The sequence below is a fragment of the Dromiciops gliroides genome, chromosome 2 (genome assembly GCF_019393635.1).
Source record: "Dromiciops gliroides isolate mDroGli1 chromosome 2, mDroGli1.pri, whole genome shotgun sequence".
NCBI lineage: Eukaryota > Metazoa > Chordata > Mammalia > Microbiotheria > Microbiotheriidae > Dromiciops > Dromiciops gliroides.
In genome coordinates this window covers 63897-135985 of record NC_057862.1, presented here as the reverse complement: position 1 = coordinate 135985, position 72089 = coordinate 63897, and the positions used below count along the sequence as shown (strand labels likewise).

At 42.7% G+C, this 72089-nt stretch overlaps 2 protein-coding genes across 2 annotated transcripts; one reads left to right on the top strand and one right to left on the bottom strand.

Moving 5' to 3' along the window:
• The first annotated feature begins 23472 nt into the window (after window positions 1-23472).
• On the top strand, window positions 23473-32121 carry LOC122738990 (zinc finger protein 420-like). Its single transcript, XM_043980862.1, has 4 exons — window positions 23473-23566; window positions 25169-25295; window positions 25942-26037; window positions 28110-32121. The coding sequence occupies exons 1-4, from the start codon at window positions 23564-23566 to the stop codon at window positions 29624-29626; spliced, it is 1743 nt and encodes a 580-aa protein (XP_043836797.1). The 5' UTR covers window positions 23473-23563; the 3' UTR covers window positions 29627-32121.
• Window positions 32122-54476: 22355 nt separating this feature from the next.
• LOC122743081 (zinc finger protein 420-like) lies at window positions 54477-61582 on the bottom strand. Its single transcript, XM_043987780.1, has 4 exons — window positions 61489-61582; window positions 59760-59886; window positions 59018-59113; window positions 54477-57866 (listed from the first exon to the last, which is right to left on the bottom strand). Exons 1-4 carry the CDS (start codon window positions 61489-61491, stop codon window positions 55717-55719), a joined length of 2376 nt encoding a protein of 791 aa, XP_043843715.1. The 5' UTR covers window positions 61492-61582; the 3' UTR covers window positions 54477-55716.
• Between the last annotated feature and the right edge of the window lie 10507 nt (window positions 61583-72089).

Below are 72089 nucleotides of genomic sequence, written 5' to 3'. Positions count from 1 at the left end.
AGTTATGTAAAACACTTCCATGAAATAGTCCTTTGTACAAATATTAGATGGTTTGAGCCTCCCCCCAATCCTGTATTATTCCCATTTTGATGGAGAGTGATGGGGCCTGGACCTAGGACTTTACTGATATGGGAAACTCTGAGATGAGGACATTTGTGCTCTGAATGTGGGCTGACACTTTCTCTGAAATTTGAGTCTCTTAGAGTCATGGGGAGGAAGGGCATCCAACTCCCTCATCAGGGGGCAGCCAGTACTGGCCCCAACCAGATTAAAATGTCATTGGGAAGCGTTTAACAAAATGAATAAAAATACAATGCAACATAGAAAATGTGACTTTCTGGTTTTCTAATCAATATCCTTTCCCCCACTGCCCTAGAGAAGTGGTATTAAGATGGGGGCCTCTCAGCCACACCCAAGGGTCCCTGTAGGCACATCCTGACTTCCTAAAAGGTACTACAGGCCATGTTAGACACCTGTGGCCTTGAATACTAAAAAATGAAGAAGTGACTTGCTCTGGGTCACATAGGCAGTATGTTTCTAAGGCAGGATTTGAACTCAGGTCTTCCTGGATTCCACTAGGCTGTGCTGTCTTTGATCTTCATTTTAAAGACGAGGAAATTGAGACTGAAAGAGGATCAGCTGCATGCCCACTGTCACAGAGCTATTGCAGGAAGATGTGAAGATAGGCCTTCTGGCTTCAAACCTTGTGTTTTTACCTGATGTCTCTGGAGAAAGATCCAGCTGGCCCTGGCCTCTTGCAGGAGAGCATTCTCCTTCTTGGTCCCCTGGACAGAAGAGGGGCTGCTTGGGCAGCCCATGTCACCTCTCATTTCAGTGCCAAAGGCATTTGGCAGAACTCTGCTGCAGAGACAAATGGGGATTCTTAGAGAGACAAGCAAATGAAAGAAGTGCAGGGAAACCACTAGAGAAATTCCTTCCTAAACATGGACAAAGAAGGCTGAGTGAGGTGTGTTCTAAATTAAGGTAATTGCCTGGTAAGCCTGACTAGGGCCTGAAAAATATCAGTGTCAATGACATCAGAGATAAACATGGGTGGGAGATCAGGGGAGGGCTTGGGGCTAGCTAGCTGATGAGGTCATTCCTAAGGGAGGGAGGTCAGCAGTAAAATTAAGGTCAGAACTCCCACATTGTCAATGTCTAATTCAAGAACCATTTCTTGAAGATAGGTTCCATGCCCTTCCAAGGATCTGTGTGGAAATCAACCTCAGCCATCAGTTCCCCTTTAGTCTAAGCATATCTATCCTGCTTTCCTCAAACATATTCCAAAGCAAAGCTTCTTAAACTGATTTGTAACTGAATGTGGGTGTCGTGAAAAGTTTGGCAGCAAATGTTTGATTTGTATACCTATTTTATATACCTAGATACCTGGGTCACACACACATTGATTGGGAAAAAGGGGTTGTGAGTGGGACAAGTTTAAGAAGTCCTGCTCTAAAGAATATTTCTGTAAGCACCAAAGCCGGTGTAACAATTAGACTGATGCCACCTGCTGGAGACTTACTGTAGAAAAGCTCTGCCATGAGGAGAAGGCCTCTGAGGGCAAGCCATGCAGTCAAGGTCCTTGGCGTCAGGAAGTGACGTTTGCTCGTGGGTACTGTCTATCAAGACTACCAGCCAATCAACTTGAGGAGCCTCCCATTTCTGGGAGGGGAACATGAAGGGGGAAGCAGAGGCATGCTTGTTCATGCTCTGTCAGAGGCAACAGCTGTCTCTGCATGAGCAACCTTAGACTGGCTGACTGTTCAGGCTTGGGTGAGTTACTCACAGAAAACCCTAAATTCCTTCAAACCAGCTTAGGCTAAGTTTAGAGTTAAGAGCATCCATCTGTATTTCTATTTTCCCATTTCCTTATCTTTGATTTTTTATTAGTTTCACCTTTGTTGTTTAATCTATTCCCAAGTAATAAAATCTGATCCTCTTGTGAACTAAAGCTTAGAGGCTCCTTTCTCATTGGCCTGGGAGAAGTATCTAAAAAGAATAATTCAGAGGGGAGATTAAACCTAAAAAAAGGTCCCTCATATTTCCAGGACCCCAATATTAAGGCGAGTCACCCAAATAGCTCTCAGTATATCCGATTTTGGCCCTCACACTGGCTAACCCCCAACATTAGTGCACAGGTATCAAATCCATCCAAATCCAGTGATCTAACAACCCCATTCCTTTGTAATGAGTCTTCCTAACTACACATTAGAGGTCAAAATCAAAGAGGAGAGTACAACTAGTGGGCTGAGATGGCGACAGGAAAGGCTGGCCTAGAAAAGTGAAATTCAGATACAAAAATTTAATTTTGACCAGTCTTTTACACTTCCTAACCTGATAATGGTTTGACAAAAGGATTAACAAGGATTCTTTAGTAGGGGTGAATGTCTCTTGCATATTTATGCTGGTGAATATTGTTTTGGATATTGTTGAATATTAAAATATAGTTTAATTATTTTTGTATCTGCCTGTCTCCTACAAAAACTCAGATAAGAGAAATTAATCTTTAATCTCTCCTACAAAATTAATAAACAGCTCAGATAAATTATATCTTATATCTCCTACCAAAACCAGACCAGAGAACATGATATCTCCTACAAGACAAACCAGATCTGAGACAGACAAAAAACATAATATCAATTTAATATTTTGTCCCAAGAAGAAATATAACACATAATCATGTGGAGACTCCCCTCCTAAGAAGAGAGCTTGGGGGACTCCCCATTTCTGAGGGTATATATGTGAGTGGGATATAGTGGACTTGAGTCAGTTCAGACTCTGAGGTTGGGGTCTGGAAAGTACCCAGCTCCCAGTCCCTGTTATTGTTAGACCACTCTGTCCTTACTCCATCCTGTTGCTAAAGTATATCCCAGCCCCCCTTGTTCTGTGGCCAAGCAGGAGAGCTGTCTCCTATTGGTGTAAACCCACGCTGGTACCACCCCTCCCTTCTTGCATTCCATAGTCCCTAGCTCCTGGTACTACCCCTCCCTTCTTCCCCCTTTTTCCTCCTTACACAGGTGGAGTGGTTTCATAACCACTTGCACCATTTCTCCTCTCCCCTTACAGGTGGAGTGGTTTCATAACCTCCTGCCATTTCACCCTCCCCTTCACCAAGGTCTCAAACCTAGCTGAGTATGTCTCCATACCCTGATTATGAACTCAACACGAATAACAGGTGGGACAGGATTGGATGTTAGATTATGAGCCTACCTGGTGCATGAGGGGACTGCCCCCTCAAATTTTCATAAAAACCCAACTCCTGAGCTCATCAGCATGCTCCTTATTCCTTGTGTGGGGTGGCCCATTCTCATGAGAATGAAATAAATCTGTCTCTGCTTGACTTGGTGGTCTTCTCAAATTATTTAGGTAAACTGAGGCAATTGTCCCATACATATGGGGTTTTTTTTGTCCATGGGTTACAGGATGTTGTCAGTTACATATCAACCCAAAAGCAAATACTATAACAATAATGGATGTGAGAGAAGCATCATGATAAGATTATAGGATTCCAAAAAAGGGTTTGTCAAGGATGAGGACACTGAGATGTCTCCATAAGATAGGGACTGGCTATCCTTAGGGAAAAGAAGTTACCAGGTAGGGACTTTTATCAGCTAGCTATCTGGCTTCAGTTTGGAATTCAGGTAAAGGACATTTTGCTACTATTAACCCAGGGTTTCATAAAAATTACTTTGGGATAATAAGGTACCTCCATCAAATTCAGGTGATCCCTATATTCATATTAATAATATTTAGGTTCATATACCACGAGCTAACTTCCATGCTAATATGAGCTTATATTTGATGTGAGAAAATAGAACTCCAATAACTTCTGGAACTCAGCATTGGTGATGTGTCAAAGGCTTATTTATTGTCATTCTCGAAAGAACGGGCCATTCCCTAGTGGAATGGACAATAAAATGGAGGCTTGCAAGCCTTTTTATCTCTTAACACGACTGGCCCCTCCCCTTCTGCCCCAATTACTCAAGGATTACAATCCATATGCCAAAAACTAGCACCAAAAAACTAGCTAATCAGAACACAGTATTCCTTAGCCAATGGGGGAAGCAATACAGGGATAACCCTTCAACTCCTTCCCCACATAGACACAGCTCAGGAGTAGATGTAATTGTGACCAGCTTAGGGTTACCCTGAATCATGTGATTTTGTTGGCTTGGGGGATGGAGGGGGGGAGAGGAGAGACAGACCTTTTCCAGACCCCCATTTCCTCTCAGTCCCTCCTCTTTATTTTCGATTACTGGGATCCCCTCGTTAGCCACCCAGCATGACACACACACACACTCCCCCTTTCTCTGCTAACATCATATTTGTAGTTTCAGTAACACATACCCTCCCCAGTGGGGCCCCAGTCCCAAACTGAACTTGGCAGTAGGTGTACAAGAGGTCCTTGAGAGAGAAGATGGAGGGCTCAGTGTCAGTCAGTGCAAGGGCCCCTGTATTGGAGAGCAAGGAATCTGGGCATCCCTTACTCTTAGGCTCAAGCCATAGTCTCCAAGGAGTTCAGGCCCTGTTAGCTGTAGTGCAGAGGAAAAGAGCAGGTAGTATCATAGGGACACTGGGCCCCCTTGGGATGATTGCCCCTTCACAGCATTTACAATGCTATGGAACCTCAGAAACCAGTAGCAGTGGAGTGTGCTGCTATACGCTAGATCTCAGGTCACCCTTGTCCCAGTGTTCTGCCATACACTGGGGCCCCACCAACCCCATGCAGGGAATGGGAGGTGCCACTAGCCAAGGCACACTGAGGACCTCAAGTCCCAATACTTATATTTCCTGAACACTCCATTCCCTTCCCCATAATTGGCATGGATGCCCAGTGCTAATGACACCCTCTCCATAAGAATTGCCAAGACCCCACAGTATAATCACAGGCAAGGGTCAGAATGCTTTCATGCATTTCATTATAAAGGATTTATTTAGTAAAGGTGTGAAGGATTCTTCCCACAGCCTCTCCATTCAGCTCACCAATCTGGCCTGTTCAGAAAGCAGCATCCTTAGGTGGCTGCAGACTACCTGTGGACTCTCGGGAGCTGAACAAGGTTGATCGTCCAGCTGAAGCCCCATGACCCAATATGATAGAGGGAACAAGAGACATTGCACCCCCTGACTGCTCTCGGTGTGCACTCCTTGACCTAGCTTAATAGGCTTTCTTTTGAGCCCAAGTGTTCAGACTCCCAACCTCAATTTGCTTTTACATTTGAGGGGACACAATATACTTCCCCCAGGCTACCCATGGGATATGACCACAGACTGTGCCATTAGCACCTGGAGGACCTCTGGGTCCCAGAGGTGGATACCCTTATATGTGGATGATATGGTTGGACGCTCTGCCCCTTGCACCTGTGCAAGCCCACCTGACAAGTACAGCTGGACATCTGACCCATCGGAGCTGGGCACTAGCCACCTTTCCCCATACAACACAAGTCCCCCTCCCCCCCCCCTTACACACCCCCACCCTCCCACACACTGTGTCAAACTCTTGGGTTACAATAGACCCATAAAGCCAGAGACATCCCTGCCCCAGTCTGAGATCAGCTAGTCTCTCAAGGCCCCCACTGATGGGGAGAGCATGACACCTAGTGGCCACTTTTGGGTGCTGCAGGCTGCATATTCCCCACCTCACAGCCCTACTTGGCTCCATCAATGCAATCCATGGAAGCTCTCCATCTTTCAGTGGGTTCCTGATTGCAGTCAAGCTGGCAGTCAGTCAAGCACTGCCTTTGGGGCCTGGGCTGATGACTTCAAGTCAGAGGCCTCAGCTGAATCCACCCAGGCCTCCTGGACTCACCACAGTGACTGACTCACCATAGTGGCTCCCAAGAGAGGTCTGATAGGATCTGGGCAGGAAGCTCCCAGACACTCCCTGGAGAGACAGGTATTGGCTGCCTCCTGGGCTCGTATGGCCACAGAGCCCTTAACACAGGCCTGGCACTAAAGACTGAAATCCTGGTCTGGTTTGGGGAGAACACCCTAGGAGGCAGAGGCCAGCCCCTCACTCCATCCTGTAGAAATGGAAATGGCATTTGCAGGACAGGGTTGGGCCAGGGCCCCCAGAGAGTCAGTAATCTACATGAGCAGGTGGGGCAAGCCCAGCAGACCACCCCCTCCTTCATTATCTGAGCCATTCGTTATGTGGGAAACACAGGGGCATCAACTGGCAAACAGGAGGAGGGAGGCTGATTTCTCAGATGACAGTGCTTCCAGTTCCAGTGAGTATCTGCACTGGGGAGCTGAAACCTTTGACCCTGTGAATGCCACCTCTGAGGACCACAGGCAGAGAGTAGGCAAGAGAGGTCCACACTGACTCCTGGGGAGTTGCCAATGGACTTGCTGTATAGTCTGGCAAGGGGGTCCATTGTGATTGGCAAATCCAAGGCTGATCCATAGGAGGTATTGTACTTGAGAAGGACATTGTGGTATACCCACACACATGCCCCATTTGGGTGTCTCTGCCCCCAATTTATTTGGCCACAGGTTTTACTGTTTCTAATTTACCTAAACAATAGATTGAAATGGCAGTAGTATCAATAAATTTCACTTACCTTCAGTTGCCTTCTGATTTCAAAACAAGTTTTCATTTTTGGGGAACACGTTGGGATTCACCTTCAAGCAGGAGTACTCATCCTGACTGGCTTGGTGCCCTCATGTTGCTTGTTTAAAAGTAGCAAACCACAGAAGAGTAAATGAACTCCAAGTCTACTCACTTTTATTTTGTAAAGATGGCCTCAGATTTGGTTAATCTGCCTCCTAACAATAAAAACTCCTTCATATGATAAATATCCCAACTTTAAGTAGTTTTTTAAAAAATTTACACTTTTATTCTACACTAAAATGAAAAACTAGCTTCACATATTAATACCCCAAAACTTCAGACTCAGTGATTGCCTAGCTGAAAATTTGTCAGGCTTAGAAAATTTTGAGTTGTGGAATTATTTAAACTCAGAAGAGTTTTAGTCTTAATTCTCCCATACTATTAACTAAGTTTTTTCTTATTTTAGCACTTCCCTAAATTCCTATTTCACTGAATCTCTCCTGAACATAAACAATAAGTAATAAGACAGTTCTGAAAATGCAAACTTCAGCTTTAAATCAATTCCTAGCCATTTAAAAGGTCCCTTTAAGGAATAACTGATCTGTGAATTGTTTGTTTTCATTAAACTCTGTAGAGTTTGCTCCTGTCCCATAAGCTCATCAAAATACTTTATAAAACATCCACAATATAATTTAGAAATGAAAGAAATTTGATTATCCCTTTTTTACAAATTTGATTTCCAATCTGTTTTTGTATCCTAGTTTTCAATTAATTTTGGAATCTGTCTTTCATCTCAGCAATCTCCAACATGGCCAGTGTTGGAAACAGAAAAAAAGTGAATTGTCCTCTTTTAACGCTTTTTGGGAAGTTTTTTTACTATTGTTTTTTACATCTTGTTTCTTTTGTTTAATCCTGACCCCGCCAAAAGGCATAGATAAAACAACTGTTGGCTGTGGGTCAGTAAAAAGTATGAACAGCCTAGACAAAATAGACATGTATTTCTCATTCTCTTAAAGATTTTCCTCATTGTATAAAGTCCCTTTCCCACTGAAATAAAGAACCCCCTATTCTTAAACTTAGTTTCATCATTTACAAAACAGAACACAGAGTACATATAACAATACATAACATTAAATCAGGCCTGAACTTCTAAATTTTTTTTAAGATATTTTTTTTCAGATTTTTCCACAAGTAACATGTAAAGAGAAAACAAAATTTTGTCACATTGATTTTTTACAACTTTGTGTTCTAAATTTTCTTCCTCCCTCTTTCCTCAACCCTCCCTAAGAAATCAAGCAATTCAATATGTCATACATGTGCAGTCATGCAAAATATCTTCACATTAGTCAGATTGTGAAAGAAAATAGAAAAAATAATTTTAGAATGAGGAACTACCAAATAAAATTATACTTCAATCTGTATTCAGATACCATCAGTTCTTTCTCTGTTGATGGTTTGCATTTTTCACATGTCCTTCTAATAGCATACTGCTCATCATTTCTTTCACAGTTATGATTGCTAACTGTATTACCCTCCATCCTATTCCCTTCCCTTGATATTTACTCTATTTTCTATCTTCTTTCACCCTATCCCTCCTTGAAAGTGTTTTACTTTTTACTGCCCCCTCCCCCAATCTGCCTTCCCTTCCTTCACCTCTTCCCCCCTTATCCCTTTCCCTTCCCACTTTCCCCCAGGGCAAAATATATTACTATACCCACTTGGGTATGTATGTTATGCCCTCCTTGAGCCAATTCTGATGAGAGTAAGGCTCACTCACTCCCCTGCTCCTTCCCCATCTTCCCCTCCACTCCTTAAGCTTTTTCTTGTTTCTTTTATGTGAGCTACTTTTCCCCAGGTCACCTCTCCCTTTCTCTTTCTTTCAGTGCATTCCTCTTACCCCTTAACTTTATTTTAAAGATGTCATCATGGGTCAGCTAGGTGACAAAGCATCAGCCCTGAACCCAGGAGGCCCCTAACCCAAATCCAGCCTCTCCCTTATGAATACTCTGATGATCATGAAGAGCTGATCTCCCCCTGAAAGTTTTCCTGCATTCCTTACATTCATGATTTCTCCCCACTATGAATTCTTTGATGTCTGGTAAGAGTGCCTACTGAAGGCTTTCCCACATTCCATATACTCATTGGGTTTCTTTCTCCTATGTTTCACCCATTCTGAATTTTGCCTGAGGGTACAGTTATATGAATCATCACCCTGGGGCTGCTCCCTCATCAGATCTCCCTTGTGGGTAATCAGATGGCAGCTTGGCTCACAGGTCCACTCCTGTCCATTGCACTCACAGCTCTTCTTCTCTGTGATCCTCTTTCTAGGAGTGACAGTCACAATAAGCATGGTAACTTGGGGGCTGAGAAGGGGAATACTGTGGCATTTCCTCCACTGGGTTTTGTTGGGGCCCCCTCTAACCTGCTAAGATAGGTAGAGGTTTCTACAAGATTGTTGCCTTGTTCCTTAGGAAGCCCTGCCAAAAAAATCCACCAAGATTCCTCTTTGGATATTTTCTGATGAGGAAGAGATTCCATGTTGCCCTTTTCAGGCTCATCATCAGGCCAGGTGGTCTTATCATCCTCTGTTCCCCACAGATCTGGGACCCAGGGCATTTCCCCTTGTTCCAGCTGTGAGATCATTTCAAGCTCACTAACAGAAAAACCAAGTGAGACCATATTCCCATAATTCTCCAGCATCACATCTTTGTAGATGGCTCTTTGAGAAGGGTCTAGTTGGCCCCACTCTTCCTTTGAGAGACACACTGCCATATCATGGAATGTCACCAGTTCCTAGAACAACAGATTTCTGCTGATCCAAAGGCAATTCCAAAATTTGACCTGAGGATGAAGACAGAGCCTGGGGCCTAGCCATCAGAAGGATAGCTTCTATCAGTTGGTCTTTTGTGAGTCTTTAAGGGAGAACTACAGGAACTGGCCGTCAAAACCTGACAAAGGCACCGAGCTCCCTATTGGAATTCAAAGGAAACTTGTGGATTCTTCTTAAAGAAAATTAATTTAAGGTAAATTAAGGCAGACTCATAAATCTTCAGCTGAGGGAGACTTACCTCAGGCTCAGAGAGTTTGGGTACAGACAGCAAGGGGAAACCAGCCTCCCAGGATTGGTGTCCATGGGGGAGCCATTAGTGAAAATTTGACCTGATGTGTACCTTCCTTTTTGGGTCCCTTGCAGCAGCTGGTCTAAAGAGGCTGAGGTCCATGCATTGTAGTCCCATCTTGGGGTGCTATTAATGTGGGGATTAAAATTGTCCAACCTACAATAAAAAAGACTGAGGCAGAACTCTGAGCCAATGGCACTTTGTTCTATGGTCCACTCTAATGAAGTGAACTCCAGATCTTCCTCATGATCTGAAATGCTCCCTTCTTCCAGGGCCTGATCTTTACAAGGTTTGATACCTGAACATTCTAAAGAGGCTATCCAAAGTACAGAATCTCATTGGTTGGTAGATCTTGTTTCATGGGAGAAAAAATGATGCATCAGCTACAAATGGTATGTCAGCAAGAAGGTCTCAAGTTGGGCAAAGCATGGGGCACTTCCACTGACTAAATGGTCATGAGATGGTCATTTGCTCATGTTAGACAAGAGAGAGTGATCCGAGGGTGCAAAAATAAGTTGGAGGACCTTGAATGTAATTGAGTCATGTCCACCTCACTGGGCTTGGTCACCATGACAAGGAAAAACAAGGTGGAGGGCCTCTAGTCAGCCTCTTATGACTTACAAACTGCAGTTTACAGCTCTGGGGCCTAATATACAGAACTTATAGTCCCAACCCCCATGGAACTATACTGATTGGAATAGAGTAGGAGTCCAAAGGAATTATTTCTCATAATGGAAATGCTTATTTTATTCCATAAATTAAAAATAAAATTTAATAATTAAAAAAACCCATTATGGTATATGATTGTGATAGACTATTATTGTGCTATAAGAAATGACAAGCAGGATGGTTTCAGAAAAATCTGGCATGTCATTTGAAATATTGGGGGTAAACCTGTCCCTGTTCTAAGTTACTGGGGAACTTAGCTAGGGGTTCTAATATATTGCTACTTATAAATTACAGGCTATTGCCACAAGCATTTATTATTCATTTGATGGTGTGTAAGCCTGCATAAAATCCCAGGATGGGGGGCTGCACAGAGCCAGCTCTGGGGTAAGAGAAGAGAGCGACCCCTTTCTCCCCAAGGATTTTTTTTTTTTGGTTTTTTTGTTTGTTTGTTTGTTTTAGTGAGGCAATTGGGGTTAAGTGACTTGCCCAGGGTCACACAGCTAGTAAGTGTTAAGTGTCTGAGGCCGGATTTGAACTCAGGTACTCCTGACTCCAGGGCCGGTGCTCTATCCACTGCGCCACCTAGCTGCCCCCTCCCCAAGGATTTTTATCCTCTCTCACGTAGAGGTGGGTCACTGCACATTGATCCAAGTTATTTGGCCAGTAACATTCAAGTTCATTGTTTGACATGACTTGTGGGGTTGCCCAGGTGAGTTAACTTCCTTTAGGTAGTCAGGAAGGTCAATCTACATTTCTTTTGCAATTCTACTGACCCTGGGCTTGCTCTGGGAAACCTACAGGAGTTCCTCTTTGTGTGTGTGTGTGTGTGTGTGTGGGGGGGGTCTCTGGGTCCCCCCAAACCCCATTATTAATGATTTTCTCACACTGGAAAGACTTACAGAAACTGATAAAAAGGAAGTGAGCAGAACCAGGAGAATGTTGTACACAATAACAGCAACATTGTACAATGAATAATTGTGAATGACTTGGGTATTCTCATTACAATGACCCAAGACAATCTCAAAGGACTCATGGTGAAGCATACTATCTACCTTCAGAGAAAGAACTGATACTATCTGAATATAGACTGAAGCATGCTATTTTTCACTTTCTTTCATGTTTGTTTTTTCTTCTTGTACAAAGTGACTAATATGGAAATGTTTTACATGATTGCACATATATAACCTATATTGGATTGCTTACTATCTCAGGAAGGGGTGGGGTGGAGGAAGTAGGGGGGGATAGAATTTGGAATTCAAAACTAAAAAAAAAATGTTAAAATTGTTTTAACATGTAATTGTGTGTATGTATGTATGTATGTGTGTAAATAAAACCTGTTACTTCAAAAGTAGATATGGGGGGCAGCTAGGTGGCATAGTGGATAGAGCACCGGCCCTGGATTCAGGAGGACCTGAGTTCAAATCCGGCCTTGGACACTTGACACTTGCTGGCTGTGTGACCCTAGGCAAGTCACTTGACCCTCATTGCTCCACACACAAAAAAAGTAGATGTGGAAATATGTGTGTAAGCATCCGTGTACTTGTGTGTGTGTATAGGTATGTGCACATGTGTGCATTTAGTGGTTTGCAAGTTCTCTCCTGTTTTCTTTTTCCATTCTTGTTAGCTCCAGACTGTATGCTAGATCTAGACTAGATGATTAATCGATGTTTGTAGACTTGGTGACTTGACTTAATCCATTAGAATGCAAACTCTTTGAGGGGAGGGACTATTTAATATTTCTTTGTATTATAATGGGGGGGAAATGGGGTACAGGTTGGATTAGGGTTGGGGTTCTTAGGAATTCCTCTTTAAAGAATTACACCCTCTTGCACACAAAAGTAGTTAGAATAAGGTGGTAGTTTATTTAGGAGCAAGGGAAGGGAAGGGTGGGGGGAGGGAAACCATGAAAGAAATCCTTGGACTTTCTTGGGGAGATTGGCATAGAGCACTGTAGAGAAACCTTTTGAATATAATCAATATGGAAAGTCTTTTACACAGAGCTCCCATCTTCTTAGACATAAGAGAATCCACACTGGAGAGAAACTTTATGAATGAAATCAGTGTGGTAAAGCCTTCCAGCAAAAGTTAGTCCTTTTATCTTTTTTATCAGAGAATTCATACTATGTAGGAATCTTATTACTAACATGAAGAGGGAGGTGGCAGCTTAGTGGCACCAGGCCTGAATTCAGGAGGACCTGGCTGATCTGTAGCCACCCCTCACCCAATTCCTTTAGTCACTACCAGTGGGGGATGGTCCTCCACTCCTCACCCAATTTCCCCAGCTACCACCAGTGGGGGATGGTCCTCTCTCACTAAAGGAACTTTTCACGGGCAGATGGTCCACCCCCATCAGTCCTCTATAAAAGTACCTTCCGGTCTCCTGTTCGAGGAGATTTGGTACCTCTGAGCCATGTGCTCTATGCCAATCTCCCCAAGAAAGTCCAAGGATTTCTTTCATGGTTTCCCTCCCCCCACCCTTCCCTTCCCTTGCTCCTAAATAAACTATCACCTTATTCTAACTAAGTTTTGTGTGCAAGAGGGTGTAATTCTTTAAAGAGGAATTCCCAAGAACCCCAACCCCAACCCATACCCCATTTTCCCACTATATCATCTGGCGCCCCACGTTGGGCGCCAAATGATATGGGGAAACCGATAGGAGAAAGCACGTGGGTCCTTAGGATTCCTCTGTAAAGAATTACACTCTCGCACAAGACCTAATCAGGAATAAGAGAACAGGTTTATTGGGGTACAAGAGAAACCGGCCGGGAGGAAGGTTTTGCCAGAACAAAACGCTTTCCCCCCCAACTGACTTGTGGGGTGCCATTTTATAGGGTTTAGATGGGGGGTGGGTAAGAGTCTCTTATTGGGTGAGGGGCTGGTGGTCTTCCCGCGTTGTGCTGTGGTAGGAAGAATCCCTCGCGAGAGATCTGGTGATGGGTGTCAACTTTGTCCTGATGGGTCTAAGCAGTCTGCTGATGGGCGGTTCCAGGTGGTCTTCTCCTGGATTACCTCATCCAGATGCTTAGGAGGACTGGAATGTGGGGTGATGGTCCTGGAGCATGCTCAGTTCAATCTGTGCCGCTTATCTCCGTTAGGTGGGTGTGTGTGTCCTTGATTGTGTTCAAGGAGAGGCCTACTTGATTTCAAGGGAAAACCCCTGAGGTTTCAAGGAAAAGGTTCCTTGAACCCCCCAGAGAATTGTTGGGGTGACCGGGGCCCATAATCCTCCCATGACAGAAACAAATTGTAGGAGATATTATAAAATCAATTTCTCTGATCTGTTTTTTTTTTTTTTTGTAGGAGACAGGTGAGAACTGCAAAATTTACCGAGAACTGATTCCCCACCCAGTCCCCTTTTCCCCAGACAAATGAATCACCTTGGGCTGACCAGTCTAGACTCTTGACTGCTTATCCCCTCCCAAAGATTCCCAAGCTTACTTCCTGGACTTTATATTATTATGTAAAAAGATTCATTTACATTAAATAGTTTCTATCTGTGAGAAACTCACCTTTCCCTAGTGTAGTTTCATAGCTCCCTCTGTTCTGTTACCTCATAAAAAGCCTGTCCTTGTTTCCCATCTTTGGGTATTCCTAGCTTCCAAGCTTTTCGATACCATGAGCTATAGTTCCTCTGCCCTGATTAAAGACCTTATTTCTCCTATATTGATTATTTCTTTAATTTCCAGGTTAACATATGGGGGTTTGTCCAGGATTTGAAGACTTCATGCCTAGCCAGCCACCGTTTTTGACCTCTGGATGCTCAGTGCCTGCAGGAATCTTTTGTGTTCCATTCTGGACTCAAATTTGGAGGCCTCGCCTGGGTAAGGGTCTCTCAAATTCAGAACTCACATCCTTTTCACTTGATTTCCTAAAAAGCTCTTTGGTTGGGGGTCTGGTTATGTCCATGGATGATTTTTGTAATGGGTCCATTCTGACAGGTCCCCCAAAAGGGGATGGCTGCAGGTTTTTATGCACCATGTGTGGCCACTCTGCCAGGTCCTAGAAAGGATGGCTGGTGGGTTTTGTTTTCAAATCATGTACCACATGACTGCAAGTACTAGCAGAATTCAAGTCTGACCCACAATACTGATGGCCACAGTGGGGTCACTCTTTTTAGTGAGGCAGTTGGGGTTAAGTGACTTGCCCAGGGTCACACAGCTAGTAAGTGTTAAGTGTCTGAGGTCAGATTTGAACTCAGGTCCTCCTGAATCCAGGGCAGGTGCTCTATCCACTGCACCACCTAGCTGCCCATCTTTCTCCTTTTTCAATGGCATTTTGAATCAATTAAGCAAGAATCTGAATCTGAACCCTCCTCCCTTTAAAAAAAAAAAGGGAGGAAAATGGGATTTTTGATAGGATGTTTTGTCTCTCAGAAAAAGGTCTAATTAAAAAAAAAAAAGACCAATTGATCTGGCTCAAATTAATAGGTCTTTGAGGATAGAGGAGAATTCAATTTGTGTGTGCTAAATTATCTCAAGAATATTTACCATTATTGTTTTTGTCTCTGTCTTTGTAGAATGCTATTTGTGTTAAAGTGTTCTATATGTGTGTGTCCCTTGCTATTCAAGCTGAGTCCTTTATTTTTCACTCCTTAGCAATCCTTTTGCCACTCACAGTAGAATTGTCAGAAAGTTTACACAGAGAGGCAGTTAGAGAGATCACAGCTTGATTTTATTACTTGTTTTAAAGAAATTTGTTAAAACTTTGGTTGAGAATTGATCCCCAATATGAGTTTAAATCCAGGTTTTATGAACCCCCAAATCAAGGTTGATCAGGTTCTATTTAAATTTGGGGAACTATCTGGCTTCTCAAGTCACCAGGTAAAAATGAGTTTATCGATAATAATGGTCTGATATTGAAACGCTAATAGATGGGCTTCAGATAAATTGAGAATTTTACTATTTGGGAATAATTCCAGTTGTAACTGAATTTATTCATCTTATTTTAAGTGAAATATATCTTCTAATAAGATGTGTGGGGTTTAAAGTCGTGGTTTATTTTGAGATTTGCATTAAGATAAATTGTTTAAAAATTTGGATCTGGAAATTTGTTAATTGCATGATCTTAAAGCAAGTTACTTTAGTTTATCAATCTGTAATGTGGATATTTGATAATTATAGAGTATTCTTTTGGGCTTATAAATTGTTGCAAAGGCAACTCTGTTAAAAGAATGTCAAATACTTGAAACTGTTTGCTTAGAAATCCAGTACTACTGTGAATTCACAAAGAAGTGATCTCAAAGTCTGGGTTTAAATTCTCCTTCTGGGATATTCCTTATGCAGGTATAATGAATGTTTGACTCTGGGAAAAATAAGAACATATTTTTAAATTATGAAAATTGGAGGTTTCCCTAATATGCCAGAAAACTTCTTTCATTTATCAGTGGTGCTATTTCATAGCTGTGAGGGAAAAATCCATCTTCTTCTCAATAATTCTCAGGAACTCAGCAGCGATGTAACAAAGGCTTTATTTTCTTCTCATGAGAAGGAGGCACCCTACTGTGCAGCTAGTGGGTACCCAGAAGGGGGGCTTGCAGGCCCTGTTTTATACCCTAGTCCCTAACATGAATGGACCTTCCCCTTTTTCATCACTGGTGGGGTTACAATCTATGCACAAAAACTAGCTAATCAGAACACAGTATTCCCACCCCTCTTCCTTGTATGGGCATAACTCAGGAGTGGACCTTATACTTCCTTATATGGACACAACTCTGGAGTGGACCTTATTGAGACCAGGGCTCCTTGAACCACATGACCTGGCTAACCTGAGAGGGAGGAGGGGATCTGAGACCTTTGTCCTACAAGCAGGTCAGGGGGAGTATGACTGACTGTTTATCCACATTGAGAGGAGACAACTACCCATTTCTCATAATAGCTTTTCTCAATAACTGTTAAGCAATAATAATTACACACATTAATAATGGTATGGTAGTTAAAAACAACTTTGTTTTAACTTTGATAAACTTTTACTGTTTTTTTTTTTCAAGTTTCACAGGTGTTTTCAAATTTTCATACCCCTAGCAATTAAAATATTATGATGGCTTTGTGTGTTTAATAATCTCTAATGTTGGAGTAAGTTTTATTTCAAAATCGGATGTTCAATAGTGATTTGTTTTATTATCTGGTGTTTTTGTTAAACATTTATGCTGTTTTAACCTTTTTCTTTCCCTTAATATTCTATTTCATTGATAGGATCACAAACTTCCATAGCATTCATCTACTTTTTAAATGTTGTCCTAACTATATTAATGCTATTTTTAGGCAAAAAGTGTGAATTATCAGAGCCAACCTTAATGAGGTATCATCTATTTTTTTGGTTGAAAGATGTGATTGCTGTTACAATTAATTTTTAATGAAAATGTAAAAAGCTGCGCCTCCCCACCTTCTAGGCCATGACTTTCACCAGATATATAGAACTCTATTTAATTCTCTCCCCACAATGATATCCAGCTCTCCCTCTTTCTGAAAAGCTCTCTACTTTCCCCCATACCCTGACAGCTGCAGTCTTAATCTGCTCTTTCCCACCCCTGGAAGAAGTCCTATCCTCCCCCTGGGCATTTAACTCTGAAGTTGGAAAGGTTCTTAATATCTCTTCAATCCAGATTCAGTTGGATCCCTCTAAACCTCTTCCTTGAATCTCACTCTTCCCTTTCTAGAGGCAATTAGGAGCATTAGGCTTCTTATTAAGGACTACCTATCCTCTGGTCTTTTAGTTCTCTGCACTAGGTTCTGATCCTTCCTCTTTGAGCTCATGTGACGGCTTGTCCAAGACCTGAGCAGTGAGTGTTCCTGTGATTCCTAGAGCATCTGTAGTCCCTAATGCTTATACTCTCCTGAATAGAATTCCCCACGATTCCACTATTTTCACTTTTGATTTCTCTAGTGCCTTTTTCAGTGGATCCTTTTGTTGTAAATTTGTCAGTTTTTACTTTAACTTTACCTGGGAAGGCCTGCAGTACACTTGGACTGTTCTGCTTCTAAGAATCCCTCCTACTTTTCACAAATTTTAAACGTAGACCTTGCTGACATTAAGTTTCCTATAGGCTCCACCCTCTCCACTATGTGGATGAGTTACTCCTTTGCTCCCTGGATCAAAAACTGACTCAATTTTTCTCACCTCATACCATAAAAATATCTTGCTCTCAGGTTTTAAGTTTTTAGGATATCTGATATTAGCCAATAATCTCTGTCTTGAAGGATTAGAGATCTCTCTACTATCCAAAACTGAGATAGAAACCCCAGATTATTCCTGGCACATCGATGGTTCCTGTCTCAAATGACGATGGGTATGCTATCACCAACATAGAAGAGGTCATTGACTCCTTCCTTTGGCTCTTCAGCACAACAGGCTGAATTGGAAGCCCTGACTTGAGCTGGTGAATTATCAAAAGGAAAACTAGTGAATATTTTTACATGGATAGCAGGTATGTGTTGGGGATTTCAGAATGTTATGGAAATATAAAGGGTTCCTGATGTCCTCTGGCAGTCCTACATATCTAGAGATTGCTTGACTCCCTTTTGTTAGTAGCAGTGATTGTTAAAATGCCAGAACACTGCCATGAAGATTATTCCCATGACTAGGTTAATGCCCTTGCTGACCTGCATGCCAAGCATCCCCTGGACTTGGCCCCAAGTTAATATTGACCCCAGCAAAGCTTGCTGTAGTCCTGAAGGACCATGTCCAATCCTATCCAAGACAGGCAAAAACTAGAAGAGTGTAAAATGGATAAAAACTCTGGGCTCTGGTATAGTCAAATGAATGCCCATTCCTCCCCAACTCTATCCATTGACCTATGATAGAATACCTTCACTCTTGGAGTCCTGACAAACTGCTTAGGTTAGTCTGCAAATCTGGGTGGTAAAATTGACATGACCTGCATATGACATTTGTCTACAATGTCCTAGCAAGTCCTTCAAATCTCTGCCTAGGAAATTTCCTTCAAATCTGGCAGATTGATTTTATTCAACTTCAGCCTTTTTCTAGTTATAAGTTTGTATTATGGTTTGCATGTTCTCCCATTGGGTAGAAGCTTTCCCTTATAGGAAAGCTACTGTAAGAACTATAGCCAAGTGCTTATCAGAAAATATTTTTCCCACATGGGGAATTCCTAATAAAGTTCACACTGATTGAGGTACTTTACTTCCTGGCCAGTACTTCAACATTTAGACTGTGCTTACCACCCCCAATCTTCAGGTTTGGTAGAACTTATCATTGGGATCATTAAGGTTCAACTTGGAAAGTTTATGGATGATTTGAATCTACCATGGCCAAAAGCCCTTCCCTAGTTCTTCTGAACCCTGGGGAACCCCTTTTGGTAAACATTCTCTTTCATATTTTGAAATCATCTCTGGGTGTCCTATGCCTCTTTTCTCCCTCAGGTGACTCCCTCTCCATCAAGGCCTCCCTTCTGTCCTATTGTAAGGGGCTCACACAAACTCTTCATTACCTTAATCATTTTGTCTCTCAGTCATTTTCTACTGGCTCAACCCTAATTAAGTCCAACCTACAGTTGGAACCTGGAGACTGGGTCTATTGGGAAAGGTACCTGTGCAAGGATTCCTTCCAGCACACATGGAAAGGCCCCTACCAAGTCCTGCTGACCAACCCCTCTGCCGCAAAGCTGAAAGGGATAGACAGCTGGATCCATTTATCACATCTGAAGAAGGCTCCAACTCCTGAATGGACTTCCACACACCTCAGCGATACCAAACTTCGTCTGACCAGGAACAAGAAGCAGTCATCAGTGTAGACCACTGTCCCAAGATATCCGGATGTGGCCTGAGAATTCTGTTTCACGCCCCAACGCTATTTTTGGTCATTAACAAATTCTGGAATTCATCTTGACCAAGAGGAGGGAATGAGAACTGCAAAATTTACTAAGAACTGATTCCCCACCCAGTCCCCTTTTCCCCAGACAAATGAATTGCCTTGGGTTGACCAGTCTAGACCCTTGACTGCTTATGGATCTCCCCCAAGCAAACTATCCTCTCTCCAAAATTCCCAAGCTTACTTCCTGGACTTTAGGTTATTATGTAAGAAGATTCATTTACATTAAATAGTTTCTGTCTGTGAGAAACTTACCTTTCCCAAGGGTAGTTTCATAGCTCCCTCTGTTCTGTTACCTCATAAAAAGCCTGTCCTTATTTCCCATCTTTCGGTATTCCTAGCTTCCAAGCTTTGCGATACCATGAGCTATAGTTCCTCTGCCCTGATTAAAGACCTTATTTATCCTATATTGATTGTTTCCTTAATTTCCAGGTTAACACAGGCAAATAAAAACTATATTTGATTTTTGACACCATATTAGTCATTTTGTATAAGAAAACTTGAATAAAAGAAAAAAAAATGAAAGTAAAAAAAATAGCATGCTTTAGTCTGATGGGGGAGATAAAGAAGGGGTTAATAGACAATTTAATTTAATTTAGATCTGAGATCCAAGAGGGGCTAATAAATACCTTGCAGACCCCAGTTCTGAAAGGGATTAATGGATAACTTAAGACTTGGGCCCTGTGAGGGAAAAATCCATCCTGTTCTCAATAATTCTCAGGAACTCAGCATCGAAGTGACAAAGGCTTTATTTTCTTCTCATGAGAAGGAGGCACCCTACTGTGCAGCTAGTGGGTGCCCAGAAAGGGGGCTCACAGGCCCTATTTTATACCCTAGTCCCTAACGCGAATGGACCCTCCCCTTTTTCATCACTGGTGGGGTTACAATCTATGCGCAAAAACTAGCTAATCAGAACGCAGTATTCCCACCCCTCTTCCTTGTATGGGTATAAGTCAGGAGTGGACCTTATACTTCCTTATATGGACACAACTCTGGAGTGGACCTTATTGAGACCAGGGCTCCTTGAACCACATGACCTGGCTAACCTGAGAGGGAGGAGGGGATCTGAGACCTTTGTCCTACAAGCAGGTCAGGGGGAGTATGACTGACTGTTTATCCACATTGAGAGGAGACAACTACCCATTTTTCACAGGCCCTCACCAAAGTCAGGGCCTAGGTTCTTGTTAATTGGTACCTGGAGGTCTGGCTCCTATTAATTACCCCCATTTATCACCACCCACAACAAAAACATAAAGAGACAGGCCACAGAGACCCTAACTGATCAATGTTAATACCCAGAAATTAGGCCCAAGAAAGAAAGAGATCAAAAACACGAAGACACTCTGACCCAGGCAAGTTGAGGTATGTTTTTTATGAACATGCTCAGAAAAGGCCAAATTTGTCCCCAGAGTCACCTTATGATGTGTAAACCCCCAAAACACACCTCCATGAGAAAAGGTACCTGCTTCCGGGGTTGTCTTAGTACCCCAGGAAGTCCAAATTAGGATATGAACCCCCATGTACCTCCCTAAGGTGATTATTATAATGAGACTGATAATCAATTTAATCATACTATAAATATAACTGTCTTCTCTTTCCCTATTGGAGAGACACCACCATGGTGCACTCCCTGTGGTCATCCACAGTATTGCAATAAAACTCAGGAAACTGAGTCACTGAGTCTTGTGATTCTTTTGGGACAAATCAGGATCAGTTTGATCCTGTGTTCCATCCTTATCAGTTCTTTCTTTGGAGTTGGATAGTATGTTTCATCAATAGTCCTCTGGGATTGTCTTGGATCATTGTATTATTGATAATAGTTAAGTCATTCACAATTCTCATCAAACAAAATTGCTGTCCTGTGCATAGCGTTCTCTTGGTTCTACTCATTTCACTAGACATCAGTTCATACAAGTCTTTCCAGGCCTTTCTGAATCATCCTGCTTGTCATTCCATCACCATCATATAACATAGCTTGTTTAGCCATTCCCCAATGGATGAGCATTCCTTTGATTTCCAGTTCCTAGCCACCACAAAAAGAACTGCTATAAATATTTTTGGTTTTTTATTATTTTTATTATTTCTGGGCTATGGGGGTTAAGTGACTTGCCCAGGATCACACAGCTAGTAAGTGTCAAGTGTCTGAGGTCAGATTTGAACTCAGGTACTCCTGAATCCAGGGCCCATGCTTTATCCACTGTGCCACCTAGCTTCCCCCTTATAAATATTTTTGTACAAATAGGTCCTTTTCTCTTTTTTGGGACATCTTTGAGATATAAACCTAGCAGTGGTATTGCTGGATAAAGGGCATGCACAGTTCTATAGCCCTTTGGGCATACTTCCAAATGGGTAAGTATAACATGAATTTATTAATACTACACCAGTAAAGGACTGACCATGTGTCTCTCTAACTTCTCACAGTCTGAGACCGCATGGTAGAGAAAGCAGGGAGATAGCTTCAGTATGCCAGTTAGAGCAAGCAGGAGAAAAGCCCCCAAATACCCAGAAGACCCTGAAGACCTAGAAGACCCATGTTGTCCGAAAACCCTCTAAAACCCAAAAGACTTAGAAGACCTAGCAAAGGACCATGCTGTCCTAAAAGAGGAGACCTTTGTGGCAGCTTCCAGGGTTTTTTGATAGAGGCAGGTCATTATGCATTGATCAAAGCTAATTGGTTAGCATCATTCAATTCCATTGGTTTGCATGATTTGAAGGTGGTCTACATTGAAATGAACTCTACAGATGACATCAGGGAAGAGAATGCAAAAGACTCTCATTCAAGTTGCTCAAGGCAAAGTCCATTATCTAGGTGTGGTTTAATCCCATCAGTCCTTCGCTGAGCTAGACAAAAGACTCCATTTCTCTTGTTCCCTTGGGTTTGTCCCAAATGAAACTGATGAAGTTTCTCAAGGGGAACTGGATTTTCTGTATGGAGAAAGTGATCTCTGGGTCCCCCAAGAAATCCATTGTTAACACTTATTTTCTCAAGGCTCAAAGGTGTCACTTCCATACAAATTATTCCAGGTGTGACTTTATATTTTCATCATCAGTGGTCAGACAATCCATCAGATACAAATAACGTCTCTATTGCAAGCAAACTTATAACAAGCCTTGTGAAGCCTTCTTCCCCTGCAGTGAAGATGGCTCCTGCCTTGGCCAGGAGTTCAGCTCTTTCCATCTTCTTTTGTAGCTGAGATCTCTCTGCCATCTGGAAGCCAGTTCTGCAGGTGCAGGTCCTAAGTAGCTCTGAGCCAGGCCCCCGAGTGGTGCCTAGTTTCTACTCATTCCCTTTCAACTGGGTTCCTGCCCCCACTCCCCACCTCAGTCGGGAGTGGTCTCAGTTACTCACTAAACCGCTTCATCACTTCAGAATTGGACACCCTTCTGTCAGCAGCTTCATGCCCAGGGCTGAGAAGATTTTATGGTCTTGCCCAAAGAGAAGGTCCTTGCTGAGTTCTCAGAGAACTTCATGGAAAAGGAGACTTGACAGTGTGCTTTTCTCAAAGAGTACTTTCTTATTTTTCATTTCAAAGTAGAATGTACCCAATTAGCAATGTAAAGGTGGGGGTCCTTAGGTATTCCTCAAGAGAGAATCACACTCTGGCCCACAGTCCAATTCGAAGGAAAGTGTTCTTTTCTTTGGTGCTGGGAAAGTGACCGCGTGGGAAGTCCAAGACTTCACTCCTGGGGAGGAGATGGCTTAGAAACATCCTCCCCAGGAACGGAGGGAAGGGGCAGCCGTGGGGTGACCTCCCCCCCCCCCCGACCATGGGAAGTTCCCTTTTGGGGTGGGGAAAGCCCGGCTGCTGGTCCTATTCCTGAGGGTGGAGGGGGATAGCTTTGAAACGACGGGTGATCGTCCCAGGTAGCGGCCGCCCCTCCTTCTCAGGTGTGTCCGGCCTGACGGCCGGCTGGCCGGACACACTTGACCGGTCCCTCGATCGCTCATTCGTCTGTCCAGTATCTGGTCCCCTTCGGCTCTGCTTCTCCCGGGAGAACCCGAGCCCACAGCAGGACCACGCTCGCCACCTGTCACAGCATCCTCACGTGAGGAGGAGAGAGTTCTCCCCCAGGGCAGGGAGGAGGGAGAGGACCAGCTGTGGGGGTGGGGCCCAGGGGGGCGGGGTTTGGAGGCCTGGGAGGAGCCTAGGGCGAAAGAAGAGGTGACCTTCCCGCGGCTCTGGCAATCTAGGTGCGGAGGGCGGGGCCTGAGCTCCGGGCCGGCCTGTGATTGATTGGCTGATACGGTAGAGGGGGGGGGGCGGATAGAAACTGGCAGTCCCGGAGCTGACGTCACTCGGCGTTCCGGAAGCAGGCGGGGAGGAGTCCGGTCCCGGACAGGTCGGAGCCGTGGTTGGGCTGCCCGCGCTCTTGGGGGTCCCCCTCCTCGTCGGACCCCATGGTGAGCGCCCCCTCCCAGGCCCCAGCCGCTCCCGCAACACCCCCCAACCTCCCAGGCCGCGCCTCCCGGCCCCACCTGGGGTTGTCCCGCCTCTGCGCGCCGGCTCCTCCCTTGGGCACCCGGCCCTGCCGCCAGCCCCAGCAGAGGGCCCCCCTCGGGACTCTCTCGCTCCCCGGACCGAGCCCAAGGCCCCGCGGCCTCCCGGGCACTTCCCTGTCGGGAGCGCCCCAATCTCTGCACGTGAGGGCAGGGCCCGGGCCTCTGGGGCCTCGTGCCTGCCCTGGGACCCCTCCCCACCTCACGGTGGGTGGAGGCTTGGAATCCGGTCGAGATCAGGCCTTGGTCCCTCAGGAAGAGGGTCCCCTTCCTTTGCGGAGAGCCCACCCTGTGAAGTAGCCCAGGGCGCCCCGCCGAGAAAAGAGGGGAGTTCTTGGGGGTCCCTCCCTGGTTCAGCAGCTAGAGAACCAAGGGAAAGGGGCGCAGGGTGAGGAGTGGACCCCAGGCCCGAGTGAGGAAAATGGCCCTTTTGTGTACGGGGCGAAGTGGGATGGGAGTCCAGCCCACGCCCCATGCGCTGGCCCAAGCCCTGCCGTGGCGGCGGCGGTGGGGGGGGGGGGGGGGAGGAAACAGGCGGCTGAGCCCTCCCACGGCTCAGGCTTCCGCAGAGCTGGCCAGCCTCTCCAGCATGGGCCCTCTTGGCTTTTCTCCCCACTGGTATAGCCCTCGGGGCATACTGAGGTAATTTCTCCTGGAGAAATTGGCAGCTCTTCCCTTGTCGTGTAGCTCAATCCCGAGTCGGTGAGCCGTGCTCTTTGAATCAATAAAGGAACCCTCCTTTCTTCATCACCTGCCTTTTGTTTTATGAACCCAAGTGTTAGAACGAAGGAATGGGGGCGGGGGGGGGGGGCGCGCGCAGAGACAGGTGGAAGCTGTTTTGGCTATGACAAGTCATCCCCAGAGTAACCTGGAGCCCTCAGAGGAACAGGTGATAGAGCTCTTCTTCACTTGGCTAGGAGCTGCCTCCCACCCCTCAGGGCAGTCCCAACTCTGAGGAATATCACTTTAGAATCCTCTTCCTGTTTTCATCCAGAGAAGATTTTATTTCAGCTTCTCAAGAAGCAAACCAGATCTTTTCTTTAACTCTGTTCTTTTAAGTGATCTCATAAAACTCCCACCTGCACCCCCCCCAACCCTTACCCCCACTGAATACTCAAGAACTCTTCACAGAATTTTCTTTAGAATGTAACACATGAATTCTGATAAGGAAGACATTTCGTATCACTCTCTCTCTTTTTCCTGCACAGATCCATCTACCTCAGAGATAGAGCACATACTTTCTCCCTGATTCCATAGGGAGATGCATTGCAGAATAAAATTCTCAGCTTTATTACAACTGCTCATGTAAAATGCATTTCTCAAAATTCACTTGGGCTCTGAATGACTGTGCTTTTAAGAGCTGACTCTGATACTCATACAGGGCATGACCTTTGGGGAAATCCCTTCCCTGTGTGATTCATTCTCTTCCTGCAAAATGATGAGGGCTGGACTATTTAATTCTGAAGTGTCTTTCAGCTCTTTGTCCTATGACTTTTGATGGTTTAGGAGTTGGTGACGTTCAAGGAGGTGGCTGTGCACTTCACCAAGAAGGAGTGGGGCCTTTTGGACCCTCATCAGAAGGAGCTGTACAAGGAGGTCATGCTGGAGAATGCCCGGAACTTGCTCTCCCTGGGTAAGGACACTTCCCCTGGGAACTCTGAGTCTGTGACCGAAGGGAATATCTTCATTCCCTACCGTGCAGGGTTTGGTGCACTTATCAGTTATTATAAAGAGAAAAGTGCTGGTCTCCTGTGTTCAGGACACAGGGTCCTCCTTTTACTGGTTTTCCTAGACTAGTCAGTGAGGGTTTCTTGGGTTTGCCAGCAGAGGACTCTCAGCCGAAGAAGCAAACACACTCCCTGAATGAATTCGTATAGAAGGTTTCTATAAGTTTCAGGGAGTGAGGAGCCAGGCAGGGGGACAAGGTAAAAGCTGATACGTCAAGGTCCCTGGAGCTGGGTCTCGAGACCGATCTGGCACAAGAGCCCTTTTTAATTAGTTTGGGGGTGAGGAGTTTCTGCCAGAGTGGGACATGGCAGGATTTGGGGTGGGGCGAGGGAGGAGGAACGAAGGTTCTGGCTGTTTCTCAGAATCGGTTGCACAGCAGGATAACGTGACACAGCCTCCTTTGGGTTGCTTGTATTACAAGCACTGACATGTGATCCTTGTGGAGTGACTCTCAATATGGAGGTGCTCTGGGGACACACCCTTTTTCCCTGAGGAGAACTAAATTGCCAGGTTCTCTCTGTGACCATCCTTAATTGATTTCCCATGCCCAGGACTTCCAGTTCCCAAAGAAGATGCCATCTCTTATTTTGAGCAAAAGAATATACCATGGATGCTGGATCAAGAAGGCCTGAGGAGCAGCTGTCCAGGTGAGGGAGGTGAAACCTGGTATAGGAGAGCCGTGATGGCACGAGGCTTCTTTGTGTCATGGTGAAACAAGTGCTAGATTTGGGAACAGGAAGATCTGTCTTGGATCTTTGGGGGGGGGGGGTTGTAGTGAGGGGGAGTATTTTTTATCAGTGGTTTCCAAGGGTTTTTATCCTCTTTTGATAGAGGCAGGTCATTATACATTGATCAAAGCTAATTGGTTAGCATCATTCAGTTCCATTGCTTGGCATGATTTGAAGGTGGTCTACATTAAAATGGTCTCTACAGATGACATCTGGGAAAAGTATGCAAAAGACCCTCACTCAAATTGCTTAAAGGCAAAGTCCATTTTCTGGGTGTGGCTTAATCCCATCAGCCCTTCACTGAGCTAGACAAAAGACTCTATCTCCATTTCTCTTGTTCCCTTGGGCTTGTCTCAGATCAAGGAAAGCTGGACTTTGTGGAGTGGGCAGGGAGAAAGGGCTGAAAAACTGATCTCTTGGTCTCCCAAGAAATCCATTATGAATTCATATTTTCTCCCAAGGCAACAGGGATAGGGAGGAAAACCCACAGAGTCAGGAGGTGGAGTGTCCCATTTACAGAACAGAAAGGGGACCACTGGATTATAGCATATATGGGGGAAATATGTTAAAAGGAAACTGGAAGAATAGGAGAGGGGTTGGTGATGAAGTGTTCTCACTGTCCTAGAGAGGATTTAAGTTTGATCCTTTTGCTGGGGAGCCACTGGAGGTTGTTGAGTAGGTGGTGACATGGTCAGGTGAGAGCTTTAGGAAGATGACTTTGACAGCTGGGTTAGGGTTAGAGTTAGTAATTGACTGGTCTGGGAGAAGACAAGGCAGTGGGACCAAGCAGCAGGCCCTTAAGTAGCTCAGGTGTGAAGTGAGTGGTCCTGCACCCAGAAAATGACAGTGTTGGGAGAGAGGGAGGTATGCAAGGGATGATGCAAAGGTGGAAGCCACCTTTGTAAGAATAGAATTTTTTCAGACATGACTTTCCTTTTTCTACCACTGGAAAACTGGCTCCCTTCTCACTGAAACTACTGAATGGCAAACCCTATGTTGCACTTAGAAGCAGTCACAGTTTGATGTAATCACTGTGTGAACCCTAAAAGCGGTATGTGCCTGATTAGGGTGGTTTGGACTCACTGCAGAAAGAATTCTGTTATGGTTGAAACATGCATAAGTTTCTTGTCCCAGAGGAAGATTATCTTTGTAGCCAAATTGGGCCATGATTTACTTCTTAAGATGCCATTGACAAAGTTTTAGAACCTTCAAGGGCTTTGCGAACTACTGAATGTGAAGGAATGCAAGAGAACTAATAGTGCAGTATGCTGTCTACTTCCTTACAAAAGGTTGTTTTACTCAAGTTCCTTTATGAAACACATTTTCAGACATGGAAAATGCTGAACATTTTATAGCAAAATTGTGTTTGTTGCAAGAATTTTATTTTTATTTTAGTGAGCAGGGGTATTTAAAGATAAACTGTTAAAAATAAATAAATAATGCATGTCCCCAAAAGACCAGAACAAAATCTCTTATGTGCCAGGTAAGTAGAAAAAAAACAGTGCTGGCATTCATCATGTGATCTCAGATACTGTCACAGAAAATGTAAGATTGAAAGCAGTCCCCCAAAAATTACCTTGTGCTTACAGATATGACAGCTCATGAAATCATATGAATATTTAGTATATGTGCACCAAATGGCATAATATCTATGAGGAAGTCTCAGCTACTGGAATTTGGGTCTGGCCATTCTAAGCTCATGGCCTGAATTGTGAACAGAATGAGAATACCAGCCATGCCTGTGTCACAGGTTTGTTGTGAGGATCCAGTGCGATTGTGCATGAAACTCCTTGCAAATGAAATCATCCTTGGGATGTGAGCAAATAGCATTGTCAAATGATTGATTCTACCTATTTAAGTTTGAGGACTTTTCTCTTTGCCCAGGGAAATAGAATGTAAATCATTTTACATGCTACCTATGGAGGGCAGGGGGTATAATTACTTGTGTGTATGTGTCTGTGTATACATGTTTTGTTGTTGGCTTTTTTCAGAAAAAGAGATCAGACTTGAAATGAAAAAGACTACTGCAGAGCTAAGCCTTTCTGTGGAAGAAACTCACAAGCAAAGATCAGTGAGTGATGGTTCCTGTGACTTCACTTGCAGAGAAACCTATACTGTACAACAGAGAATCCACACTGGTGAGAAGCTTTATGAATGTGATCAATGCAGAAAGACATTCACAAAGAACTCCAGTCTTGTTCAACATCAGAGAATTCACACTGGAGAGAAACCTTATCAGTGTAATCAATGTGGAAAAGTTTTCAGGTATAGTTTCCATTTGACTCCACATCAGAGAATCCACACTGGAGAGAAACCTTATGAATGTAATCAATGTAGAAAGGTTTTCAGGTATAGCTCCCACCTTACTTTACATGAGAGAATCCACACTGGAGAGAAACCTTATGAATGTAATCAGTGTGGAAAGGCATTCATACAGAGATCTCATCTTGCTCAACACCAGTATGTCCATACTGGAGAGAAACCTTATGCATGTGATCAATGTGGAAAAGCTTACCTACAGAAAAACAGTTTTGTTGAACATCTGAGAATCCACACTGGAGAGAAACCTTATGAATGTAATCAATGTGGAGAAACTTTCAGATGTAGGAGGAGTTTTGCTGTACATCAGAGGATCCACACTGGAGAGAAACCTTATGAATGTAATCAGTGTGGAAAGGCATTCACACTGCCCTCCGGTCTTGCTTATCATCAGACAATCCATACTGGAGAGAAACCTTATGAATGTAATCAATGTGGAAAAACTTTTGTAAAGAGAAACAAGCTTGCCGAACATGAGAGAATCCACACTGAAGAGAAACCTTATAAATGCAATCAATGTGGAAAGACTTTCCGATGGAAGAAGAGCATTGCTGAACATGAGAGAATCCACACTGGAGAGAAACTTTATGAATGTAATCAGTGTGGGAAAACTTTCATATGTAGGAAGAGTATTATTGTACATCAGAGGATCCACACAGGAGAGAAACCTTATAAATGTAATCAGTGTGGAAAGGCATTCACACTGCCCTCCAGTCTTGCTTATCATCAGACAATCCATACTGGAGAGAAACCTTATGAATGTAATCTGTGTTTAAAATCCTTCGCACTTAAAAGCAAACTTGCTGAACATCAGAGAATCCACACAGGAGAGAAACCTTATGAATGTAATCAATGTGGAAAAGCATTCACACGGTGCTCTGGTCTTGCTAATCACCGGTTAATCCATAGTGGAGAGAAACCTTATGAGTGTAATCTGTGTTTAAAAACCTTCTCAAGGAAAGGCAACCTTGATGCACATCAGAGGATCCACACTGCAGAGAAATCTTATGAATGTATTCAATGTGGAAAAACTTTCCTAAAGAAAAACAAACTTACTGAACATCAGAGAATCCATGCTGGAGAGAAGGCTCATGTGTGTAATCAGTGTGCAAAGACATTCACAAAGCACTACCATCTAGTTCGACATCAGAAAATCCACACCAGAGAGAAATCTTATAAATGTAATTAAGGTGGAAAAGTTTTCAGGTACAGCACCAATCTTGCTGAACATCAGGGAATCCACACTGGAGAGGAACCTTATGAATGTAATCCATGTGGAAAGACTTTCAGATGTAGGAAGAGCATCATTGAACATCAGAGAATACACACTGGAGAGAAGCCTTATGAATATAATCAGTATGGAAAGCTTTTCATATTCAGCTCCAATCTGGCTCAACACCAGAGAATCTACAATGGTGAGAAACTTTATGAAGGTTTTCAACGTGGAAGGACATTCACACAGAGTTTCAATCTTGTTCAAAATGAGAGAATCCACAATGAAGAGAAAACTTATGCATAAAATCAATGTGGAAAAGCTTTCCTACAGAAAAACAGACTTGCTGGACATCAGAGAATCCACACTAGAGAGAAAACTTATGGATGTAATCAATGTGGAAAGGTTTTTACACAGAAAACCAGTCTTATTATATAGAAATGAATCTACACTGTAGAGAAACCTTTTGAATATAATCAATATGGAAAGTCTTTTACACAGAGCTCCCATCTTCTTAGACATAAGAGAATCCACACTGGAGAGAAACCTTATGAATGAAATCAGTGTGGTAAAGCCTTCCAGCAAAAGTTAGTCCTTTTATCTTTTTTATCAGAGAATTCATACTATGTAGGAATCTTATTACTAACATGAAGAGGGAGGTGGCAGCTTAGTGGCACCAGGCCTGAATTCAGGAGGACCTGAATTCAAATCTGACCTCAGATACTTGATACTTACTAGCTGAGTGACCCTGGGCAAGTCACTTAACCTTCATTGCCCCATCCCCCCAAAAACCACCAACAACAATAATAACAAAAAACATGAATGAGGAATGGCATTGAAGTGGAATACAGAACATCTTAGCAGAGCATTCTCTCTGGGTACAAGCTGTATATAGCCTCAGTGTGGGAAGGTCTTCAACCAGTGATCATCTCTTACTTGACATCAGAGGATTAATCCTGGAAAGAAGCCTTATGAATCTGTTCAAGAGGCCGTGCCTTTCTCTAGGTCACTGGTGAAGGGTTATATTTTGTTTCTGAATATAACAGAATAGTCAAATGAGGGGAAATAATTTATGCCAACCCATTAGGGTGCAAAACAGCAAATGGAGTCAATAGAGTTGTTCATACCTTAAAGGTTTGTATAAAAGGAGACATCTAGATGTTCTTTTAAAAAAATGTCTTCAGAATAAGTAAAAGGATTTGTGTCAGTATTATGTCAACTGGGGAGCAATGTTTGATTAAAGGAAGAAAACAGTTGTTTGATGGCATGAAAATTGGAGCAATTGAAGGAAATTTTATGGTCCCCTGCAGGCTACCTATACATATGTATTCAGCCTACATTCAGGCTATTGCATGTGACAATCAAGAAACTTATTAGTTTGAAGTAATTTCTGCTTCCTGATTTTTGTGACTCAACATTCATGGTCATGAGTTGGTGATTGGAGGTTTTTATGACCCCATCTTTTGGCTAGGATTAATAAAACCCTGGTGCGCACACTCGCTGGGGCTCAGGCGCCATGCCTTTGCACCAGCGCGGTGCTCTGCTCGCTGGCTGTAGCCGTTGCCATGGTGCTGGCAGCTCACATCATCACCACTTGACGACGCCTACATGGGCCTGGCAAAATTATAATGACTGGAAGCCCAGTGAGAGCAGTCATGTGACTGTCAATCAGGGCTGCCAGCCAATTAGCTTGGGGTTGTGTGTGGACAGGCCGGGGTTTGCTGGGAAGGAGAAGGGAGGAGATTCTCTATTCTGGCATTTGAGCTGGAAAGAGATGGGACGCAGCTATGTGCTCTGCTGAGCCCCAGGCGGTGGTGTGATAGCAGGTAGTATAATTTTCCTTTCCCCATTCTTTTTTTCCCTTTTCCTTAATTCTACTAATCTTACTTGTGTTTTTAAGTCCGTTCTTGTTAATAAACCCTGTTCTGTTTTTCAAAGAGGCTGTTAATCTCCTTCCTTGCCCCAATATTGTGGCGAGCCGCCTAACTAACACTCCCCAATTAACATTTGGCCCCTATGGGAGTAAGGGATTTCCCTGATGGACTTGAGGCAGAGGAGAATCATGTGAAAAAGTAGCTGCTACTAAGCAAGTAAGAGGCCCTGTGATTTCTATCTAAAAAGTCTTCCATGGAATCAGTGAAAAAAAAAAAAAGCTAAAGAAGGTGGTCTAGCTGTACTAGACTTCAAACTATTATAAAATGGGAATTATCAAAACTATCTGCTACTGGCTAAGAAATAGAGTGTTGGATCATTGGAATAGATTAGGTACAAATTACATTTTAGTAAATGACCATGGTAATTGTGAGAACCAGGGGCTCCCGCCCCGTGCTGAGAAAGAATTCTACCTAAGATCAAATTGGCATCCTGATGTTGCCTAGCAGTTCATGGACTGCCTTTAAGTTATGTCAATCAATGGACTTGAATGCTACCAGCCAATTAGCTTGGAGCTGGGACTGCCCTGCTTCCTGTTCCATAAAGAGCTTCAGGTCAAAAAGACTGGGACTCTTTCTCTTGGATAGTATGAGGGGCCAGGTGAAGGGGGTTATTTTTCTCTCTTGAGCATAGGTCTAAACTAGTTTTTTTCCATTCTTTCAGAGACATGTGCTCTCTCTCTTTACTAACTTCTAATATACTTTAATAAATTCTTAAAGACTAAACTTGCTGAATTTATAAGTAAATCCTAGCTAGTTTCCCTCCCCCACCCCCACTGGGGGGCAGGTAAGGACACACACATTAGATTTGACTCCTCACAGTTGGTGACCCATGAAATGGAGTGCTGAACCCCTCAATCTTCTCATCTTCAAATTTGGTAAGAAATTTTACATTTATGTGCCTGTCCCTTTAAATTTCTTTTTTTCTTTTTTTCTTTTTTTTGGTGAGGCAGTTGGGGTTAAATGACTTGCCCAGGATCACACAGCTAGTAAGTGTTAAGTGTCTGAGGCCAGATTTGAAGTCAGGTCCTCCTGAATCCAGGGCCGGTGCTCTATCCACTGTGCCACCTAGCTGCCCCTCCCTTTAAATTTCAAAGTAGTGCTAAGTACTTGCTGTTTTCCCTTTAAATTTTCAAATGGGTTTCCTTAACTCCCGAAGTACCACTTTTCCAACTTTAGCCTGGCTAATTGGACAAGCAGGGGAAAAGATCATGTTAAAGCTTGGTCAATTTAAATTTTTGCCAGGCTTTGTTATGTGGTATGGAAAGTTCTAAATGTCATGGAGAGAATTAGAAAGAGCACACCCAGTGATATTCCCCAGGATTGCCCATTAGGAAAGCTACTCATGGATTGGATGAGGGAAAACACAGTGAAATCAACCATGACCAAAGGAAAGCTTATCGAACTGTTTTAAGTGGCATAGCGGAATGGCCTGAACATAGGTCATGTAATCCTCAAATATTGAGGCATTTGCAAAAAATCCTATGCCACTCGCCTCCTAAACATTTACTTTATTGGAAAGTCTGGTTCAGAGCAAGCAGGGATTATGATAGTGGGGATACAAGACAAGGAGGATCAAGGCCCGAGCTTGAATCTGAGCCTGTTTTTCAGGCTAGAATGCCAAATGGCCCAGCTTCTATCTCCTCTATCTCCTCTACAGAAAATTCACCTCTAGAGGAGACAGAGAAGCCCAACATTCTTCCCCTTCAAGAGATCATCACTCAAGATTGAAAGGGTAATGTAGTAAAGTTCAGACAATATACACCTTTTGAGCCCAAAGATTTGAGTTCATGGAAATGAGAAATTCCTAAATTTGATGAGGATCCCACAGAAGTTTATCAGTTTAGAGCAATTTTCAGAGGACATCATACCACTTGGGGTGATGTTACTGATCTCATAGAAACAATATTATCCCCCAGGGGAAAGAGCTGATATATTTGCTGCAGCAAACTCTTTAGAAACATCAGGAAAAGTTACTATCTAATGGCCTTTAGAAGACACTAACTGGGACCCCAATATCCCCGAGCATTTTGATATGTTGCAGGAAGCAAGAGAAACTTTGTTGAAGGCAATGGAATCCTGTGCTAGTAAGACTGATAACTGGCAAAAATTTATACAGTTCAAGAACCTAATGAAAGACCTAATAGATTCTATGACAGACTGTGTAAGAGTGCCAAACAATATACTAGACTAGACCCATTAGATTCTAGAGATGTCCATGTTATCTGTTCCCATTTTCTGCACCAGTCCTTGCTAGAAATACAGAAATATTTGGAAAGGCAGGGTCCAGATTGGAATGCCCTGAGTACTGACAGAATATAGCAGCATACATTTATGAAGGAAATGAGAGGGAAGAAAGGAATAGACAGAACATTTTAGCTCCATTACAGGAAACCATGGGGCAGTGAGACCAGGCAGTTGAGAATCTCAGCCCAATAGATTTTGCTATTGCTGCAATAGATGGTGACACATAATGCGGTACTGTAGGACTATGCAAAGGGAACAGACTCAAAACAGATATAGGTTCTCCCAGAGAAGTACAGAGAGCCAGAACTAACAGTTATAGATCTTTTCAGAGGGGTACAGAGAGGCAGAATCAAAACAGTGACCCTTTCAGAGAGATAGAGGGACAGAATCAAAATAGTTATAGGCCCTCTCAGAGGGGTACACATCAGCGAGATACAGAGGACTGATGGTGTAGGGGAGGGAAAAGGAGAAAAGGACGGTGGAATCTGAAGACTTTACCTTTCCACACCCCAAGATCTTTAGCCCTCTTGTGACAGTCCATTCACCTCCCCAGAATAATGAACCCCATGTAACACTTAGGGTTGGGGACACTTATGATTGGTTATTAGATACAGGAGCCTCAGGATCAGAATTAGTGAGCAAACCTGACCCTGAATGTACATCTATTGGATCTCTAAATGTAGTTTGAGTCTCAGGGAAAGTTCAAACAGAAAAATTAACCCCTTGCATGGTATCTGTGGGCCCATTAGCAGTAGAACACTCATTTCTACTTATGCCCGACTCTTCTGCAAATCTATTAGGTCGTGCCCTCCTTTGTAAACTTAGAGCAACCACATCTTGCTCCACAGATGGTGGCATTTCCCTGGAATTGCCAGAGGACACTGTTTACTTGCTATACCATTTGGCACATACATGTTTAGTATTGATATTACCTCATTATCTATTGCATCTTTCAGCAAGATGTTTCCTGCCTCATATCTTTTAATTAGATCTATTTTTGCCTTTGATTTGTCTGAGATAAGGATTACTACCCCTGCTTTTTTTTACTTCAGCTGAAGCATAAAATATTCTACTCCAACCTTTTACCTTTATCTTGTGTGTATCTCTCTGCTTCAAATGTGTTTCTTGTAAACAGCACATTGTAGGATTCTGGGGCTTTTGTTTGTTTTTTAGTGAGGCAGTTGGGGCTAAGTGACTTACCCAGGGTCACACAGCTAGTAAGTGTCAAGGGTCTGAGGCCAGATTTGAAGTCAGGTCCTCCTGAATCCAGGGCTGGTGCTTTATTCACTGCACTACCTAGCTGCCCCAGGATTCTGGTTTTTAATCCAATCTGCTATTCACTTCTGTTTGACGGCAGAGTTCATCCCATTCACATTCACAGTTATTATTACTATCTATTTCCCTCCATTCTATTTACCCCCTTTGTACTCCTCCCCCTTATTTCACCCTATTCCTCCTCACCAACATTTTGCTTCTTACCCCTGCCTCCCTCAATCTGCCCTCCCTTTTACCAGCCCCCCTACCTTTTCTTTACCCTTTTCTACCCTGCTTCTACTCTCCTATCAGTGCCCCCCCTTTCCCCTTACCCTTTTACTTCCCTAAAGAATAAGCTCAATTTCTTTTCTTTTCTTTTCTTTTTTTTTTTTTGTGGGGCAATGAGGATTGAGCTAGTAAGTGTCAAGTGTCTGAGGCCAGATTTGAACTCAGGCCCTCCTGAATCCAGGGCCTGTGCCCTGTGCTTTATCTACTGCACCACCTAGCTACTCCTCAATTTCTTTATCCAAATGAACGTATATGTTATTCCCTCTTTGAACCAAATCTGATGAGAGTAAGATTGAAACAATGCTCACCCCTCCCTTCTTTCCCTCCATTTTTGTACCTCTTCATATGATGTAATTAAAACCATTCCACCTCCCCTTTCCTCTTCTCCCCATAAACTCCTTTATTCACCCCTTTTCTTTATGTCAAAGACAATTTATATTTTATACCCTCTATGTATACTTCTGTATGTCCAAATAGAGATACAGTTCTCAAGAGTTATAAGGATTATCTTCCCATATAGGAATGTAAACAGTTTAACCATATTGAATAACTCCCCCCCCCCCCACCCCGTTTGCCTTTTTAAACTTCTCTTAAGTTTGGTGTGTTAAGATTGAATTTTCTGTTCAGTTCTTTCATTGAATGTCTGTCTTTTACCCTGAAAGAGAATGATTAGTTTTTCTGGGTAGTTCATCCTTGGTTGTAATCCAAGCTCCTTTGCCTTCTGGAACATCATATTCCAAGCCTTGCGATCCTTTAATGTTGAAGCTGCCAGGTCCTGTGCAATCCTGACTGTGGCTCCAGAACTTTTAAATTGCTTCTTTTTGGCTGCTTGGAGTATTTTCTCCTTCATCTGATAATTCTAGAATTTGACTACAATATTCCTTGGAGTTTTCCTTTTGGAGCCTCTCAGGAGGTGATCAGTAGATTCTTTCAATGACAGTTTTATCCTCTAATTCTATATCAGGGCAGTTCTCCTTGATAATTTCCTGGAATATGGTGTCTAGACTCTTTTTCTGATCATGGCTTTCAGGTAGTCCAATAATTTTCAGATCATCTCTCCTGGATCTTTTTTCCAGGTCAGTTGTTTTTCTAATGACATTTCACATTTTCTTCTATTTTTTCATTCTTTTGATTCTCTTTGACTGATTCCTGGTGTATCATGGAATCATTAGCATCCATCTGTCCAATTCAAATTTTTAAGGCGTTGTTTTCTTCAGTAAGCTTTTGCACTTCTTTTTCCATTTAGCCAAATGCATTTTTTAAGGAATGTGCTTCCTTTTCCATGCTGCTGATTCTTTTTTTCATAATTTTCTTCTGTTGCTTTCATTTCTCTCCCCATTTTTTCTTCTACCTCTTTCAATTGATTTTGAAAATCCTTTTTGAGCTCTTCTAAGAAGTCTTTTTGGTCTTGAGACCAAGTCATTTTTCCCTCTTGAGGCTTCACATGTAGGCAATTTGAGAGTATTGTTCTCATCTGACTTTCTGTTTTGCTCTTCCCTATCCACCCAGAAGCTCTCAAGGGTAAGAGCCCTCTTCTGTTTCTTACTCATATTGCAGCTTATTTTTTTAAGTTGAGGTCTGCTCTTGGGCACAATGGTGACTGTTTCAGGCTTCTTGTGCTGGGGTGTAGGGGCTGTGTCACTAGCTTTCTATTCTGAGTCCTCTATGGCTTGTGGATTTCTCACTGTCCTGCACTTGCTCCCTGTGCTTGCTCCTGGCATGCTGGGATGGCCAGACCTGGTCGCACCTGTCCTGTGGGTGGCCCTACAGCTGGCAGCCTGCCCTCTCAGCTGGTGCTGGTAGATCTCACCACTGGCCTGCTGTGCCACCAGCTTGCCAAGCCAGGATCAAGGGGCCTCAGTTGCTCCACTGTGGCCAAGAGCTTCCTGCTGACTTAGCCAGACCCCCTCAGTGCAGAGCTGCATTGTGAGCTGCACTGTGCTCCTCCCTTGCCTGAGTGAGACTGACCTTTCCTGAAGTCTTCCAAATTATTTCAAGTTGGAAAATTGTGTGTCTCTGTTTTTTTTTGTGGTTTCTGTAGTTTCAGAATACATTTAAAGGCATGATTAAATGTTGTTTCTGAGTCTTAAAAATTAAGTATTAACTAGCTAATCTGGAAGATTATATAACTGGACTTATGAAAAATTATGATTATAAGAAAAATTATAAGTTTAGAAAAATTACAATTGGGCCATAAGTCCCATCTGGGTCGCTATTCAAATGTAAAAATATTTTAATAACTTGCTGGCCTAATTTGGGGGGGACTAATTTGACTGGAGGACTAATCTGGGGACTTTTGACCCACTAGATATCTGACTGCTATTAACTTAATATGGGCCGTTTATAAAGTTCCACCACACTGCTCCACTCCCAAAATCAATAAGCAAAGGATTAAGAAGCCTCTTCCATTTTAACAGCAGAGGGTTTATTTATGAGATACAATTTAAAATTAAGAATAAAGGGAAATAAAATGTACAACCTGACTGCATTCTGGCACGTCTCTTTCCACCTGGAACTTTTTAGCCTCATCCTGCGTACCAACAGACCTTCTTCTAGTGTTCCCCTCACTGAAAATCCCCCCTGGTCAGTATCAGCCTCTGTTCCTTCTTGCTCTTAGCTTTTTCTCCTTCCTCCATCTCTTAGTGCTCCAGCCTGTCTTTTCCAACCTCTTAACGTTCTGGCCTCTCCCTTCCTTTATGTAGCCTCAGTCTCCTTAGCATCCTTGTAGCCCCTTTCTGTCTGTTCCTCCCACTTAACCTTCTGTCCTCTCCCTTCCTCCTCGTCCTTCACACCCCTCAAATCTCGGGCTCCCTGCGCCCCCCCCCCCACACCAAGCTAATCCGCCAGCCGCACTAGGGCTGCAGCTGGGGGGGACACTCGAGCATCCTGTGTATACCACACCCAGGGCTCCAGGGGCCCATGCCCCCTGCTGTGTGCCCAGGGACCTCTGCACAGGCTATGCCAGAGACCGGTCTGGACAAGCTGAGGATCTCTGGGATAGATCCAGTCAGGGCAGAGGGGGCTGGGGATGGGGCTTTTCCCCCCAGCTGTCTGACCTGGTGTCTCAGCCCACGGGGCTTTTTGGCTTAGCTGAAGTGGAGGGGAAGGGGCACTAGCCCCTCACCCAGAAAAATCTTTGAGTGCCCAAGGCTTTCTAATCTCAGCCCAAAGGTAGGGTCCCCAAATCAAAATAAATTTCCACATGAGGGAAACCTGGGAGAGCTCAGGCAACTTCCTGGCTTCTCTCTGCCATCTTGGCTCCACCACTCATTCCGATTAAAAACATGAGAGAGAGGAAAAAAAAACAAAAAACATGAGAGAGCATAGGAATAAATGGAGCTTTCCTTAAAACGATAAGCAGTATCTACATAAAACCATCAGCAAATATTATATGTAATGGAGATAAGTTAGAGGTATTCCCAGTAAGATCAAGGGTGAAACATGGATGTGCATTATCACCTCCATTATTTAATATTGTACTAGAAATGCTAGCTTTAGCAATAAGAGAAGAAAAAGGAATTAGAATAGGCAAAGAGGAAACAAAACTATCACTATTTTTTTAAAAAACTATCACTCTTTGGGGTAGCTAGGTGGCACAGTGGATAAAGCACCAACCCTGGATTCAGGAGGACCTGAGTTCAAATTCAGCCTCAGATACTTGACACTTACTAGCTGTGTGACTCTGGGCAAGTCACTTAACCCCAGTTGCCTCACCAAGGAAAAAAAAAGAACAACTTATACACCACCTCACAGAAAAACAAACAAACAACAACAACAACAACAAAATTATAACTCTTTGCAGATGATATGATGGAATCAACTAAAAAACTACTTGAAACAGTTAACAACTTTAGCAAACTTGCAGGATATTAAATAAATCCACACAAATCATTAGCATTTCTATACATGACCAACAAAGCTCAGCAGCAAGAGATAGAAAGAGAAATTCCATTTAAAGTAACTGTAGACAATATAAAATATTTGGGAGTCTACCTGCCAAGATAAACCCAGGAACTCTATGAACACAATTACAAAATATTTTGCACACAAATAAAATCAGATTTAAATAATTGGAAAAATAACAATTGCTTATGGATAGGCTGAGCTAATATAATAAAAATTATAATTCTCCCTAAATTATTTTACTTATTCAGTGCCATACCAATCAGACTATCCAAGTTATTTTATGGAGCTAGGAAAAATTACAACAATATTCATCTGGAAGAACAAAAGGTCAAGAATATCAAGGAAACTAATGAAAAAAATGCACAGGAAGATAGGCTAGCTGTACCAAATCTAAAGCTATACTATAAAGTGGCTATTATCAAAACTATTTGGTACTGGCTAATAGTGTTGGATCAATGGAATAGTTTAGGCACAGGAGATAGTAGTAAATGACTATAGTAATCTACTGTTTGATAAATCCAAAGACTCCAGCTTCTCAGATTAAAAACTCACTATTTGACAAAAACTGCTGGGAAAACTGGAAGATAGTGTGGCAGAAATGGCATAGACCAACATGTTATACCATATACTAAAATAAGGTCAGAATGGATATATGAGGATTTCCAGGGTGGAGCTAAGATGGGAAAGGAAAGTCCCTATGGGCTTCTTCTACTGAAGTAGATCTCCTTAAATCAGCTGTGCCTGTTATCATTAAGGCCAAATGTGGCCCAGCACCATCCATTCCATAATATCCCTCATCTAGAGAAGCCATTGAGAGAATTTCTCCTATAATTGAGGCTTTGACAAACCAAGACATAATTGTCCCATGCTCTTATTCCCCATGCAAAAGCCCTATTTTGCCAATGAAAAAACCCAAGCTTGGGCCAGATGGCAAGCCTGTTTACCATTTTGTACAAGATTTGCAAGCAATTCTTATGTTATACCTAGATATCCCTTAGTACCAAACCCTGCTATTATTATTTCTTCAATCCCATGTGAAGCAACATGCTTCACAGTGGTAGATTTTGCTCTGCTTTCTTTTCAATACCAGTACACTGGGAATCCCAATATTTGTTTGCCTTTACCTATGTGGAAATTTATTTTGATTTGGGGACCCTACCTTTGGGCTGAGATTAGAAAGCTTTGGGCCCTCAGGGTTTTTTCTGTGTGGGAGGGGCTGGTGTCTCTGCCCCTCCACTTCAGCTGAGCCAAAAAAAAGCCCCGTGGGCTTTTCAGGATGCCAAGTCAGATGGCTGGGGGAAAAAGCCCCAGCTCCCTCTCTGCCCTGAGAGGATCTATCCCAAAGATCCCAGGCTCGTCCAGGCTGGGCTCTGGTGTAGCCCGTGCCGAAGTCACAAGTGCACAGCGGGGGGCACGGGCCCCTAGGTGTGTTCGAGCCTCCCGGGCCCAGCCCTAGTGCCGGCGGATTAGTTTGGCGTGTGCAGGGGTGCAGGGAGCCCCGAGGTTTGGGTGGTTAGAAGGAAAATATATACCGGGGAGTTAGAAGTGAAAGGGGCAGTGGACTGACAGAGCAGACAGATGGAACAGGAGAAGGTAAAAAAGACCAGGGGACCCTGGAGCACTAGGAGAATGCTAGAAGAAGGTCCATTGGTAAGCAGGAGGAGGCTAAAAAGTTCCAGGTGCAGCAGGTGGAAAAAGATGCACTGGAATGCAGTCAGGTTGTACATTTTATTTCCCTGTATTCTTCATTTTAAATTGTATCTCATAAATAAACCCTCTGCTGTTAAAATGGAAGAGGCTTCTTAATCTTTTGCTTATCAATTTGGAAGCAGTGTGGAAGAAATTTTTAAACAGCTCATATTAAGTTAATAGTCAGATAGCCAGTGAGTCAAGAGGCTAAAGATTAGTCCCCAGCTAGGTTAGCCCCCCCCAAATTAGGCCAGCAAGTTAATAAAATATTTTTACATTTGAATGGTGACCCAGATGGGACCTATGACCCAATTATAGTTTTTCTAAACTTATATTTTTTCATATAGTTATAATTTTTCATACAAGTCCTGTAAAGAATTAATTATTTGAGGTTTTTATGACCCCATCTTTTGGCTAGAATTAAAAAAAAAAAACAAACCTCAGCGTGTGCACTGGCCTCTGGGGCTCCGCAAATGGTATGGTACTCCACCTATTGGTTGTAGCTATCGCCATGGCGCTGGCACCTCACATCATCACCACGACACCTACATGAGCCTGGCAAAATTATGATTGGAAGCCTAGTGAGGGCAGTCATGTGACTGTCAGAGCAGCCAGCTAATTGGTTGGGGGCTACTGGGGTTTGCTGGGAAGGGGGAGGAGAATTGGCCATTCTAGCTGGAAGCTAGGAAGCCACAGGAGCGGGGCTGTGTATTCTCAGCTGATTCCTGGGCGGTGGTATTTTTTTAAGGTTGTATAATTTCCCTTTCCCCATTTTATTTCCTTTCCCTTGATCCTACTGATCCTGTTTGTGTGTGTGTTTTTTTAAGTTTGTTCTTGTTAAAATAAATCCTGTTCTGTTTTGAGGGAGGCTGCCGGTCTCCTTCCTTGCCCCAATATTACAGTGAGCCGCTTAGCTAACACTCCCCAATTAAAAATTAGTCCCCACAGTACAGTTGTTATAAATTTTTTTAGATTAAGATTAGCTACTTTATATATATATATATATATATATATATATATATATATATATATATATATATATATATATATATATATATTTACACCTGGAAGGATAAACAGTGGACTTGGACTAGACTCCCACAGGGGTTTGTTGACAATCCTACACTATTCTCCCAGATTTTGCATCAGGTTAAAGCTTCTACCTTAGTCCAATATGTAGATGGCTGCACCTAATGCTGAGATTTGCCAGGAAGACAGCCAACACCTGTTATTAGAGTTGCACAAAAGAGGCCACAAGGTCTCTAAGTCTAAAGTACAATGGGGTCTACCTCAGGTGGAATATTTGGGTTTTGTTTTGGCTGCTGGCACTAAGCATGTCCAAACTATTCAACAACTCTCTGCTCCCTCTACTAAGAAGCAGCTAAGAGCCATTCTGGGAGCAGCTGGATATTTCAGACAATGGATACCTTTTTTTTGTTGTTGTTGTTAAATTACTAAGCCTCTTACAGCTCTAACCAAAAATTCTGTCCCAGAACCTTTATAGCTGGATTCCCAGCATCTTTCAGCTATAACAGAATTAAAATGAGCCTTGTTATCAGCACCTACACTAGGACTCCCAGACTACAGTAAGTCTTTTACTCTTTTTGTACATGAATAGAAGGGAGTGGCTTCTGGGGTCCTGACTCAAAAATTAGGACCTGTCCAGTGCTCAATAGCTTATTATTCAAGCCAACTAGATTATGTGGCCTCTGGGGCACCAGCTTGCTTCAGGGCAGTGGCAGCTACAGCCCTTTTGGCAGAAAAAACCTCTAATCTAGTCTTAGGTAACCCTCTAATTGTGCAATGCCCTCATGAAGTTAAGGCTCTTGCTATGTCATAGGACACAGGCTTTTTCATATCAAAGCCTCACTAGATATGAAGTAACCCTGCTAGGAAATGAAAGAATCACTTTAAAGCACTGTACAGTCCTTAACCCAGCAACATTGCTCCCTGACCTGCCACTCTCAGGGGAGCCTTTGCATGACTGCACCTCCCTAGTTGACATAGCTGAGAAACTTCATGATGATCTTTTTGACACACCCTTAGAGAACCCTGATTTTATTTTCTATACTGATGGTTCCTCATTTATGCTTGAAGGTATCCTTTATACAGAAGCTGCTGTAGTTTCTGATTATGATAATATCTGGGCAGCTTCTCTGCCTTCACATCTTAGTGCACAGGCTGCTGAACTTATGGCTCTCACACAAGCCTGTCCTCTAGCCAGAGGAAAAAGTGCTACTGTTTATGTTGACTCCAGATACATATTCAGTGTCTGCCATACTATGAGTGTTATGGCTGCAGAGAGGATTTTTAACATCTGCTGGCAAAGTTATTGCTATTGGAGAATTTATTAAAGATCTCCTATCTGCCTTAAAACTCCCATCTGCTTTACTATTGTTCATTGTCCTGCTCATACTGCGAAAAGCAACCCTGTTTCAAAAGGGAACAAATGAGCTGCTGCTGCTAAGCTTGCTGCTTTGGAAGCCCCTGAACATGTATTTAATCTTTCTCTTTCTGATGATGTTTCTATTACTCTTACTTATGATAAGTCTGAAGTAGAGAAGTGGAAAAACAAATTCAAGGCTAAAGAAGTCAATGGAGTCTGGGTGACTCCAGAGGGGAAGCCACTTCTCCCCCAAAGCTTCTATCATCAGGTATGCCTATCCACAGAAAAGGCCACTTTGGCACACAAGGAATTATAGACTCAATAAAAAGGGTTTCAATTGCCCCTGGAGTCACTAATGTGGCCTCTAGGGTTTGTGCCTCTTGTTCAGTTTATCAGACTTATAATCGACATGCTTTCTGGGCTAAAGCTTATGGAGGATGTCCTTTAGCTTATACATCTTTTGAGCATCTACACACTGATTATATTACAACGCCTAAGGGAGGAAGTTATAAGTTTTGTCTTGTTATAATTGATCAACTCACTGAGTGGGTGGAGGCATTTCCCAGCCCCTGAGCCACAGCTGACTTTGTTGCCAAAACGCTTCTTAAAGAGATAGTCCCTTGCTTTGGCCCACCAGCCCGCAATGATTCTGACAAAAGCACACATTTCACTGACTCTGTTTTATCCCAAATATACTCGTTCTTGGGAGTTACTCCAAAATTCCATACACCTTACCACCCACAAAGTTCAGGCCAGGTGGATTGTATGAATAAAGAGCTTAAGAGTATGGTTGACAACTTGTGCACTGAAACTCATTTGAAGTGGCCTGATATTCTACCCTTGGGACTGTTCTACCTGTGTAGCAGGCCAAGAGAAGAACTATATATATCCCTTTATGAGATACTTTTTGCCCATCCTCTTATCCAAGCAAAACGTATACATCATTGGTGGGGGGAGATGCTTCTGTTGCTTCCTATATACAGGAGTTACAAGCCAGACTACGTGAACTCCATGAGGTAGGGGCAGCAGTACAGGCTGGCCCTTGGACTTCTTACATGATTTGAAATCAGGAAACAGTGTATATATCAAAAATTTTCAGCAGATTAATGGGACCCAGCCAGCTTGGGAAGGTCCTTTCCAGGTATTGCTAACAGCTCTGACTGCCATCAAAATTGGAGAGAAGACCTCATGGATACATTGCTCCCACATAAAACCGGTACCAACACATGTAGACCATTGAATGTCATTGTCTCTTATTCTTCCATGGGTATTTTGTTCTATTCATCTATCTCTCCAATTTTGAAACAATGCAAGATGGTTTTGATTTCATAATACAATATTAATTCTGGGATTACTGTGCTCCCATTTTTTAAATTGTTTTTTTTTTTCCAACTGATTATGTGATCAAATTCTATAAAGCATTTCCCTGGCAAATTGGTTGCCATGGCAAGTGTAAATTAATTCTAGAAGTATTATTTTTGATAAGCATATATATATATAAAAGAGGGGAACATTTGCAAAAATTTTTTTATTCATGTAATCAAATTTATTATTGCCATAAATAGGGACATATTTTGCAATATAATAATATGCTATTGGGGTATTTTAGATATTAAAAAGGTTTTTTTTTAATTTAAAAAAAGAGTTTAAATGTTACAAAAGGGTTTCTTTTTTATGCTATTGCAACTACATTTTTTTTTTTTTGCAGGGCAATGGGGGTTAAGTGACTTGCCCAGGGTTACACAGCCAGTAAGTGTCAAGTGTCTGAGGCCAGATTTGAACTCAGGAACTCCTGAATCCAGGGCCAGTGCTTTATCCACTGCGCCACCTAGCCACCCCCGCAACTACATTTTAAACTCATTAGTATGGGCTTATTTTTATAGAGATTCTTATTCTTTTAAGACTGTGTTTTAACTTGTATTAAAATATGTTCTGATTTTTCACAAAAGTAATTGTATACTTAGTAAAAGAGGGTTATTACTTGAAATTATTGCATAATTGTATATAATATTCTGAGTCTAGGCACATACACATATTTTGCAATCATTATTATACTCAATTTTTAAATCCATATGAGACTTGGATTAAGGGAACTTATCATTTAAGACATTAATTGCCTACATTCTGAGTTATCAGATACTAGTTGGCCAAGATGTCATCCAATCACAAGAGAAATACATGCAAGAGCAGACATTGAACCGTCACATGAGGGGAGACATGCATGAAGTCCAGGTACTGCACTGCTTTGGGAAAGGCTGAGAAAATGGCTATTGACAAGCATTGAGGTTGGATTTTCTTGGTTTAATTTTCCCTCACATGGCACCGGGTGGCTGGGCTATGCCATCTCATTCGACACCTGACTTCAATTCCCTCTCCTATATGCCTGATGCCATGGACATCTCAATCCTATGTATCTGATTAAGCCTGACTCAGTTATTTCTCTGTTTTTATAAGGTAACCCCCATAATTATCTCAGGTGTCATGATAAATACAATGCTGGATTTGGCCTTGACATCAGCTACCAATTATATTAGATTCTTTAATTTCTCATAATTGCATGAGGATAATTAGGCAGATGATGCAAAAAGTGATGAAACAAAGATAAAAATTATTTTCTAAATTAATATCACAATTGTCTTCTCAATTTATCCTCCACAAGGGGGACTATAGTAATATTCAGTTTTAGAGGAGTGTAATAATATTAAGTTTTAGAGAATGTTTCAATTTTTTTGTTTTTATTATGTTTCATGTATAACAACTAAGATTCTGAATTTCCATAGACATGTTTTTGAGAACTCTCATTGTTTGATGTGATTATTGGAAAAGCTATTTAAAGTTCGATTAAGCTCAATGTTGTAGGAAATTTTCCTGGCTTATTACCAGCATCTATACATTAACACCTGAAAAGACTTCCATTCCACAACTATACCCAAAGGACATCCCAAAAATCATCTGAAAAAAGACTTCCAAAGACTTAAATGGACATTTTCCTGCTTTCCTTTTCCATATTGTATACACTGTTTATAATGTCCACTTACTAAAGGGGAGTGCCCCCTTTAGACTTTGTCAATGTGTCACTCAATTTCTTTTTCTCTCTTTTCATTCCCTTAGTTAGTCATAAGCATCTGTAATGTTATTGCTTCATGTGAAGAAACCATGTTTTTTTACCTCAAGCACACGGGGGACTGTGAGAATTGGAATGGCACCCGTGCTGGAGAGATATTGCAGGGAGGCTCTGCCATGAGGAGAGAGCATGTGATTTGGAAGCCATGTGATTTTAGTGTCCAGAAGTTGGCCAGCATCTGGAAGCTGCCCAGCATCTAGAACTTGCATCTGTAGAGCCTGTTAGTTCTGTCAATCAGGGCTGCCAACCAATTAGCTTGGAGGTTTGTGTGTGTGTGTTTGTGTGTGTGTTTGTGTGTGTGTGTGTGTATGGCCCTGTTTCCTGTTTCACAAGAGGTTTCTGGGAGGAGGAAGGAGTGAGCAAGGCCTTTTTGGCCCAGGACCTCAGCTTGGCTGGAGCAGAGATACTGGCTCCCTTAGATAGATGAAGGAATCTTGGCCTCTTTCTCTCTGATCAGTAGATTCTAATGCACCTTAATAAAATGCTTAAAAGTCTAAACTCTTGCTAATGCTTCTAATTTAAGGAGGCCACTCATTAGATTTTAGACATTCTAGTTAGAATTTTAGCCCCTTACACTTGGGACAGCGATAGACACCCCCATAACAATTCAAACGACACAGTTGGTGACCATAAAGGGATTTGTAGACTTTGGAATCTTCTGATCTTCTCTTCAAGTAAGCTGGGTAAGAAATTCTGTTCCTATGTCTCACCTATTCTAGGTGATTTTATATGCCTGTTTCTTTAAATCTCCAGGTGCTTTTTCATGTCTTTCCCTGCCCCCCCCCCCCAAGTACCTACTTTCTTTTCTCAGACTTTAATCTGGTTTATCAGACAAACTGGGAGATATGAGGAAAGTTTTTTGAGACAATTTTAGACTGTAATTTTATAAAATCTTGCTAGGTTGTGTGTGTGTGTTTGTGTATGCACATTTTAGAGTACATTTTGAATTACATTATGGAGATTAGACATAGCATATCCCACGATATTCCCTAGGACTCTCCATTAGGAAAGCTACTCATGTATTGGGATGAGGGTAATTTAGAAGTGAAACCAGACATGACCAAGAGAAAGCTTATTGAACTGTGTTTTAAGTGGCATAAAAATTATTCTATCTTATTAGGAGGTCTGCCATTCTGGCCAGAGTTTGGGTCATTTAATTTTCAAGCATTGATGAAATTGAAAATAATCTTGACCTGTAAACACCCTGAACGGCTAAAATATTGGTTTGTCTGGAGCTGATTAACAGACTTAGAATCCTTACCATAGGGTGTGCAGACAGCTCCTATCCTCTCCTCCCCCACTTGTGCCTTTTCAGATGAACCATGGACTACGAATCCTCTGACTCCCGAATTTTTTTCAAATCCAAACACTATGCCTTTCTCCCCAAAATCTCCATGTGAACACCCATCTTGTTATTGCTCCCTGCCACGTGACCACAGCCCCTCCTGGAACAACTGGGAAGCCACTGTTGCTCAGAAGGAGAAGCTGGATTCCTTTTCTCCTCCTGTGAACTCCTTTCCCCCCTCTTTCAGCCCCTACCAAAAGACTGTCTTTTACTCCAGACGCTTTAGGCTCTAGCTCTCCCTCTATTTATGAGTTATCAGATCCTGAATAGCCAAGATGCCAGCCATCCATGAGGAGAATACATACAAGAGCAGGCACTGAACTGTTACAGGAGGGGTGACATACATGAAGTACAGGTAGTGCACTGTCTTGGGAAAGGCTGAGAAAACAACCTTTGGCAAGAGGTGAGGTTGGCTTCTCTTGGTTTAATTTCCCCCCCACATAGCACTGGACGTTCCAGATATGTAATAAAGGTGGCTGAATGTTTTCATCCTAGTTATCTCATTCTACACCTGGCTTCGACTCACCTCCTCCTACATGCCTGATGTCATGGACGTCTCAATCCCATGCATCTGATTAAGCTTGACTCAGTTTCCCCTCAACATACTACATTGGTTGTCTGCAGAGCCACGAAGTTTGGCAACATTCATTTCCCTTACTTCTCTATTCTTTTATGGTAACCCCATAATTATCTCAGATGTCAAGGTGGATACAGTGCTGGATTTGTCCTTGACATGTGACCAGTTATATTAGATTCTTTAATTTTTCATAGTGGCATGAGGGTATTTAGACACATGATGGTAAAAAATAATGAAACCAGGCTATAAGGCCTTTTTCTTAATTAATATCACAATTGTCAGCCCTGTATTAAAGAAGGGTATAATCAGCATAATTTATGCACTCTTTTGCAAGTAACTTAAGGAGACATCCACTTTTATTAGGTTATTATAACTGCAATTAATCTGGTGACTTTTATATTACATTTTCTCAATTTATTCTCCACAGGGAGGTCTGCGGTAATATTAAGTTTTTTAAAAAATGTTTCAGTTTTTGTTTCATATGTAACAACTGGACAATAGATAATTTTAAAATCTCTAAAAGATTCTGAATTTGTTTTTGAGAACTCTCATTGATTTGGTTATAGACAAAGCTATTTAAAATTGTGTTAAGATCAATTTTGTAGGAAACTTTCCAGCAGCATGGAGGACCAGTCAATCCCTAGTGTTCCCTGGGTACCTGATTCCAAATTCCATCTACAGCTGAGAGACTTCTCTACAACCACACCTGAGACCGTGCCCATAATCCAGAGTTATGCCCAGAATCCAGAGATACACCCAGATGACATCTCAAGAATCATCTGAGATAAGACCTTCAAAGACTTAAATGGACATTTTCCTCTTTGCCTTTTCCTACTGCATACACTATTTGTAATATCTACCTCCTAAAGGGGACTACCCCCTTTAGTTTTTGAAAATGCATCGGTCAGGGGCAGCTAGGTGGCGCAGTGGATAGAGCACCGGCCCTGGAGTCAGGAGTACCTGAGTTCAAATCTGTCCTCAGACACTTAACACTTACTAACTGTGTGACCCTGGGCAAGTCACTTAACCCCAATTGCCTCACTAAAAAAAAACAAAAACAAAAAACAAAAACAAAAAAAAAAGAAAATGCATTGGTCAAATTCTTTTCTCTCTTTTTTTCCCCAGTACATTGTTAGTCATCATAGAACCCTTTATAAGTATCTGTCATTATTGCTTCATTTAAGGAAACCATCCATGTTTCTTAACAAAGCACAGAGGGATCTGTGAGAAAATAATGGGTTTCTATGAGACTCAGAGAGCCTGGCCAAACCTTTCCTAAGGCCAGCCCAGAGCCAGAATTTCAAAGGAAATATAGTTGGACTTTGGACTGTGAATAGACAATAGAAGTTACCTCACTCAAAACCACACCTAACTGAAGGCTTTTTCCCCTCAGAGGGACTCAGATATCATCAGTGCTGTAACACCCTTAAATCCATTATACCAATAGATTTGAATGATGCTAGCCAATTAGCTTTTAGCAGTGTGGAAGGGTGGGGTAGCCTCTAATTTCTAAGTAGCTATATATATATATATATATATATTAGAAACCCCAGCTATGTTTCCCTAAAACTTGGTACAGAAATAGGGCAACCACATATAATTTTAAATGCCACATGGAGACTGATGGCTGACAAAAATTTATAGATACTATTCAAGAACCTAATGAAAGAACTAATAAATTCTATGACAGACTGCGTAAGAGTGCTGAACAATATACTAGATTAGACCCATTAGATTCTAGAGATGCTTATTTTATATCTAACCATTTGGAGCACCAATCCTTGCCAGAAATACAGAAATGTTTGGAAAGGCAGTGTCCAGGTTGGAATGCCTTGAGTACTGACAGAATTAAAGAAAAAGCAACATATATTTATGAAGGAAATGAGAGGGAAGAAAGGAACAGACGGGGCATTTTAGCTCCATTACAGGAAACCATAAGGCAGTGAGGTCAGGCAGTTGAGAATCACTCAACCCCCTAGATTTTGTTATTATTGTAATAAACAGGGTCACATGATGCAATACTGTAGAATTATGCAAAGAACTCAGATGATAACTGGTGAATTTAGAAACCCCTTCAGGGGGCAGAATCAAAATTATAGATCCTCTCAGAGAGGCAGAATCAAAACAGTAATAGATCCTCTCAGAGAGGCACAGTGTTAAGGGCTAAAATTCTAGCTAAACTGTCTAAACTATTTAATGAGTGGTCGCCAATAAATTATAAGCTTTAGCAAGAGTTAGGCTTTTAAGCATTTATTAAGGAGAATAAGAATTTGGTAAAGAGAAAGAAAGGCCTAGATTCCTATCTATTAAAGGGAGAGCACATTTCTAGCTCCGCTCTCCGCCAGAGTCCAAAAGGAAGCGCGCCTCCGTCTCCTCCTTCCTCCTCCCACTAGTCCGCCTCACTTCCTGATACCAAAGACTCCTGGTCTTGCCCTCAAAGACCTTCGCTTCATGGGCAGAACTCTTCTACAGTTAGTATCCAGCAGGTGGCGTTATTCCAATCGTTACAACAGAGGGGGAGAACCAAAACAACTATAGATCCTTTTAGAGAGATACAGAGGACTGGTGGTGTAGGGGAGGGGAAAGGATAATGGAATCTGAAGACTTTACCTTGACAGTCCATTTACCTCCCCAGAATAATGAACCCCATGTAACCCTTAGGATTGGGGACACTTATGATTGGTTATTAGATACAGGAGCCTCAAGATCAGTTCTAGTGAGCAAACCTGACCCTGAATGTACATCTATTGGATCTCTAAATGTACTTGGAGTCTCAAGGAAAGCTCTGTTAGAAAAATTAATCCCTTGCATGGAAACTATGGGCCCATTAACAGTGGAATATTCATTTCTACTTATGCCCTACTCTCCTGCAAATCTATTAGTTTGTGCCCTCCTTTGTAAACTTAGAGCAACCGTATCTTGTTCCCCAGATGGTGGCATTTCCCTGGAATTGCCAGAGGACACTGTTCACTTGCTGCCAATTTTGATCTCAGACACTCAGGAAACAGTGAGGGATACATTTGAAATCCCTTCTGATATTACTGAGTCCCTGTGGGCTTCTTCCTCTACTGATGTAGGTCTCCTTAAATCTGCTGTGCCTGTTACCATTAAGACCAAAGGTGGCCCACCACCATCCATTCCATAATATCCCTTTGCAAAGAATTAATTGTGATTTGAGGTTTCTATGACTCCATCTTGGCCTAAAATTAGAGACCCCGTGCACCCTGACCCCAGCGTGCACCCGTGCGCCTGCATGGGCCTAGCCAAATTATAATGAAGGCAGCCCCGCCATGACTGGAAGCCAGGTGAGGGCAGTCAGGTGACCTCCAGTGTCCAAAAGCTGAAGGGGGGCTGGCAGTTGTAGACTGGCTTGTTAATTCTGTCATTCAGGGCTGCCGGCCAATTAGCTTGGGGCTGTGTCCATCTGCTCTGTTTCCTGGGAGCCCGAGGGTTGCTGGGAAGGAGGAAGGAGGAGTTTCGACATTCTGGTGTGGAGCTGGAAAGAGACAGGATTCCTTTCTTTCCCCTTTCCCTTAATTCTACTAATCTTACTTGTGTTTTTAAGTTCGTTCTTGTTAATAAACCCTGCTGTTTTTGAAAGAGGATGTTAATCTCCTTCCTTGCCCCAATATTGTGGCAAGCTGCCTAGCTAACACTCCCCAATTAAAATTTAGCCCCTACACCTTACATACAGAAGCCATGGAGGGAATTGCTCCAATAATTGGGGCTTTGACAAACCAAGGCATAACTGTCCCATGCCATCATTCTCTGTGTAGCACTCCAATTTTGCCAGTTAAGAAGCCCAAGCATGGGTCAGATGGGAAACCTGTTTATCATTTTGTATTAGATCTGTGAGCAATTAACTCTTATGTTATACCTAGACATCAAATAGTGCCCAACCCTGCTACTATCAGTTCCTCAATCCCGTGTGAGGCAACATGCTTCACAGTGGTAGATCTCTGTTCCTTCTTTTCCATACCAGTACATCAGGATTTCGAATATGTTTGCCTTCTCCTGGAAAAATACAGTGGACTTGGACCAGACTCCCACAGGGGTTTGTTGACAGTCCCACACTATTCTCTCAAATTCTGCAACAGGATTTAGCCTGCATTACCTTTAAAAGTTCTACTTTAGTTCAATGTGATGACTTACTCCTGGCTGCACCTAATGCTGAGATCTGCCAGGAATACAGCCGCCATCTGTTACTAGAGATGCATAAAAGAAGCCACAATGTCTCTAAGTCAAAAGTACAGTGGTGCCTACCTCAGGTGTAATATTTGGGTTTTATTTTGGCTGCTGGCATGCAATTCATCTCTTCTAAGTGTGTCCAGACTATTCAACAACTTTATGCTCCCTCTACTAAGAAGCAGCTAAGGGCTATTCTGGGAGCAGGTGGTATTGCAGACAATGGATACCTTCTTTTGGTGAAATTACTAAACCTCTTACAGCTCTAAGCAAAAATTCTGTCCCAGAACCTTTACAGCTAGATTCCCAACATCTTTCAGCTATATCAGAATTAAAATGGGCCTTGTTATCATCACCTACACTAGGACTCCCAGACTACAGTCTTTTACTCTTCTTGTACATGAACAGAGAGTAGCTTCTGGGGTCCAGACTCAAAAAATTAGAACCTGTCCAGTACCCAATAGCTTATTATTCAAGCCAACTAGATTCTGTGGCCTCTGGGGCGCCACCGTGCCTTTGGGTCATGGTGGCTACTGCTCTTTTGGTAGAAAAAGCCTCTGATCTGGTTTTAGGTAACCCTCTAATCGTGCAGTGCCCTCATGAAGATGAGGCTCTCTTACTGCATCATAGGACACAGGCTTTTTCAGATCAAAGGCACACTAGATATGAAGTAACCTTGCTAAGAAATGAGAGAATCACTTCAAAGCATTGTATAGTCCTTAACCCAGCAACACTGCTTCCTGACCTGCCATTGTCAGGAAAGCCTTTGCATGACTGCACCTCCCTAGTTGACATAGCTGAGAAACCTCATGATGGCTCTCACACAACCCTGTTCTCTACCCAGAGGAAAAAGTGCCACTGTTTACACTGATTCCAGATAGATAGATAGATAGATAGATAGATAGATAGATAGATAGATAGATAGATAGATAGATAGATAGATAGATAGATAGATAGATAGATTGATTGATTCAGCATCTGCCCTGCTATAGGAATGTTATGGCTGTAGAGAAGATTTTTAACATCTGCTGGCAAAGTTATTGCTATCTGCCTTAAAACTCCCATCTGCTACAGCTATTGTTTATTGTCCTGCTCGTACAGGAAAAAGTGACCCTGTCACAAAAGGGAAAGAATGAGCTGCTGCTGCTGCTGCTAAGCTTGCTGCTTTGGAAGCCCCGAACATGTATTTAACCTTTCTTCTTCTGATGTTTCGATTTCTCTTACTTATAAGAAGTCTGGAGAAGTGGAAAAAGAAATTCAAGATTAAAGAGGTCAGTGGGATCTGGGTGACTTTGGAGGGAAAGCCACTTCTCCCCCAAAGCTTATATCATCAGATATGCCTATCTATTCACAGAAAAGGCCATTTTGGCACACAAGGAATTGAGGACTCAGTAAAAAGGGTTTCAATTGCCCCTGCATTTACTAATGTGGCCTCTAGGGCTTGTGCCTCTTGTCCTGTCTATCATACTTATAACCAACATGCCTTCCAGGCTAAAGCTTATGGAGGATGTCCTTTAGCATATACACCTTTTGAGCATCTACAGATTGATTATATAACAATGTCTAAAGTGGGTGGAGGTGTTTCCCAGCCCCTGATTGTGACGAAGGCACACATTTTCCTGCTTGTGTTCTATCCCAAATCTACTCCTTCCTGGGAGTAACTCCACAGTTCCATACACCCTACAACCCACAAAGCTCAGGCCAGGCAGAACATATGAATTTCATAGCGATTTAAATTCTTTTAAGATTGTGTTTTAACTTGTATTAAAATATGTTCTGATTTTTCACAAAGGTAATTGTATGCTCAGCTTAAAAAATTCAATTTTTTGTTTTTATTATATCTCTAAAAGATCCTGAATTTCCTTAGAAGTTTTTGAAAACTTTCATTGTTTGATTTGGTGATTGACAAAGCTAATTAAAGTTGTGTTAAGATCAATTTTGTAGGAAACTTTCCAGCTGATTATCAGTATATGAAACACCTGAGAGATTTTACAACCACACCCAAAACTCTCCAGCTGAGGCTTTCTAGCTGATCATCAGCATCCACACCTTACTCACTCTACAACCACACCCAGACAGAGGACATCCCAAGAATCATCTGAGAAAAGACTTCCAAAGATTTAAATGGACATTTTCAGGTTTTACACTATTTGTAATGTTCACCTACTAAAGGGGAGTGCCCCCTTTAGTTTACTGTCACTGTGTCACTCTGTTTCTTTTCTCTCTCTTCATTCCCTTTACGTTGTTAGTCATAAGTATCTGTAATGTTGATTCATTAAGGAAAGCATGTTTCTTAACAAAGCACAGGGAATGTGAGAAAATAATGGGATTTGTCAATGCCCAAAGACCCCAACCAGAGGAGATTGATCTAGATAGATTGAATTGAGACTGACTCTGCTGATTGACTCACTTAAAGTTAATTAAATTGAAACCACACCTCAATAGGGTATTGTTCTCAGAAGCTAAGGACTTTGAACTCAAAGAGCCCACCCTCAAGTCCAGTGAACAAATCTAACCAATCAGCTTGAAGGATGGCCTCTTCTGGGGGATGTAGGAAGTATGCAGTGCCCCTGGTTCTATGGCTCTTTCTCTTTTTTGTGGCTGGAACCACATAGTGGCACAAGGGAAGGAGAAGAAGGAGTCCAGGCTGAACTCTAGGGTAGATAGGCTTTTTCTTAACTTTCTGAACTCTATGTGTTCTCTCTTTACTATGCTTTGATAATTGCTTAATGCCCGAAGACTGGTGCTAAAGCTTCTAATTTAAGGCTACCATGCATTTAGTTTTACTTGTCACAGTAACAAAATATAACCCCTCACCAGTGACCTCAATTTTCCAGGGAAAGGCACGGCCCCTTGAACAGATTCATAAGGCTTCTTTCCAATATGAATGCTCTGATGTCAAGTAAAAGATGATCACTGGTTGAAGACCTTCCCACACTAGTCCATATACAGCTTTTACCCAGAGATAAAGTTCTGTTAAGAAGCTATGTATTGCATTTGAATGACATTTCTTCATGTTAGTAATAAGACTTCTACCTAGTATGAATTCTCTAATGGGAAAGAAGGACTGACGTTTGCTGGAAGGCTTTACCACACTGATTACATTCATAAGGTTTCTCTCTAGTGTGGATTCTCTAATGTCTAACAAGATGGGAGATCTGTGTAAAACCCTTTCCACATTGATTACATTCAAAAGGTTTCTCTCTAGTGTGGAATCTCTGATGGTCAGCAAGTTTGTTTTTCTTTGGGAAAGTTTTTCCACAATGAATACATTTATAAGGTTTTTCTACAGTGTGGATTCGTTTATGTATAGTAAGACTGGTCTTTTCTGTAAAAACCTTTCCACATTGATTACATTCATAAGGTTTCTCTCCAGTGTGAATCCTCTGATGTAGAGCAATACTCCTCCTGCATCTGAAAGTTTTTCCACATTGTTTACATTCATAAGGTTTCTCTTCATTGTGGATTCTCTCATGTCGAACAAGATGTGAACTCTGTGTGAATGTTCTTCCACATTGAAAACATTCATAAAGTTTTTCTCCAGTGTGGATTCTCTGGTGTTGAGCAAGATTGGAGCTGAATATGAAAAGCTTTCCACATTGATTACACTCATAAGGTTTGTCTCCAGTGTGTATTCTCTGATGTTCAATGATACTCTTCCTACATCTGAAAGTCTTTCCACATTGATTACATTCATAAGGTTTCTCTCCACTGTGGATTCTCTGATGTCCAGCCAGACTGGAGCTATACCTGAAAGCTTTTCCACATTGATTACATTTATAAGATTTCTCTCCAGTGTGGATTCTCTGATGTCCAGCAAGCATGGAACTCTCTGTGAAAGTCTTTCCACATTGATTACATTCATAAGGCTTCTCTCCAGTGTGGATTTTCTGATGTCTAACAAGATGGTAGCGCTTTGTGAATGCCTTTCCACATTGATTACATACATAAGGTTTCTCTCCAGTGTGGATTCTCTGATGTTCAGCAAGTTTGCTTTTCTTTAGGAAAGTTTTTCCACATTGAATACATTCATAAGATTTCTCTACACTGTGGATTTGTTTATGAATACTAAGATTGATCTTCTGTGTAAAAACCTTTCCACATTGATTACATTCATAAGGTTTCTCTCCAGTGTGGATCCTCTGATGTACAGCAATACTACTCCTACATCTGAAAGTTTTTCCACATTGGTTACATTCATAAGGTTTCTCTCCAGTGTGGATTCTCTGATGTTCAACAAGTTTGCTTTTCTTTAAGAAGGCTTTTAAACACAGATTACATTCATAAGGTTTTTCTCCTGTGTGGATCATCTGATGTTCAGTAAGACTGGAGCGCAGTGTGAATGCCTTTCCACACTGATTACATCCATAAGGCTTCTCTCCAGTATGGATCCTCTGATGTACAATAATACTCTTCCTACATATGAAGGTTTTCCCACACTGATTACATTCATAAAGTTTCTCTCCAGTGTGGATTCTCTGGTGATCAGCAATGCTCTTCCTCCATCGGAAAGTCTTTCCACATTGATTACATTCGTATGGTTTCCCTTCAGTGTGGATTCTCTGATGTTCAGTAAGCTTGTTTCTCTTTAGAAAAGTTTTTCCACATTGATTACATTCATAAGGTTTCTCCCCAGTATGGATTCTCTGATGTTGAGCAAGACTAGAACTCTGTGTGAATGTCTTTCTGCATTGATTACATTCATAAGGTTTCTCTCCAGTGTGGATTCTCTGATGTAGTGAAAGATTAGAACTGTACCTGAAAGCTTTTCCACATTGATTACATTTATAAGGTTTCTCTCCAGTGTGGATTCTCTCATGTAAAGCAAGATTGGAGCTCTGTGTGAATGTCTTTCCACACTGATTACATTCATAAGGTTTCTCTCCTGTGTGGATCCTCTGATGTCGAACAAGATGGGAGCTCTTTGTGAATGTCTTTCCACAATGATTGCATTCATAAGGTTTCTCTCCAGTGTGGATTCTCTGATGTTCAGCAAGTTTGTTATTCTTTTGGAAAGTTTTCCCACATTGATTACATTGATAAGGTTTCTCTCTAGTGTGGATTCGCCGATGTTGAACAAGATGGGAGTTCTTTGTGAATGTCTTTCTGCATCGATCACATTCATAAAGCTTCTCACCAGTGTGGATTCTCTGTTGTACAGTATAGGTTTCTCTGCAAGTGAAGTCACAGGAACCATCACTCATTGATCTTTGCTTGTGAGTTTCTTCCACAGAAAGGCTTAGCTTTGCAGTAGTCTTTTTCATTTCAATTCTGATCTCTTTTTCTGAAAAAAGCCAACAACAAAACATATATACACAGATACACACACTTAGCTTTGATCAATGTATAATGACCTGCCTCTATCAAAAGAGGATAAAAACCCTTGGAAGAGTCCAGGAGGTTCTCTCCCTTCTAGGTCTTCTGGGTCTTTGAGTGCTTTGTTCCAGCTAGTGCTAACTGGCATGCTGAAGCTCTCACCCTGCTTTCTCTACCATGTAGCCTAAGATCACGAGAAGTTGGAGAGACAGGTGGTTAAGCATTTACTGGTATAATATTAACAAAATTAATATGTGCTTACCCAAAACTAATATCTCTAGCAATAGTAATTATTTTTAAAAACAGCCTAGAGTGGGGCAGCAAGGTGGTGCAGTGGATAAAGCACCGGCCCTGGATTCAGGAGTACCTGAGTTCAAATCCGGCCTCAGATACTTGACACTTACTAGCTGTGTGACCCTGGGAAAGTCACTTAACCCCCACTGCCCCGCAAAAAGAAAAAAAAAACAAAACAGAAACAAAAACCAGCCTAGAGTGCTCACTCTGGCTTCCCTGAAGCCCCAGCTAGAGCCCACCTTCCATAATCTACCCTTCCCAATCCTCCTTAGTTTTAAGTGCCTTCCCTCTGTCAATTAGCTCCAATGTATCCTGTCCACAAGTTTCTACATAGTTGTTGGCATGTTGTTTGCCCCACTAGACCACGAGCTCCATGAGAACAGGGGACATCCCCTGCATTTCTTTAGGTCCCCAATGTTTAGCAAAGGGCCTAGCACGTAGCAGGCACTTAGATGTTTGCTGACTTGAAGGTCTAAGAAACCTCATATTGGATAGCCTGATGCCTTTTTGTATTTCTCAGGAGGGTTCCATACCCGCAAATTCTAAACAATGACTTCTTATAGGATCATAGATTGATCCCTGGAAGGGAGCTGAAAGGCCAAGCAGTCCAATCCCCTCACTTTACAAATGGGCAAACTGAGGCGCCACGCTTCAGGAACCTGCCCAGGAAACCACTGATAAAAAATACTCCCCCTCACTACAACCCCCCCCCCCCAAAGATCCAAGACAGATCTTCCTGTTCCCAAATCTAGCACTTGTTTCACCATGACACAAAGAAGCCTCGTGCCATCACGGCTCTCCTATACCAGGTTTCACCTCCCTCACCTGGACAGCTGCTCCTCAGGCCTTCTTGATCCAGCATCCATGGTATATTCTTTTGCTCAAAATAAGAGATGGCATCTTCTTTGGGAACTGGAAGTCCTGGGCATGGGAAATCAATTAAGGATGGTCACAGAGAGAACCTGGCAATTTAGTTCTCCTCAGGGAAAAAGGGTGTGTCCCCAGAGCACCTCCATATTGAGAGTCACTCCACAAGGATCACATGTCAGTGCTTGTAATACAAGCAACCCAAAGGAGGCTGTGTCACGTTATCCTGCTGTGCAACCGATTCTGAGAAACAGCCAGAACCTTCGTTCCTCCTCCCTCGCCCCACCCCAAATCCTGCCATGTCCCACTCTGGCAGAAACTCCTCACCCCCAAACTAATTAAAAAGGGCTCTTGTGCCAGATCGGTCTTGAGACCCAGCTCCAGGGACCTTGACGTATCAGCTTTTACCTTGTCCCCCTGCCTGGCTCCTCACTCCCTGAAACTTATAGAAACCTTCTATACGAATTCATTCAGGGAGTGTGTTTGCTTCTTCGGCTGAGAGTCCTCTGCTGGCAAACCCAAGAAACCCTCACTGACTAGTCTAGGAAAACCAGTAAAAGGAGGACCCTGTGTCCTGAACACAGGAGACCAGCACTTTTCTCTTTATAATAACTGATAAGTGCACCAAACCCTGCACGGTAGGGAATGAAGATATTCCCTTCGGTCACAGACTCAGAGTTCCCAGGGGAAGTGTCCTTACCCAGGGAGAGCAAGTTCCGGGCATTCTCCAGCATGACCTCCTTGTACAGCTCCTTCTGATGAGGGTCCAAAAGGCCCCACTCCTTCTTGGTGAAGTGCACAGCCACCTCCTTGAACGTCACCAACTCCTAAACCATCAAAAGTCATAGGACAAAGAGCTGAAAGACACTTCAGAATTAAATAGTCCAGCCCTCATCATTTTGCAGGAAGAGAATGAATCACACAGGGAAGGGATTTCCCCAAAGGTCATGCCCTGTATGAGTATCAGAGTCAGCTCTTAAAAGCACAGTCATTCAGAGCCCAAGTGAATTTTGAGAAATGCATTTTACATGAGCAGTTGTAATAAAGCTGAGAATTTTATTCTGCAATGCATCTCCCTATGGAATCAGGGAGAAAGTATGTGCTCTATCTCTGAGGTAGATGGATCTGTGCAGGAAAAAGAGAGAGAGTGATACGAAATGTCTTCCTTATCAGAATTCATGTGTTACATTCTAAAGAAAATTCTGTGAAGAGTTCTTGAGTATTCAGTGGGGGTAAGGGTTGGGGGGGGTGCAGGTGGGAGTTTTATGAGATCACTTAAAAGAACAGAGTTAAAGAAAAGATCTGGTTTGCTTCTTGAGAAGCTGAAATAAAATCTTCTCTGGATGAAAACAGGAAGAGGATTCTAAAGTGATATTCCTCAGAGTTGGGACTGCCCTGAGGGGTGGGAGGCAGCTCCTAGCCAAGTGAAGAAGAGCTCTATCACCTGTTCCTCTGAGGGCTCCAGGTTACTCTGGGGATGACTTGTCATAGCCAAAACAGCTTCCACCTGTCTCTGCGCGCCGCCCCCCCCCCCCGCCCCCATTCCTTCGTTCTAACACTTGGGTTCATAAAACAAAAGGCAGGTGATGAAGAAAGGAGGGTTCCTTTATTGATTCAAAGAGCACGGCTCACCGACTCGGGATTGAGCTACACGACAAGGGAAGAGCTGCCAATTTCTCCAGGAGAAATTACCTCAGTATGCCCCGAGGGCTATACCAGTGGGGAGAAAAGCCAAGAGGGCCCATGCTGGAGAGGCTGGCCAGCTCTGCGGAAGCCTGAGCCGTGGGAGGGCTCAGCCGCCTGTTTCCTCCCCCCCCCCCCCCCACCGCCGCCGCCACGGCAGGGCTTGGGCCAGCGCATGGGGCGTGGGCTGGACTCCCATCCCACTTCGCCCCGTACACAAAAGGGCCATTTTCCTCACTCGGGCCTGGGGTCCACTCCTCACCCTGCGCCCCTTTCCCTTGGTTCTCTAGCTGCTGAACCAGGGAGGGACCCCCAAGAACTCCCCTCTTTTCTCGGCGGGGCGCCCTGGGCTACTTCACAGGGTGGGCTCTCCGCAAAGGAAGGGGACCCTCTTCCTGAGGGACCAAGGCCTGATCTCGACCGGATTCCAAGCCTCCACCCACCGTGAGGTGGGGAGGGGTCCCAGGGCAGGCACGAGGCCCCAGAGGCCCGGGCCCTGCCCTCACGTGCAGAGATTGGGGCGCTCCCGACAGGGAAGTGCCCGGGAGGCCGCGGGGCCTCGGGCTCGGTCCGGGGAGCGAGAGAGTCCCGAGGGGGGCCCTCTGCTGGGGCTGGCGGCAGGGCCGGGTGCCCAAGGGAGGAGCCGGCGCGCAGAGGCGGGACAACCCCAGGTGGGGCCGGGAGGCGCGGCCTGGGAGGTTGGGGGGTGTTGCGGGAGCGGCTGGGGCCTGGGAGGGGGCGCTCACCATGGGGTCCGACGAGGAGGGGGACCCCCAAGAGCGCGGGCAGCCCAACCACGGCTCCGACCTGTCCGGGACCGGACTCCTCCCCGCCTGCTTCCGGAACGCCGAGTGACGTCAGCTCCGGGACTGCCAGTTTCTATCCGCCCCCCCCTCTACCGTATCAGCCAATCAATCACAGGCCGGCCCGGAGCTCAGGCCCCGCCCTCCGCACCTAGATTGCCAGAGCCGCGGGAAGGTCACCTCTTCTTTCGCCCTAGGCTCCTCCCAGGCCTCCAAACCCCGCCCCCCTGGGCCCCACCCCCACAGCTGGTCCTCTCCCTCCTCCCTGCTCTGGGGGAGAACTCTCTCCTCTTCACGTGAGGATGCTGTGACAGGTGGCGAGCGTGGTCCTGCTGTGGGCTCGGGTTCTCCCGGGAGAAGCAGAGCCGAAGGGGACCAGATACTGGACAGACGAATGAGCGATCGAGGGACCGGTCAAGTGTGTCCGGCCAGCCGGCCGTCAGGCCGGACACACCTGAGAAGGAGGGGCGGCCGCTACCTGGGACGATCACCCGTCGTTTCAAAGCTATCCCCGTCCACCCACAGGAATAGGACCAGCAGCCGGGCTTTCCCCACCCCAAAAGGGAACTTCCCATGGTCGGGGGGGGGGGGAGGTCACCCCACGGCTGCCCCTTCCCTCCGTTCCTGGGGAGGATGTTTCTAAGCCATCTCCTCCCCAGGAGTGAAGTCTTGGACTTCCCACGCGGTCACTTTCCCAGCACCAAAGAAAAGAACACTTTCCTTCGAATTGGACTGTGGGCCAGAGTGTGATTCTCTCTTGAGGAATACCTAAGGACCCCCACCTTTACATTGCTAATTGGGTACATTCTACTTTGAAATGAAAAATAAGAAAGTACTCTTTGAGAAAAGCACACTGTCAAGTCTCCTTTTCCATGAAGTTCTCTGAGAACTCAGCAAGGACCTTCTCTTTGGGCAAAACCATAAAATCTTCTCAGCCCTGGGCATGAAGCTGCTGACAGAAGGGTGTCCAATTCTGAAGTGATGAAGCGGTTTAGTGAGTAACTGAGACCACTCCCGACTGAGGTGGGGAGTGGGGGCAGGAACCCAGTTGAAAGGGAATGAGTAGAAACTAGGCACCACTCGGGGGCCTGGCTCAGAGCTACTTAGGACCTGCACCTGCAGAACTGGCTTCCAGATGGCAGAGAGATCTCAGCTACAAAAGAAGATGGAGAGAGCTGAACTCCTGGCCAAGGCAGGAGCCATCTTCACAAGGTTTGTTATAATCCCACTCCCGCGAGGCCCGAAGGAGGGCACGAGGGGCAGGTGGCTGCGGGGCCGCAGGTGCAGGTGATGAACCCGGGCTCGCTCCGGCCCCTCGCGCAGCCGTGGGCACTCCAGCTCTCACTGCCCCGCCGGGCCTGCGGCAGGCTCTCGAGCGTGTATTCGGGCGCTCGTGGTCCTAGAAGGGGGCGCCCGCTGGGATGAGGTGCAGGGATCCGAGCGGCGGGGCCGATCCGGGCTCGGGTTAAGCCTGGGCGGGGAGAGAGCGGGGTCATCCCTCGGGAGCGGCCCGGCACGTTCCCACTGCTTAGGGGCTGCGCGCCCGCCGTGGCCAGGATCCGACAACTTCTCCATTTAGTGTCATCGGGATTCCCCGTTTCTCGTCGTCTTCAACTCCCCGTCTCGTCTGGTCAAAAGCTGCTCCCCTTCCAGAAGGCTGACAGCTGCACATTCTGTTTGGTTGTAATAGCCTTTCATATCCAGGTCATGTACCCATTTGGACTTTATCTCGGTAAATGTTGTAAGATACTGCTCTATGTCCGGTTTCTGCCAGACACCTCTCCGTTTTTCCCACCATTTCTTTCTTTTTACCAAATAATGAATTTTTATCCCCAAATCTTAAGTCTTTCCACCTGTCAAATACACAGTTACCGTATTTGCTGCTGCAAATTGTATGTCTACTCCGTTCCATTGATCTACCTTTCCATTTTTCAGCCAGTCCCAAATCATTTTGATATTTACTGCTACATCATATAATTTAAGATCTGGTACTGCTAACCCTCCTTCCTTTTCCTGCATTAGTTTCTTTGATATTCTTGTCTTTTTATTCTTACAGATGAATTTAAAAAATCATTATTTCTAATTCATTTTGTTTTTAGTAATTTAATTGCTACCGGGTTGGATATATAAATTAGTTAGGATAAAAAAGTCATGTTTATTTCGCCCTTGCTCACCCATTCACAATGAATATTTCTCCAATTATTTCAATCTGATTTTTCTTTGTATAAAATGGTTTTTATAACTTTGTTTATGTAATTGCTGGGCTTGTTTTGGCAGCTATACTCCCAGGTTTCTTGTACTGTCTAGAGTTTTTTTTTTTATTTTTCTCAATTACATGTAAATATATTTTTGTGCTCCAAATTTTTCTCCCCTCTCCCTTTCCTTTCCCCTCCCAAAGCCAGCAAGCAATTTGATATCAGTTATGGGTCGGTGCTTTTATCCACTGCGCCACCTAGCTGCCCTCTATATCCTCTCTTTATGCAGGAAACTCAGGCACAGAAAAATGAAATGACTTAGTCTAGGTCATAGAATCCTTTTAAGGAAAGACTGGAACTCATGTTGATGTAGGAGGCAAAAAGGGGTTAACAGAAAAACCCAAGATCCAAGCTCTAATTCAGATATTAGATCTGAAAGGGATTCAGACCCCAGTTAATGGATAACTTACAAGTCAGGATGCTAAGTTCTCTTACCCCCAGTAATCAGTATCCATAAGGGGAACATAAAGGGCAATGAAAAAAAAAATGACAGGCTATAGAAATTCTGACTAGAAGTAGAAGAAAAATGAAGATGTTTCGAAACTAACCACGGAAAACAGAAAGAGACATTCACAGAAAAGGCCAAATTTGTCCCCAGATTCACCTTATGATGTCTAAACCCCCAAAACACACCTCCACTGAAAAAGGTACCCACTTTGAGGGTTGGCTTAGTACCCCAGGAACACCAAATTAGGATAAGTACTCCCTTGTACCTCCCCAAGGTGGAGATTATTATAATAAGACTGATAATCAATTTATGCATACTATAAATACAACTGTTTTTTCTTTCACTATTCGAGAGATACCTTTCCACTATTCTAGTTTTCTCCCTGTGTTCACTCACAATATTGCAATAAAAATTGGGAAACTGAGTCACCGAGTCTTGTAATTCTTTTGGGATGACTCATGATCAATTTGACCATTAATTCCAGCCCACATCAATGTCAGAGCTGGGACTGGAAAACACACACTCGTGTGTATGTGTATATGTATGTATCTACAAATTATACATTGACATAAATATGTTATGCGATTACTTAAATACATAACATTTATAACTCACATCAATCTACGTTAATAAAAAGAACACTGCAGATATAAAATCCCTTGCTTGACATTTAAAGCCCTTCACAGAATGGTTCCGTTCTACCTTAGCGATTTTCTTAAGATCTACTCCCTTTCCTGTACTATAGAATCCAGGGACACTGACCTCCTTAGTAATTGAAACACCTGACACTCCATACCTGCCTGAAATAGTCTTTCTTCTCTCTGCCTCCTGCCTTCCCTGGTTTCTTTTTTTAAGACTCAACTCAAATGCCACTTTCTTCTATAGAGGACTTTCCCCTTGGCCTTGCCTCTTCTTCTCCACCCCCCACCCCCAATGCCTTTCCTTTGTGATTACTTTCTATTTGGTTTTTTTGTCTGAGTCTGGATTTGAACTCAGGTCCTTCTGAGTCCAGGACCAGTACTTTATCCACTGCACCACCTAGCTACCCCAATTACCTTCTATTTGAGACAAATGATGTGTTCAGGGAGGACTAGCACCTCTGGTGTGAGGTCATGCCGAGCCCTTTTCAGGGCTGCTTATTCACTTTTGGTATCTATCCATTATCCAACTCTCATCTGTGGCTCCAAGAAGTTGTAACATGCCCAGGGGCCATACCCGGTAAAAACCATCTTGGTAGACAGGAAAAACCAGGTTGAGGGTAACCGGTAGGACTCCAACCCATTGGTGAGCTAGGGGAATGTCTTTCTGTAGCACGTGAAGAGTTCCCTTAGTGGAATGGGCATGTTAAGGGCTAAAATTCTAGCTAAACTATCTAAAATATCTAATGAGTGGTCACCAATAAATTATAAGCTTTAGCAAGAGTTAGACTTTTAAGCATTTATTAAGGAGAATAAGAATTTGGTAAAGAGAGAAGAAAAGGCCTACATTCCTATCTATTAAAGGGAGAGAACATTTCTAGCTCCGCTCTCCACCAGCATCCTCAGGAAAAGAGCGCCAGTCAGAGTGCCAGGTCCCTTCCTCCTCCCACTAGCCAACGTCACTTCCTGATGCCAAAGAAAAGACTCCTGGTCTTGCCCTCAAAGACCTTCGCTTCATGGGTGGAACTCTTCTACAGTAAGTCTCCAGCAGGTGGCGTCATTCCAATTGTTACAGTTCCCCCCTTTGTTTCCTCAAGAAACAGGACGTTTCCTTGATGAAACAGTAAAAAATAACAGAATATAATTACCTATGCTAACTAACAATATGTTAATAACAATATAGAAAAGGAAGAGAGGAAAGTTTTGTCCAGAGGGGCAATTTTTTGTCCTCATGAACCGACGCTTTGACATTGGTCTTGCAAAGGTAGGGCCTTTGCAGAGAGTACATGTTACAGATGGTATATATTAAAACAGAAAGAGAAAAGAGAAAAAACAACAACAACAACAACAACAACAAAACAAAACTGTTCATTTAAAGTCTTTGAAAGTCTTTTCTCAGATGTCCTCTAGGTGTAGTTGTGGAATGGAAGTCTTTTCAGGGGTTGATGTGCGGATGCTGGTAATCAGCCAGGAAAATTTCCTACAAAATTGAGCTTAACACAACTTTAAAATAGCTTTGTCAATAATCAAATCAAACAATGAAAGTTCTCAAAAACATGTCTGTGAATTTAGAATCTTAGTTGTTACACATGAAACATATAGTAAAACAAAAATTGAAAAATTCTTTAAAATATTACAGGGACGGCTAGGTGGCGCAGTGGATAGAGCACTGGCCCTGGAGTCAGGAGTACCTGAGTTCAAATCCGGCCTCAGACACTTTACACTTACTAGCTGTGTGACCCTGGGCACGTCACTTAACCCCAATTGTCTCACTAGAAAAAACCAAAACAAAACAAAAACAAAAACAAAACAAAACAAAACAAAATGGGGGCAGCTAGGTGGCGCAGTGGATAGAGCACCGGCCCTGGAGTCAGGAATACCTGAGTTCAAATCCGGCCTCAGACACTTAACACTTACTAGCTGTGTGACCCTGGGCAAGTCACTTAACCCCAATTGCCTCACTAAAATAAATAAATAAATAAATAAAAATATTACTATAGTCCCCCCCTTATGGAGGGTAAATTGAGAAGACAATTGCTGCAATATTAATTTCTAAAAATAATTTTTATCTTTGTTTCATCACTTTTTGCATCATTTGCCTAATTATCCTCATGCCATTATGAGAAATTAAAAATCTAATATAATTGGTAACAGATGTCAAGGTCAAATTCAACAGTGTATTTATCATGACACTGGAGATAATTATGGGGGTTACCATAAAAGAACAGAGAAATGATGGGAAATGAGCATTCCCACACTTGAGCAATATATACTGCCCATGCAGTATGCCAGGCTTAAAATAGGTGGATGGAATATATGTCCATGCCACTGAACATATTGGAGGAAACTGAGTCAGACTTAATCAGATGCATGGGATTGAGATGTCCATGGCATCAGGCATATAGGAGGGGGCATAGAAGCCAGGTGTAGAATGAGATGGGTGGGATGAATACTTCCAGCCATCTGTACAATATTGTGGAGAAAAAGAGAATAAAATATTAAACCAAGAGAATCCAACCTCAACATTTGTCAAAAGCCGTTCCCTCAGCCATACCTTGACTTCATGCATATCTCCCCTCATGTGACAGTTCAGTGTCTGCTCTTGCATGTATTCCTCTTGTGATTGGATGGCATCTTGGCCAACTGGCATCTGATAACTCAGAATAAAGGCAATTAATATCTTAAATGATAAATTCCCATAATCCAAGTCTCATATGGATTTAAAAATTGAGGATAATAAATGATTGCAAAAAATGTGAATACATCTTGGCTCAGAATATCATATATAATTATGTAACAATTTCAAATAACACCTTTTTTTTTACTAAGTATACAATTACTTTTGTGAAAAATCAGAACATATTTAAATACAAGTTAAAGCACAACAGAATCTCAAAGAAAACTTAAAAAAAAAGAGAACTTTTACAAATGTTCCCCTCTTTTTTTTTTTTGAAATATGCTTATCAAAAATAGGACTTCTAGAATCAATTTACACTTGCCATGGCAACCAATTTGCCAGGGAAATGCTTTAAAGAGTTTGATCAAATAATCAGTTGAGAGACAAAAAAATAACAAAAACAAACAACTCAGAATATGGGAGCACAATACTCCTAGAATTAACATTGTATTATGAAATCAAAACCATCTTGCAATGTTTCAAAATTAGATAGATGAATGAATAGAAGAAAATACACATGGAACAATGAAAGACAATAAAATTCAAACTAGGGAAATCTAAATGAATATGAACTTAATATTAATAAGAGTATTATAAAATATAAACTTGATCACATGACTATAAAAAGCTTTTACAAATATTCTCCTTGTTTTAAAAACTAAATATAAAACACAATCTCAAAAGCATGAAAATCTCTATGAAAATAAACCCATACCATTAATTTCAAAATGTATATGTAATAGCATAGAAATCCTATGTAACCTCTGAACTGACATTAATACTCTGAGAAAATTCAGAACACTTTTGATTCTGATATCTAAAATCCCCAAAACTCATATCAATACCTTGTTGCTTACTTTTACATTTCTGTAAAATATGTACCCTTCCATGGCAAAAGAAGCAGAGTCTTGAACTATGTTGATGGTTGTCATTCTTATTCAGCTTTTCTTCTTTAACCCCTCTATATTGTCTGTCAGCATTTTCACCATGCAAATGCTTTATAAGATTACTAATGAAAGACAAAAGCAGGTTAGCAAAATTATGAACAAAACGAGCATATCCAGAACTTAAAGGGTTTTCTAAGGTTGTCTCAAAAGCACAGTTCAGCTGAGGTAGGGCCGAAAATGCAGGTAGAGAAAGCTGCGAATGTGCATTAGATCTCTGGACTTCCCGGGCAGGAGAATCAAGGAGAGGAGGGGGAGGAGGTGGGGTCCCTAGAGAAGGGGAGGGGACCATCTCTCCCACGTGGTGTACATCCTGGGAATCAAACTCAGGCCTGCTTCCCCTTCCCCAGCTTCTAGGGAATTAAAAGCTTCTAGAGAAGCCTCCAGGCATGCAAAAGTAGAGCACCAATTAGTGTTAGAATTTGGAAAAGCTGAAGAAATCAGAGCTTTCTCTGAAAAAGCATGGCTGGGAGAGGGGGGGATGAGCACCGTGCTGGATCTTCTAACAAAAGTTAAAATAAAAATAGAAAATCCACAAAAACAAAGCATTAACATGATCTTATCTCCCATTTGTCTGCTTAAACAGACTAAAATCAAAAATAGGATAATTAGGGAGTTTAAAAGGTCCATTTGAAAAAAATTAAAAGGAAAACACCCAGCAATTCAGCAGTACTTTGGATTTAAAGGGACAGGGTAGGGGAAATTTCTTACCCAACCTGAAGATCAGAAGAGTGAGATTCAGTTTTCCTCTTCATGGTCAGCCATCTGTTAAGGGTTAAAATTCTAGCTAAACTGTCTAAAATATCTAATGAGTGGTCGCCAATAAATTATAAGCTTTAGCAAGAGTTAGACTTTTAAGCATTTATTAAGGAGAATAAGAATTTGGTAAAGAGAGAAGAAAAGGCCTAGATTCCTATCTATCAAAGGGAGAGCGCATTTCTAGCTCCCTTCTCCAGGAAAAGAGCGCCAGTCAGAGCGCCAGGTTCCTTCCTCCTCCTACTAGCCAACGTCACTTCCTGACGCCAAAAGAAAGACTCCTGGTCTTACCCTCAAAGACCTTTGCTTCATGGGTGGAACTCTTCTACAGTAAGTCTCCAGCAGGTGGCATCATTCCAATCATTACAGGTGCATGAGAAATATTTGTTTTAAGAGCTACAGAGGCAGTGGAACCAGGCACTGTGGAGTGCTTAGAGCTTGGGAAGACATCAAGCAAGCCAACCTCATTCCCTGCATGCTGGGCCATGGCCAAGGATCCTGACTTTTGTCTTGCTAGTAGACTTCAGTGACTGTAGAAGAGACAGTGAGGCTGAAGACTTTACACTTCTGTTTCATGTTCAATTCATAAGTAAGCCAAGCCTCCTCCCCCCCACAGACACACACACACACACACACACACACACACACACACACACACACAGAACAAAGATAAACAAAAAAATAAATGCTTTACAGATATCCCTTCATACACACTATTGCTGTTATTTTGTATACAGTACATTTCACTCTGTTTCAGTTCATGTAGGTCATTCAGGCATTTGCTATGAAAAGACCTGAATTGAATAGAAAATTTGACTTTCAAATACAAGACCCTGGAGAAGCATAAAAAGGTAAACAGGAAAAAGACTTCATGAGGGATATTAAAAGATCAAACTGTTTATATTCCTACGTGGGAAGATAATACTTTGAACTCATAAGAACTATCTCAGTAAGGAATTCACAGAGGGCCCAGGTCTGAACTGAATAGGAAGGGATGATATCTGTAAAGCATTTATGTTTTGTTGTTTGTGGGGCAGACAGGGTGGGGTGTCTTATGTCTGGGGCCAGATTTGGGCTTGGGGCCTCCTGGGTCCAGAGCTGGTGCATTGTCCACTGTGCCACCTAACTAACCCATGATGACATATTTAAAATAGGGTTGAGGTGTAGGAGGAATAGACTGGGGAAAGGGGAAGGGGAGAGATGGTCTAGGGAGAGGTAGTGCACATGAAGGAAACAAGAAAAAAGCTTATGGAGGGAAGGGGAAGAAGGGGAAGGAGTTGGGGAGTGAGTGAACCTTAATATCATCAGAATTTGCTAAAAGAGAGAATAACATACTTACTCAAGTAGGTATAATAATATATTTTTGCGCTGAGGGAGGGGAGGGAGATAAGGGGGGGGAGAGGGGAAGGAGGGAAGGGCAGATTGGGGGTGAGAGCAGTAAAAAGCAAAACACTTTTGAGGAAGGTGAAGATGTTCTGCATTACTGCACAAGTATGACATATTGAATTACTTGATTTCATAGGTAGGGTTGAGGAGGGAGGGAGGGAGGAAAATTTAGAACACAGAATTATCTCAAAGACCCTAATCTCATCAGAGTGGGCTCATGGAGAGAATAACATTCACACCCAATTGGGAGGAGTAATCTATTTAACCTTACAGGAAAATAGGAGGGGAAGAGGATAAAGAAGGAAGGGTGAAAAAAAGGGAGTGCAGAGCGGGGGAGGGGATAGTCAGAAGTAAAACACTTTTGAGGAAGAATAGGTTAAAAGAAGATAGAAAATAGAGTGAATAGGATGGAGGGAAATAGTTATGATGATTGATTATAATGGTAAAACGTATGGTACCTACTTTCCTGGGCTATTATAAAGAAAATTCTCTGTCAAGTTTAAGATACTATATACAGGTTATGAACAAACAGGATACTATCAGAAAAACCTGGAAAGACCTACATGAACTGAAGCAGAGTGAAATGTACTGTATACAAAATAACAGCAATAGTGTAAGATGATCTGCTGGGAAGCATGTGGTCATTTTCAGCAAGGCAATGATCCAATATAACCCTGAAGGACTTAGAAAAATCACAACCCATCTACAGAGAAAAAACTGATAGTATCTGAAAACAGATGGAAACACATTTAAAAAAAATTTTTTTTCCTCTTTGACAATTCCTCAATCTGAAGTTTTGGGTTTTTTTTTTTAATGTTTTTCTCTCACAACCTAGCTAATGTGGGAATGTTTTCTATGACTACTCATGTATAACTTACTTTGAATTGCTTGAGTTCTTGTGGGTGGGGGGTGGGAATGAAGGGAGGAAGAGAAATTAGAACACAAAGTTTTAAAAGATTGATGTTAAGAGTGAGATGAGCAGAACCAGAAGAACATTGTACACAGTATCATCAACATTGTGTGTTGATCAACTGTGATGGACTAGATTCTTCCCACCAATGCAATGGTATAGGAGAGTTCCAGGGGACTCATGATGGAAGGAGATCTCCAAATCCAGAAAAAAAAAGAACTGTAGAGTATGGATGCTGATTGAATAATACTATTTCTTTTGTTTTGGGGGTTGTTGTTTTTCTATTTTGAGGTTTTTTCTTATTGCTCTGATTCTTCTCTTATAACATGACTAATGTAGAAATATGTTTAATGTTATACATATATACATAGCTACAGTTGGATGTCATAAGCCTATTCTCATATCTTGGCTCTATTGTCAGTAACAATTTGTCACTTGATTCTGAGATCAATCAGAGGATTGGGAAAGCTACTTCAACCATGGCTAAGCTTGCCAAGCATGTCTGCGCAAACAGTAAACTGACAAGACAA

What these genes read in the sequence shown, in the direction of transcription:
- LOC122738990 (XM_043980862.1), top strand. An exon ending in CCGGAACTTGCTCTCCCTGG is followed by an intron (nt 25,296 to 25,941) that starts GTAAGGACACTT and finishes TCCCATGCCCAG; the next exon opens with GACTTCCAGTTCCCAAAGAA. An exon ending in CCTGAGGAGCAGCTGTCCAG is followed by an intron (nt 26,038 to 28,109) that starts GTGAGGGAGGTG and finishes GGCTTTTTTCAG; the next exon opens with AAAAAGAGATCAGACTTGAA.
- LOC122743081 (XM_043987780.1), bottom strand. An exon ending in CCGGAACTTGCTCTCCCTGG is followed by an intron (nt 59,114 to 59,759) that starts GTAAGGACACTT and finishes TCCCATGCCCAG; the next exon opens with GACTTCCAGTTCCCAAAGAA. An exon ending in CCTGAGGAGCAGCTGTCCAG is followed by an intron (nt 57,867 to 59,017) that starts GTGAGGGAGGTG and finishes GGCTTTTTTCAG; the next exon opens with AAAAAGAGATCAGAATTGAA.